We start from the raw sequence: 70,359 nt of genomic DNA, 5'->3' as shown, positions 1-70,359 counted from the left end.
GTATTTAGCAGGTGAAAACAACGATGTGGAACGACTCGATAAGGAAAATGCTAAAAAGATTGATACAAGTGACGTCAGAACAAGTGTGCTAAAAACCTATTTTTCGCACGGGTGGTGCGCATTAGAGTACGCGCATACCAGAATGAATACATTGTGCATGACAAGTGTTTGTATGTGCCACACATATAACTATTGTAGAGTCGACCCTCTACTGCTGCACCACTAATTGTTCATTTTCATGTCAACACGAAAACCATTTAGCCTATGGGATCTTGAACAGAGAGATGCAGGCAGAGGAACAGACGGACGGACGCACACACACACGCACCCACGCACGCACCCACGCACCCACCCACACACAAATACCCACCTCTAACTTCATTGCTGTACAACACAAACACATCCTCAACTTCCCTCTGGTTTTCCGCTTTTTACAGAATTCTTTCCAATCCAGTTTCGCTCGTTTTCGCTAGCTTTCTTTGTTATTCCACACATGTCTTTAGGTGTGAGAATCCTGCCATCTTCCACTTCTTCTCATCACAACCTAGTGAATACTGAGACAGTTAGCTGAAATGTGCCACCCCGTCTGGGATTGAAACCCTCAGCTCAACCACACTGTCTGTTAACGCCTTCATGTGGTCAGTGAGTTCATTCTAATTCTTTACTTTATGTTCTTATGTGGCGGTGGCAGTTGCGTCATCATTATCTGGAAGGCATTTGGGAATATCAGCGCACACCATCAGTTGCCCTCTCCTTCCAATAAACACTGGACAGTCATCTTATTTATAACCTACAATAGCTTCATGCAGACGGAAATGGAAACGCCACACGCGTCCATCTCCAGTTTAACGCTCTCTTGAATTACTTCAGATATGAGATGAAATGTGCTTGGGGATTAACCATGGCTGTAGTGCAGGCTGCGTTTCACCTCATGTGTCCAGAAGTCAAAGCAGATAACTGCTGCCATCTTATGGTAGAGCTTTAATATTACAATAGCAGGGAAGGCAGCATCCCAATTGTTTTGAAAAGTTTCCTTTCCTCACTACCTTAGTACAGTACCTACCCTTGACGACCAATTATTACATTTACATTTACATTTTTAGTCATTTAGCAGAATTATCTGCAAGAACCTGATAAACAATGCCCTGAGTTCTTCTGAGACATGCGAGCTGACCAGAAAAACTGTAGGACCTTGTGATAGAGTACAACTACTGGAGAACCCAGAGTTTTCCCTGGTCAAGTCACATGGTCAGGAAGAATCCAGGGGCCCTAACTGAAAGCATTATTGAGAAGATTCATTCCAGACATTTCAACTGTCAGTGATTAGCTAGGAAATAGTGCTATTAGATAGTATTGAAACATTGCCAATGGTGTGCTGTAAAACGTGTAAGGTCCGTAACACCCACACACTCATAGCTCAAAATTACCACAGCAGGCAAGCAGGCAGACAGGATGGCAAGCAGGCAGTCACATGCCCCTTCAACTCCCTCTGTTAAAATGGGGCCAATGTGTGACATAAGGGTCAACTTTTCAAAATGGTTTGATATACATTTAAATATGATTTTCTTGCAGTTTCACAGGTGTAGTTACAGGAATAAGAGTCTAGATAAGCACAATGAGACCATAACTCCTAGCAACAACAAAACATCTACATGTCATTAGAAATGTCACATGAAACATGGACACTGCATGTTTCTTTGTCATGCCTAGTAGCCAGGTCTGTTTGTGCTTTAGTCAACTTCACTATCATTTCAAATCAAATCAAATTTTATTTGTCACATGCGCCGAATACAACAGGTGTAGACCTTACGGTGAAATGCTTACTTACAAGCCCTTAACCAACAATGCAGTTTTAAGAAAAATAAGTGTTAAGTAAACATTTTATAAATTAAAAATTAAAAATAATTAAAGAGCAGCAGTAAAGTAACAATAGCGAGGCTATATACAGGGGGTACCGGTACAGAGTCAATGTGTGGGGGCTCAGGTTAGTCGAGGTAATTGAGGTAGTATAGGGATATATAGGGCAGCGTAAAGGGGGGGGGGGCAATGCAAATAGTCCGGGCAGCCATTTGATTAGCTGTTCAGGAGTCTTATGGCTTGGGGGTAGAAGCTGTTAAGAAGTATTTTGGACCTAGACTTGGAACTCCGGTACCGCTTGCCGTGCGGTAGTAGAGAGAACAGTCTATGACTAGGGTGGCTGGAGTCTTTGACAATTTTTAGGGCCTTCCTCTGACACCGCCTGGTATAGAGGTCCTGGATGGCACTACCCTCTGTTGTGCCTTGCGGTCGGAGGCCGATCAGTTGCCATACCAGGCGGTGACGCAACCAGTCAGGATGTTCTCGATGGTGCAGCTGTATAACTTTTTGAGGATCTGAGGATCCATGCCAAATCCTTTCAGTCTCCTGAACGGGAATAGGCTTTGTTGTGCCCTCTTCATGACTGTCTTGGTGTGTTTGGACCATGATAGTTTGTTGGTGATGTGGACACCAAGGAACTTGAAGCTCTCAACCTGTTCCACTACAACCCCATCGATGAGAATTGGGGCGTGCTCAGTCCTCTTTTTTTTTCTTCATTAGTCCACAATCATCTCTTTTGTCTTGATCACGTTGAGGGAGAGGTTGTTTATAGCCATGCTAAACCTTCCAAAATAATGAAAAAGATAAACAACAGCATTTCTATATGTTTTAATAGTTGATAAAATAGATCAATACAATAATATAATACAATGGGTTCTGTCAACAAAATCATTTACAATAATAATAACCAATAATGACATCATTATAATCAGTAAACTCTTCAAGCAGTGTGTGTGTGTGTGTGTGTGTGTGTGTGTGTGTGTGTGTGGGTGTGAAAACTAGACATCACATTCTTTCTTCTTCTGTCCTTGTTTCCTCTACTCCTTGCCTCTCCTTGAAAGTTAATTGGAGCCCGAGGGGAGGAACCTTCCCTACTCTCCCCCAGTGTACTTTGAGAGGGAGGCGAGGAATGAAGGAAACAAGGGGAGAATCTCAATTGCATTTCCTTGATTCATTGCATTGGATAAGAAGGTGAGAGGGGAGGGACCTCTGACCTTCTCATCCAATGGATTTTGAGAAGGAGGCGAGGAGAGAGGACGCAATGAATCAAGGAAATGCAATTGAGATTCTCCCCTTGTTTCCTTCATTCCTCACCTCCCTCTCAAAGTACACTGGGGGAGAGGAGGGAAGGGTCAAGGAATCAAGGAAATGCAATTGAGATATTCTTCCAAAGTCAGAGGAAGCAAGTATTTGACAGCGATTTTCTTTGTTGTTGACAGTACCAGACTGCCTGACTGACTGGCTGAGCAATCATAATACCCATGGCCTGTCCAGAAACAACCCCTAGTCCTTACTGCCCAGAGTCTAGACATTTGTGGAGATCTGAGAGGGATTGATGGGTGGTGACATGTTGAGAGCTCCACCTTACGCTCTAATAGGTTTGGTGGAATTTTGGCAGTATTGCTTATACCTGTCCAATTCTCTCAAATCTCCACAAGTGTCTAACGGTAGGGAGTAGGGGTTGTTTCTGGACAGGACCCCACAACCCTTCGGGTGTGTGGTGGACCTACAGCACGACACTTGAGGCCTTGGTTAGATGTTTAATTCCATTGCTATACACACACACATATTTGCACAGGTGTAAACTGGACACACACAGCACCCTATCAGGCTGATCAGACAGGTCTGCGGAGCTGGATACCCGCTGTAAACAGTGAAAGGATATATTTACATGTCTACTATTCATACCCTTGCTTCATTCCAGCAAGTTAAATGCACAACCACTGACTAACTATAGCTAGGGGATATCTCTAGTCTAGCAATAGATACTGTTGTTTTGTCTGTATAGCCTCATTTAATAAGATTACCAATGGGTAGCTAGGTAGCTATGCTATATCAGTCAGCTAACCATTTACAGTAACAGCAGTTCATTAATAAGTCAATTAACACTAAATCTTATGCAGCAATTGAGAAATCTTACCTTATCTTGGCACATTATGGGCAGCTATTAATCAATTAATTAAATGCCATGTTTCACTTAAATAAATAAAAACTATAATGAGTAGTGTAAATATGTATGAATCTGATAAGTCACTTTTCTTTCAATCCGACATTTTAAATTGGAGATATAATAGATTAAATACCTCTGGGATGCACGCTCACCATAAAAATATTATATAGAACGTTGTCCAGGCTTGATGTAGATTCAGGTGAATACTTTTGGAACGCTGAGCCATTGACTGCCTGGCTGCACCAGATGGCAGTGTGCGAGTGGGTTTCTTTTGAAGCAACGGATTACAGCCATATAGTTTTTAACCTAGAAGAAGACGTATAAACAGGAGTAGGCAAGAAGGAGTCGGCCGAGGTCGGCTAAAGTAATGTCTAGTTGGTCAGAAAAGTATGGCAAGTTACCAAGTGAGTGTCTTTGATATCTGCCTAGTTGGTTAGCTAGCTAGCTACATTTTACACTTAGCTAGTTAGCTGGATAGATAATGAACTAACTGCACTTATCATAAACCATTATTATCTAGCTAGCTACAGTAGCAAAATATCTGTCAGATGTAAAGTAAGCAGGATTGTGGAATGTCAGAAACAATGCATGTTGGCTACCTAGATCATGCTAGCTAGCGAGCTAATGCCCACAGATGTAACTCGGGAGGTGAAGCCTACTTTCTGAATTAAGCAATAGAGTCGATACTTCTAGAATTAATAGTTGTCATTTAGCTAGATACCTACCTAGGCTAATCACCCTATTTGAAGTAGTTTGGCTGCAAAATTATTCCGCCTCAATCACAGGCTGCATCTGGCTAAGCTAGCAGCTAACTACAGTCAAATAAGGAGCATGTTGTTGTTGATGTCATGATGGAATAAGTCGAGGTTGCAATTGTTAGTGAAATGATATGTGGTGCCATAATATAAATAATAGCTTAGCTATAAATTCACATGGATACCATGTAATTTGTCGTAACCATTATCACAAAATGGCGTGCATATTTCTTAGCAGCTCTGTTGGGTTTCAACTAGTTACCATAGCCACAAAGTCAAAATTGGCCAAATCCATGAAAACAAACGTTTAGCTTTTTGGTCTTAATTTAAGGTTAGGTATAAGGTTATCAGTGTGGTTAGGTTAGGCTTAGGTTTAAAATCAGATTTTAATTAGATAAATTGTAGAAATAGGCGGGATGTATGACTTTGTGGCTGTGGGAACTACGACGACTGCTCTGTTGTCATTTACAGGCATGAATCATGAAGTAGGTCAACTGATACATGAATCTTAAATACAGTTACCAATTTCATTTGTTAATCTCTGCAGGTTTGTAATCTTATTTATTGGAGCCTGGAGGAGATACACTACATGACCAAAATAAATCCCGCTATGCCCTCAGACGAACCATCAAACAGGCAAAGTGTCAATACAGGACTAAGATTGAACCCTACTACACCGGCTCTGACGCTCGTCGGATGTGGCAGAGCTTGCAAACTATTATGGACTACAAAGGGAAACCCAGCCGCGAGCTGCCAAGTGACACGAGCCTACCAGACAAGCTAAATACCTTTTATCCTCGCGTCGAGGCAAGCAACACTAAGGCATGCATGAGAGCACCAGCTGTTCCGGACGACTGTGTGATCACGCTCTCCGTAGCCGATGTGAGCAAGACCTTTAAACAGGTCAACATTCACAAGGCCGCGGGGCCAGACGGATTTCCAGGACGTGTACTCAGAGCATGCACAGACCAACTGGCAAGTGTCTTCACTGACATTTTCAACCTCTCCCTGACCGAGTCTGTAATACATACATGTTTCAAGCAGACTACCATAGTCCCTGTGCCCAAGAAAGTGAAGGTAACCTGCCTAAATGACTACCGCCCCGTAGCACTCACATCGGTAGCTATGAAGTTCTTTGAAAGGCTGGTCATGGCTCACATCAACACCATCATCCCGGAAACTCTAGACCCACTCCAATTCGCATACCGCCCCAACAGATCCACAGATGACGCAATCTCAATCGCACTCCACACTGCCCTTTCCCACCTGGACAAAAGGAACACCAATGTGAGAATGCTGTTCATTGACTACAGCTCAGCATTCAACACCATATTGCCCACAAAGCTCATCACTAAGCTAAGGACCCTGGGACTAAACACCTCCCTCTGCAACTTGATCCAGGACATCCTGACGGGCCGCCCCCAGGTGGTAAGGGTAGGCAACAACACATCTGCCACGCTGATCCTCAATACGGGGGCCCCTCAGGGGTGCGTGCTTATTCCCCTCCTGTACTCCCTGTTCACCGACGACTACGTGGCCAAGCACAACTCCAACATCATCATTAAGTTTGCTGACGACACAACAGTGGTAGGCCTGATCACCAACATGACGAGACAGCCTATAGGGAGGAGGTCAGAGACCTCTCCCTCAACGTGAGCAAGACAAAGGAGCTGATCGTGGACTACAGGAAAAGGAGGGGCGTACACGCCCCATTCACATCGACGGGGCTGTAGTGGAGTGGGTCGAGAGTTTCAAGTTCCTTGGTGTCCACATCCCCAACAAACTATCATGGTCTAAACACACCAATACAGTTGTGAAGAGGGCACGACAACACCTTTTCCCCCTCAGGAGACTGAAAAGATTTGGCATGGGTCCCCAGATCCTCAAAAAGTTTTACAGCTGCACCATTGAGAGCATCCTGACCGGTTGCATCACCGCCTAGTATGGCAACTGCTCGGCCTCCGACCGTAAGGTGCTACATTTACGTCATTTAGCAGACGCTCTTATCCAGAGCGACTTACAAATTGGAAACACCAAGACTCTTCCTAGAGCTGGCCACTACAGAGGGTAGTGCGTATGGCCCAGTACATCACTGCGGCCAAGCTTCCTGCCATCCAGGACCTACAGTGAGGGGAAAAAAGTATTTGATCCCCTGCTGATTTTGTACGTTTTCCCACTGACAAAGACATGATCAGTCTATCATTTTAATGGTACGTTTATTTTAACAGTGAGAGACAGAATAACAACAACAAAATCCAGAAAAACGCATGTCAAAAATTTTATAAATTCATTTGCATTTTAATGAGGGAAATAAGTATTTGACCCCCTCTCAATCAGAAAGATTTCTGGCTCCCAGGTGTCTTTTATACAGGTAACGAGCTGAGATTAGGAGTACACTCTTAAAGGGAGTGCTCCTAATCTCAGCTTGTTACCTGTATAAAAGACACCTGTCCACAGAAGCAATCAATCAATCAGATTCCAAACTCTCCACCATGGCCAAGAACAAAGAGCTCTCCAAGGATGTCAGGGACAAGATTGTAGACCTACACAAGGCTGGAATGGGCTACAAGACCATCGCCAAGCAGCTTGGTGAGAAGGTGACAACAGTTGGTGCGATTATTCGCCAATGGAAGAAACACAAAAGAACTGTCAAGTATTCAGGCCCATTGACTTTTTCTACATTTTGTTACGTTACAGCCTTATTCTAAAATGGATTAAATCGTTTTTCCCCCTCATCAATCTACAAACAATACCCCATAATGACAAAACAAAAACAGTTTTTTTGAAATTTTTGCAAATGTATTAAGAATAAGAAACTGAAATATCACATTAACATAAGTATTCAGACCCTTTACTCAGTACTTTGTTGAAGCACATTTGGCAGCGATTACAGCCTCGAGCCTTCTTGGGTTTGACACTACAAGCTTGGCACCCCTGTATTTGGGGAGGTTCTCCCATTCTTCTCTGCAGATCCTCTCAAGCTCTGTCAAGTTGGATGGGGAGGGTCATTGCACAGCTATTTTCAGGTCTCTCCAGAGATGTTCGATCAGGTTCAAGTTCGGGCTCTGGCTGGGCCACTCAAGGACATTCAGAGACTTGTCCCAAAGCCACTCCTGCGTTGTCTTGGCTGTGTGCTTAGGGTCGTTGTCCTGTTGGAAGATGAACCTTCGCCCCAGTCTGAGGTCCTGAGCACTCTGGAGCAGGTTTTCATCAAGGATCTCTCTGTACTTTGCTCCTTTCATCTTTCCCTCGATCCTGACTAGTCTCCCAGTCCCTGCCGCTGAAATACATCCCCACAGCATGATGCTGCCACCACCATGCTTCACCGTAAAGATGGTGCCAGGTTTCCTGCAGATGCGACGCTTGGCATTCAGGCCAAAGAGTTCAATCTTGGTTTCATCAGACCAGAGAATCTTGTTTCTCATCGTCTGAGAGTCTTTAGGTGCCTTTTGGCAAACTCCAAGCGGGCTGTCATGTGCCTTTTACTGAGGAGTGGCTTCCGTCTGGCCACTCTACCATAAAGGCCTGATTGGTGGAGTGCTGCAGAAATGATTCTCCCATCTTCACTCTGTCAGAGTGACCATCGGGTTCTTGGTCACCTCCCTGACCAAGGCCCTTCTCCCCCGATTGCTCAGTTTGGCCGGGCGGCCAGCTCTAGGAAGAGTCTTGGTGTTTCCAAACTTCTTACATTTAAGAATGATGGAGGCCACGGTGTTCTTGGGGACCTTCAATGCTGCAGAAATGTTTTGGTACCCTTCCCCAGATCTGTGCCTCAACACAACCTGTCTCGGAGCTCTATGGACAATTCCTTTGACCTCATGGCTTGGTTTTTGCTCTGACATGCACTGTCAACTGTGGGACCTTATATAGACAGGTGTGTGCCTTTCCAAATCATGTCCAATCATTTGAATTTACCACAGGTGAACTCCAAGCAAGTTGTAGAAACATCTCAAGGATTATCATTGGAAACAGGATGCACCTGAGCTCAATTTCGAGTCTCATAGCAAAGGGTCTGAATACTTATGTAATTAAGTTATTTATGTTTTCTAAGAACCTGTTTTTGCTTCATCATTATGGGGTATTGTGTGTAGATTGATGAGGATTTTTATTTAATGCATTTTAGAATAAGACTGTAACGTAAGAAAATGTGGAAAAAGTCAAGGGGTCTGAATACTTTCCGAATGCACTGTATATAGTGTAGATGCAACCATACTCTAAGGGAGGACATTTCTCTGCATGCAGGTTGAGGCTTGTTATCAGCAGGAACATAGAGCACTCCTTGTCAGTAAGTCATATTATAATGTCCTTTACATTGCATTATACCATTTTAAGAACTAATACTACACTCATATAATAAGTGGAGAAGCCCTATGCACCATACTCCTGGAGTAACTCCTTGTCAGAGAGACTGCGATTAGAGGGTTAGGCAGGAGGCCCTGGGCCAGTGGTAGGTCAGGGGTGAGGGCTCACTCTTTCAAGCACACTTACTACCTTTATCCATCTCTCTCCAGGTGCTACAGAGACAGACTGGTCCAAGGACCTCCAAAGCCTTCTGACCAACTACCTGCGATCTCTCCAGTGCACAGAGAAGTAAGCTCCACTCGTAATAGTATACTTGATGCGTTATGTAAACCTCCTTCACTATGGCAGTCTGCTCGTGTGATGCTAGCATATTATCCAGGGCCAACTGTTGGATTGGATATACTGTACTCACTCCAAAACTCATGCTCTCTCCTCCCTGTAAAAGTCTCCCAGACTTTTATCCAAACTAACTTGTGTCCATCCCCATTTCTTCTAGGTGAGTCTGCTGGGCGATGGAACTCTAGAGCAGCATATCATAAAACCTGCCACCCTGTTGTCAGCTATCTGCAGACTTTCAATGGCCACATTTTGTGGATGACCAAATGTAATAAAGTTTTGTATAAACAACTCATTTTCATTTTTTTAATGGTAAGATAACAATAAAATAACTTTTTCATAGCATGTTTGTCATGTTGGTCTTCAAATCAAATTTTTACTAACTTCTGTGATAACTTAAACATCAAGACAAATAGGCTTATGATTAAAAAGTTATAAAATACATCCAAGTCTCATGTCCAGAGTGAATGCATTTGTATTATTGTATATCATACAGATGGCTCAACTAAAATATATATCTCAGACAAGATTAAAGAATGGGACAAAGTGAATATAAGTCGGTGCTTGCGTCCATAGCAGTTTGTATGAATTTGATTAGTTACATACAATACCGTACATGTTGACAGAATGGATGGAAGACAAAAATACTGTTGCTGTACACCCAGGTAAGGCCCTTGCTTCTGGAACCACTGAAGACCTCAGTATTCAGTCAGGAAGCTGGAAGCAGATGTGCGTCACCATCCAAGCCCATGTCACAGCATGCAGTGGCCTGACAGGGAGGTGACAATAAATGTATTATGTACCTTTCATTACCAAAGCCATGTTCACTGCACATGTTGCTGAACAATTCAGCCCTTTTGTTAGTGCCATTGGTATATGGAAATTCACATACAAATATTCAGTTCATAAGCATTGACTGTAATACCTCTAGGGTCCTGTGGTGAAAGACTGCTGTGCAAGGTATTGGACAATAGCTTTCTTCCCGGGCCCGTATTCACAAAGCTTCTTCAGAGTAGGAAGAGTGATCTAGGACTGGATCCCCCTTGTCAATGTAATCATTCATTGTGATATAAAAGGCTAAACTGATCCTAAAATCAGTACTCCCACTGTGAGATGCTTTGTGAATACGGGCCCTGGACTGTCTGCATGCTACTTTCTAGTGATCTAACTCTCTCTTCATCTGAAATGCAACACCAAAAAAAAAACATGAATAAGAATGAGTCTAGACAGTCAGTAACTTAGTTAACTAATGAAACACTCATGTAAATGTGCACAAGCCTATTCAGCCAAATTATACCAAAACAACACAGCCTATTTGCAGTGAAATTAAGAGGAGCATTTAACTTGCCAACTTTTTCAGTAAACAGTGCATCAATAAACAGGCAGGGTAACGAAGTAGTTTGACAAAAAGTGTTCACAATAGACAGTATTATAGCTAGCAAATATATAGTTATTTTCTAGAAACCTAGCTTCGGTCCACTTAGCTACCTAAGGTGGTGAACTCAGACAGATGGTGGGAGTTAAGTAACGTTAGCTAACTTTCACCAAGCAGTTTCAATCTCGCTTGCTAATGGCATTTTTTATCAACTTTATCAATCAGATGGAAAGCTTAGCAAATATAGCTATTCATTTTCCCCTCACATCTAAAGTTGCCTGATACAGCTTGCCAGTTGCTAGTAGATTTAATAAGTCAGAAGCCAGCTATCAATGCCAACTTCATGCCTTTTACCAACAAAAATCATGTACACGAATAAAAGAGACAATTACCTTCAAGCAGATCATTTTTGTTTTATTCTAGGACTTCAGGCCGATGAGTAATCTTGATTTAATGTTGTCCAAGAATTAGGCTAATTATCTTGACCTGGTAACAACATAGACACCAAAAATGTTCTGTCAACCCTCGAGATCAACATGAATTCCCGCACTTTGGCTGTTGTTAAATCGCGTGCAATATCACACAAGCTCTTTATCACTTGACTGTCATTCAGAAAATCCTTTCCTAAATCAGCTGATGTTGCTAGATAATGTCCCCACATAACTAAACAGCTAAACCCCCATCAAACAACTATTATGCATAATTATTGAAGAACCCCGTTAAGGACAGTATCTACTTTTGTTTTATTAAAGTTACAATGTTCTGTTTGAAGCATTGGATTTCACAATCACATACATTATTTTGGATATGTGTGCCCATGAAAACAGTTTTCACACAGGAATTTCACAGGATCAAGGTCAATGTATAATTCAATTGTTAAATGCTTAGTATATGATAAAACAACAAACAACAGTATCATAAATGTAAGGAAAGAAAGTTAGTGTTTTATGTCACACGATTTTTGCCAAATCTGTGAAGACTCCAAGCATGAGAAAGGGTTTAAACATAGGTTTTGATTCAACTCATGAATTACATTAAATGTATCTATGTTCCCCCTTTATAACTTAATGCAAATTATTATGAATGACTTTGTAACAGCTCCAAACAGTTGTCCACTACAAGAAATGCTCACAGGTACCCTAGTTTATAGAAAGACCCATTAGCTTTTTAGATTATAAATAATACATTTCCCAATTTATTGTAAGATTAGAAGCATTTTATTTGATATAGTGATATGTTCAATATAATTTGTATCCATTGTACCGGTTCCTCCTCTTCCTTCTCCTTCTCCTCCTCCTCTCATTCCTCCTCCTCCTCCTCCTCCTCCTCCTCCTCCTGTTCCTTCTCCTTCTCCTCATCCTGTTCTTCCTCCTCCTCCTCCTCCTCCTCCTATTCTTCCTCCTCCTCCTCCTCCTCCTCCTCCTGTTCCTTCTCCTTCTCCTCATCCTGTTCTTCCTCCTCCTCCTCCTCCTCCTACTATTCCCCCTCCTCCTCCTATTCCTCCTCCTACTCCTGTTCCTCCTCTTCCTTCTCCTTCTCCTCCTCCTATTCCTCCTCCTTCTCCTCCTCCTCCTCCTCTTCTTCCTCCTCCTCCTCCTCCTCCTCCTCCTCCTCCTCCTCATCAGCACCATGATTAATAATGTTCATACTGTAGCCTATGTATTGAGGAACATACTGTTCAATGGGGCTCTTCAGTCTCTAGTCAGTTTTGTTCTCTCAGGTCAGTGTTCTAATGTTTTTTTTTTACTCTGTCTTCTATCCCCATGCAGGATCATGTCTAAGCTGACTCTGGTGGACATGAACATGCTGCTGTTCCACTGTGTCTCTGAGGAGCAGGAGGACGGAGGAGGCTGCTACAACTGCTACAACTGCTACAACATCCCCTCCTGGACCAGCTTCCAATATGGTGGCCTGCAAAGTACAATTCACACACAGGGGATCGGGTTGGGACAAACTGATGAGTAGGTAAAAGTTGCCCCTAACCACTCTCATATTTGTCATGATGCAACATTGTGTAGCAGTGAATCTCAACCAGAGGGACTAGGACGCCAATATTTGGAAGTTATGGCTGGGATTTTAAAGAAACAATGGAGAGATCTATTTTCATTTGGTTCCAATTTATTCCCTATTATTTACAGTTCTAAAGTTTGGATTGAAAAAGTCAATATGGCTGCACAGACAAGAAAATGTGAGTTCGTATAGGATTTTTTACAGGATTTTGGGCTTCTTATGTTTTGGTTAGGCCTTCGTGATTCTCCAGTGGGAAGTGGCTGCTCCTGATAAGGTCACTGTACAGTATACTGTCCTGTAGTACTGAACTTCGGAGTTGTGATTCTGCCGTTGTCCGCTTCAGTGGTTCTGAATCGCAGATTGTCGCGGTTACACCTTGTTTATTTAACATCTGACCTTTTACATTGTGACAACAAGGTGACCACAGAAGTGTCACTAAAGTTTGAGAACCCCTGAAATAGAGGACATATTAGCAGTAGGGAAGTGTCTGAAATTCCAATTTCACCACTGTGATCTTGTCAGTTGGTGTGTGCACTGCAAGTCTACCCACACAGAAGGGTAGAAGGAGGGATTGATTTAGGTCTATGTGAAGATGAAGAATAAGACTGTCGTGTCCTTTGGGTCCTTTGAGGAACAAACAATGCTTCCTCTAGTTAAAGACAAGGCTAAACCATAAACCAGTCCCATAGCTCCTAATCAGAAGTGTTTGCCTTTATATTAACACAACCTCATTTTTATGTGAAGGCTTCCTAGTTACCTTATTCATTATTTAATAGGATGAGACCTTTAGGCAGAGAAAGGAGGAGAATGTGTTTGCTGTCTCTTCTTCTTATTGTATAGTTTTGTCAAATAAATTATTCACAGTTCTCTGTCCCTAAAATGTCTCCAATCCATTCCTGTCTGGGCCACCACCCAAACATTAGTCACCAAGCAACCGCAAAAACAAAACAAAGCAAAATAAATCATTATCACTCCAAGAGTGTCCATAGAGAACAAATACAGTAACTGAACCAAGATGGCTGTTTAGTTTCACTCGCTGACTGAGCTACCCTGCTTTATTTTAGGCACTGTGACAAATCAATTTGTAGGCTACTCTCTGTCTCAACTCCACATGCCTGATTTGGATGGCAAGTCTTATCATCTCATACTCAGATTTAGGTTACGCTGTCTCATTGCAAAGGATCTAGGGGGATTGTATGTATTTCTTTGTCTATTTCTGTTGTGTCGACCTGAGAAATAGTAATTTAGTAAAGATATTCAGGTGTCTGGCAGTGGATCTTTACTGAAAAGGTGACATTGATTTGAAGTTATGAAATAGGACTTGTTTGACTGGATATGAAAAAAATGCAGTTAATCTAGTGTGACATTCAGTGACAACGAGGTCATCAGGTTGTCAGTAGTAGGAGACAAATATTTTCCTGTTTATCATATTCCACTAGAGGGGGCACAGGCATGCCACAATATTGTTAAAATGAGGGAACTAAAACCAATCATGATTAATTATTGTTATCAAGAGGCAAATGTTCTCCATTACCCATTTCTACAGTATAAAGTGTTACTGAATATGGTTTAGATTGCCCTTCTAGTAAATCTACTTGATTGTCAAGGTGATCTGAACTTGAGTAGTGTCAGCTTTTCTTGGTGAATATACGACAGTAGTAAATACTATGAAAACAAGACACCTTATCAGTCTTGTTGTTACTGCAGCATACAGTATTTCACTCCTCATATGCATTCAATTAATTCACAGTTAACACATCCATATTCACTGTACCATGTTTCTGTGCTGTACCATCTAAGGGTGACCAGGAAAAAGACAAGATAGTTTTATCATCACAATAACCTTTTGATCTAGATGATGAGGGGGAACGACATAACAGTATCAACATCTGATTTTCGATATCAATAATCTGATCATTCATAATCTACAAAAATCTGTGGCTACTGTAGGATACTTCCAATCTGCTCCCTTGAACAAAACACCAAAAGATTAAAGAATATCAGGGTTGCCACTGGAAAAATACTTGGTTTCATTTGAAATAATCATGAGGTTGCTGAATAAATTATGGAGCATTCAGCTTGTTTAGCTGAGCTATAACTTTTAGAAAGAGGGATTGTGACAGTCACAGCACATTTAGCACATTTTAGGTTGGACTATAAGGAGCCATACTCTCATTAGATCACCCTCAGAAACCCTCTCTACATCAGTTAAGTGGTTACTAGGGGAACACTGTTAAAGATGATGACATCAACAGGATTTATGAGGACGGTGAGGAAGACAGTGGCGATAACGGTGACAACAGCAATGCTGCTGAAGAAGAAGAAGAAGAAGAAGAAGAAGAAGAAGAAGAAGAAGAAGAAGAAGAAGAAGAAGAAGAAGAAGAAGAAGAAGAAGAAGAAGAAGAAGAAGAAGAAGAAGAAGAAGAAGAAGAAGAAGAAGAAGAAGAAGAAGAAGAAGAAGAAGAAGAAGAAGAAGAAGAAGAAGAAGAAGAAGAAGACAGACGGACATAAACACAAGATTGGATATACTACATTAGTCTAATGGCCTTTAGAGGGGCAACTCCATGTTCCCCACCAAAGACAAACTGGTCTCTTTATGCTCTGAGTCCGAGTAAAGCCTAAAGCTAATTCACTTCTTAGACGAATGGAGCAATCAAACATAAATTGTGTATCAGATCACACTGGGCAAACGTTGCCTTATTATTCTACAGACATCCTATTAGTGTAGGATTTGCATGCATTTGAGCACTATTACAATTATTTTCATATAATCTCCCCACTGAGCTCTGTCTCTAATGATTTGTTGTCCATGGATGAAAAGGAAGGAAGTAGGCTATTCGGAAGGAGTAACTACAGTCACATTTACTTTACACATTTAAGTCTTACCATTATTTTCTGTCTATTTTCAGAGTGAAATCGTTCTATTTTCAAGATATCTGTAGTTATCTAGCTAGTAATAAAGTGCTTGATCTTGAGGTTACCCAGCAAACTGGGTTCTGTCAACGTTCCCAGAGCATTCATTAGGTTGCACCAAAACATCTAATTACAAAGAAACTGTCCAGTTGTGCTGATGATTATACAATATTTGTATAAAACATTTGCTTGATGTTGCAAGAACATTCACAGAACACATTTTGTTGAATTTAAGGAGAACATTACAAGGATTTTTTGTATTATCTGAAAATTAAAAAACGTTTTATTATGAAAAAAAAAATATTTGAATATTTTTGGGATGTTATCATCCTAATGTTAGATAAAACCCTAACTAGAACTGAATGGGAATGTTAGCTAATGTCCTGGGAATGTTCCCGGTTTGCTCGACTCCAGATGACCAGGTGTGTGTGTGTGTGTGTGTGTGAAGGACATTCTCCATTTGAATTATTTTGGTTGCCAGGATGATTTATCTAAGTCAAAGACCTCATGGCCTGAAATGCACAGTATAGCAGATCATCAACATCAGGACCTTTGGTCTAGCGAAACACTGACAAACACACTGAATAACACACACACACAGAGAGAGAGAGAGAGAGAGAGAGAGAGAGAGAGAGAGAGAGAGAGAGAGAGAGAGAGAGAGAGAGAGAGAGAGAGAGAGAGAGACTTGTAGGCCTACCCTAGGCCTAATTGTAGTTTGCCTAGAGCATATCATAGCCTATTAACACCTGAAGAGCATGAGTCATTGGTGAGGATTAGGCTACTACTGACCTGTATAATTTTTTGACATGCGTAAAACATCAAACTGATGTCAAACGATACGTTTTTTTCCAAGAATTGTGTTAGTGACCTTTAGTGTATTATTTAGCTGACACATAGACGTTACCAACTGCTTGGGACTACAATAAACGCAATAGTGGCTCATGGTTGGCGCGCGCTGTCACTCATCATCGCTCGAGGCGGGAGGAGGTCTGCACATCACGCATATCTCTCGCGCCACAGAGTCCATTCTATTCCAAGCGCGCATGTTCTACCCCCATCCCCCCTCCCCTAACTCTTGCGCCGACCTCTTGAGTGGTGTCATGACTGAAAGCTCGCTTGTTCACCCAACACAATGTTTTATGGATTATCTTCCCTTGTAGTAGCGAGAGATAGATGTGGAAGGAACGCGGAGCGAGACGGAGCACTGCCCGGGTTACAGCAGTAGCCTAAAAACCGGGCGACGTGGAGGTTCCATTCAACCGGGCTTTTCTAATGCCCGTGGATTTCGTGGGGCTCGGTTCGCTTCACCTCTGTGATCATGCTTTACTTCCAGCTGGTGATCATGGCAGGGACTGTCATGTTGGCTTACTACTTTGAGTACACCGACACTTTCAACGTGCACGTACAAGGGTTTTTCTGCTATGACAATGCATACACGAAGCCCTACCTTGGACCCGAGGCGTCCAGCGCTGTTCCTCCTGCCATACTCTACGCAGTGGTCTGCGGAGTGCCGTCGCTTCTGGTGAGTTTTGGGAAATGGGCAAATTTATGGATAAGTAAGGCATACGCTAATGGACACACCGACTGTATAGGGATGAACGACACAAATGTCCAACTTTAGGTTACAGCAGTAGCAGTTGCACAGGTCTCCTTTTGGAAAGAAGCACTCTGACCTCAATGAGGTAATTTTTGTTGTTGTTGCTACATTGGTAAAGAATCGATGGACATTGGTTGTGCCAGCCATATATTAATAAGCCATTCAATATTTCCCCTTACATGTCTGATACTGTGGAGCAATCACTACTGTACCCTTTTGAAAGTCCCCCTGGATGTATTCAGGTGTTTCTTAATTTGTAATTAAATAACATAACTTGCCACTTAGCAGACGCTTTTATCCAAAGCGACTTACAGTCATGCGTGCACACATTTTTGTGTATGGGTGGTCCCGGGGATCGAACCCACTTCGTTGGCGTTACAAGCGCCGTGCTCTACCAGCTGAGCTACAGAGGACCACAATTAATAAATAGATGTCTTTCTTCAAGCTGCTGATGCCTGACAGGAATGGTGAACTCACCATACAGCCAACTAGAACCACGAGGTATAATGTCACTTTTAACATAGGCATGCAGGTGCTGTACTCTACTTCTATGGGTTTAGGATTAAAAAACAGCTAGATAGATGCATTGGTTTACAAGGAAACATAAAAAGTAATGATTATTAATGGAATTATTTGCCATAATGGGCACTTCCATTTGCCAAACCTATTTGGTTTCTTTGTGCAAAACACAGCCAAACCCTGTCTGTGAATTCTTATAAATACTCCTCTCTTCTCATCTGTCAAGGTATGGTCCATTTGTCAAGATGTGGTCCTCAGAGGCTGTTAGCCTACAGTGATGTTACAGCAAAATGCATTCATTCAAATGTATTCATTCATGCTGCTGCCATTTTTAACTTCTGACATGGGAAATCATTAACAGTAAGAACATGCCTCAGGCTGCAACATGTTTCTTAAGGAGTCTGTGTGGGTGGGTGTGTGTGCTTGTGTGTCCTCCTAGACTAAACAGCCTACACTCTTAGAAAACAAGGTTCCAAACGGGTTCTTCGGCTGTCTCCATAGGATAACCCTTTTGGGTTCCATGTAGAGTCATCTTTGGGAATGGTTCTACGTGGAACCAAAAGGGTTCTACTTGGAACCAAAAAGGGTTATTCAAAGGGTTCTCCTATGGGGACAGCCGAATAACCCTTTTAGGTTCTAGATGGCACCTTTTTTTCAAGAGTGTATAATACAAACGTATTAACAGAAATCTGAATTTATGATCGACTGAGTCAGGGCAGGCCTCATCTCCCCCTCTCCCAAACTGAGTAAGTAAGCGCTGCTATCCAACCTTCTCATTACTGTCACTCATCTTTAAAACCTCTCCTCCAGATCCATCTATTCCCATCAATTTCCCCAGAGTTGTTACCTTTGAGACGGGAGGTGAGATAATGAAAAAAAAATCTATCAATACCAATGTAGGACAAGTTTGTATTGCAGATGGATAGGGAACAGCTAAGAGGATCATAAAAAATTACGCTTTTACTCAGCTGCACTGAGACCGACCTGAGCTTTGGACAAATTGCCAGAGCTAGAGAGCTAGATTAAAAAGCCTGATTTGACACCTCAGTGTAGTATTGCAGATGTTAACTAGCTAGTGAGAGCTAGCCACGGCTTGTTCAGTGACCTCACCTTATTTTGAGACCTGAAGTACTGCCATGGATTTGGAAGGCTACTGGTTGTCAGTAGCTTCATAGGCTTTGCGTATTGTTGGGAATGCGAATCCTTTTCAACCATGCGCCCAAAGGCATATGTCTGAGGACCTTTGAGTTGAGTACAGAAATCCTTGACTCTGTGAGTTCCTATCCTGGGCTGTACAGGGATGGACTCCATTTCATCATTACATGGGGTAAATGTCTTACACAGTCCAACCCCCAAATAGGGGTGGGCGATATGAGCTAAAATTCATATCACGATATTTTCCACTGTCCAGACGATATCGATATGATATCACGATATATGACGTAAAAAAATATGAATCACATTTTAATATCCCTTCTTGGTTAAATTATATTAGTTAAGGAAAAATATGTATTTGAACCTTATATAACCAGAAAGAGTGAGGCATTGGACCGTATGGACCTGAAAAGTTTTTATTTGTATTGTGCAAACATGCATTCCGTAAACATGAGGTAGTTAGGCCTATATATATATATATATATATATATATAAATTAGATATTAAGTAAAATTAAATAAAAAATAACAGGAGATAAAGAAAATAAGGTAATTACAAATTCAAATACGTGTGTTTGTTTTGGCTACGGTCCGTAGATATGTAAAAAACTAACCGTTTGAAACTAAACCTTTCAAGCCTCAACCATCAATTATCAACAATATCAACAAATCTTCACTAGAACTTTCTTCACAAGTTCCGTGCCAGGAATACCAGCATGTTGACTGTTTCTGGCTTTAGTGCTGCCCTGTGACATGTCACCACATTGCCCCCAGTGCTGAATGCCCTCTCAGAGGGGGCACTTGTGGCAGGGATGCATAAGTATTTCTTTGCCAGACAACTCACACGTGGAAAATTAGATCCGTGAAATCGCCACCACTCCAAAGGATCAGACTCGCTGTCTGCTGCCGTTGCCAGAATGTAGCTATTCAGCTCTTGCTCAATGATCTGCCTCTCTGAACATGAGGCAGGTGCACTGCTGGTCTGCTTAAAGAAGCTCCCAAGGCTCTTCTTGGGCTTCTTGCCTGATTGATGAGCAGTGGAAGCTTCTTTCTCCCTGTCAGTGTGATCCTCTGCAAGAGACGATTTTCCCAGGGCTGTGTTCTCCACCAGGAGGGCTTCGGTCTCTGAGGCAGCTCTCACCTTAAAAAATGAAAATAATTAAACTTTATTTGTATAGCACCTTTCATACATAAAATGCAGCCCAAAGTGCTTTACATTTGAAGCAATAAAACAAGAACAAATGAATAAATACCTTAATGTCCTCCAGTTTCTCAGCGGACATGTACCTGGTCTTGAACCTTGGATCTAGAAAGGTAGCCATGGAGAGCAGCTCATCTGTTGCAGGGTCAGTGTACTTGTTATTCAAGTAATCAAGAACCTTGATCTTGATCTCTTTGGTCAGTTCTGTATCGTCCTTGCTCAGATTTAGAACCTCTGCATTTAACAGATTGATGACAGGCTTCAAATAGGACACGCTCACATACGCTTCTCCTGACAGGGCATCTGTAAAGTCCTGGAGTGGCTTCAGTGCTGCTGTGACTGATTCCAAGACCTGGATGTCTTGCCAGGTAGGTACAAGGTGCCGTGTCTTTTTGTCCCCTGCCAGGACCTGTGTAATGGCCTTTTCCTGCTCCAGGACTCTTTCCATCATTTTCAGACGAGATCCCCACCTTGTCGGAGATTCTGTGATGAGCTTGTGCAGGGGCAGGCTTAGTTCATTCTGTGCTGTCATCAGGGCCTTCTGCTTTTTCCAGCTGTATGAGAACGTGCTAACCACCTTTTTGCAAACCCCTGTGGCCCGGGAAATCGCACACCCCTGTGGCCCGGGAGCGTTTTGGACACTCCTCTCTGGAAATTGGGAATAAGAAATCAAAATAATAGGGTGAAAAATAATCAAATCACAATACAATAATAATTAATAATAATGCATTTTTATATAGAAATCACAATACAATATAACTTTTAATCTTTGTTTGAGGATTTACGGCATTTACATTCAACTGTTACACATTTTACAAATCTGATGTGCTTAGATTTAGCCTACGGTACATGGCTGATGTGAGCTGTATTTTTTCTTAATAATAAGCATCATACAGGGTAGGCCTAGGCTACAGTCCTGAAACTTACCAATAGCATTGTGCAGCCTGTGTCCGAAACATCCAAGGTTTGCCCACTTGTTCAGCTGCAATGCCTTGATCATGTTCGATCCGCTGTCGGTCGTCATACAAACTTGACGCGACTCTTTTAATCCCCAGGACGACAGTATGTCCCTCAGCCCACCTGCAATTATTTCCCCGGTGTGGTCGTCTGGGAAATAAGACGTCTGTAGGCACTTACTTTTCAGTTTCCAGTCACCGTCTATGTAATGGATTGTGAGGCTTATATAAGGTTCTGTGGTACGACTTGACCATAGATCGGCAGTAGTGGAGAAGAATGGAATGTTATTTATCTCACTGTAAACTCTGTCCCAGCATTCTGTGTAAAGCTGTGGCAGGCATTTTTGGCTAAAATATTTGCGGCTCGGGATCTCATATCTTGGGTCCAGAGTTTGAATCAACTTTCTGAACCCCTCTTTCTCCACAGTTTGAATCGGTACCATGTCCTTCGCTATGTGATTTGTAATCGCAGCTGTGATGTCTATCCATTTTTTGCTCGTCTTCTCATAGCAAGTACCGGCAGCAAATGATGATATAATTGATTGTTGAGTGCGAGTCTGGCTTGTCTTCGGGCGAGCTCCTGGGCTTACTGTCTCACGCATTCTGGTGCATTGTTCATACTCACGGACATGTATGTTTTTTAAGTGATTGAACAGGTTGGTCGTGTTTCCACCTTTTGCTAAGACAACACGACGACACAACTTGCATAGGGTAGTGTTTTGGTCGGGGTCGGAGATTTTAAAGCCAAACCAGTTCCAAACAACAGAGGTGCCCCCTTTCTTCTTAACCAATTTATCCTCCTGCTCTTGAGCAACATCAATTTCTGTGTTTTCGCTCATCCTGGATTGTAAAGTTTTCCCCCAATAGTTAACCTGCCTCCTAACTGCAGCTGCCTGCACACTTCTTTGTTGCTAGCACTACATGCGTGCAACAAGTGCATGCGACGTGCGCTCATAAAAATAGGTCAACATATTAACATACATTCTTTTATTCGTAAGAACCAAGAAAGGTTGGATAAAAAAAAAAAAAAAAAGATGTAGCTACTTAGTACTATCACTCAGTTGAAATTTGGAACAAAAAAATATTGATGCAAAATTCGAATTTATGAATTCTGAATAAATCGCGGTATCCATGATATTGCTAAATCCATATCATGGCGCGGCACAATACCGGTTTTTACTATCAAACCGGTATATCGCCCACTCCTACCCCCAAATCCTAGGAAGATTAGAATCAGAAACATCCACTGAAGTCTCTCACCACCTTAGCCTTGCCCTAGAGTTGAGATGTGATGAGCGAGATATTTTGACGGACCCAGCTATCAATAAAAGAGTAGCAGCAGAAGCATCACCATCAAGACACACAAGCACGCGTGTGCGCGCGCACACACACACGCAAACACACGACAATTCAAACAAACTCCTCAAGCTAAATCAAAGGAGATGGCCCAGTTATCCACTGTGCTTTCTGTCTAAATCAAATCAAAGTTTATTTGCCACGTGCACAGGATACAGCAGGTGTAAACAGTACAGTAAAATGCTTACTTGCAAGCTCTTCCTCAACAATACAGTATTCCTTATGGAATTGACAAGAGAGCAGGAACAGACTGGCACCCAGGCTACGATGAGCTATATACAGTATCTGTGTTGTCAAGACTTCTTGTTTTGAAAACACAAGTTATTAATGTGTACATTACTAACTTGGTGCAGGAAAATTCTCAGCAACAAATTAACATTTTACTGCAGTGGGCTAGATTAGGGTCACACAGAGTGTTTCTTGGTAGTCTTAAACAAATCTACTTTGAAACAAAAGTATACATCTCACACACATGGTTATAGTCTTAAAAAAGAAGAAGAAAACACCTGTACAATGTCAGATATAGAGTTGAAATGTATTCAGAAGACTGAAATAGAACAAAACCGTTTGACATAGAAACACCGGCTTTTCGGCGTAAAAAAATAAGAATTGTTTATTAATTATGAAATTATGACAAATATTAATAACATTCCACCCATGAGGCCACTAGTGGGCGATTTGGTCATTTGAATGCAGGAAAGGCCTACGATCCTACATCTATATACAGTGCCTTCAAAAAATTATTCAGACCCCTTGACTTTTTCCACATGTTGTTACATTACAGCCTTATTCTAAAATTGATCAAATAAAACATTTTCCTCAGCAATCCACACAATACCCCATAATGACAAAACGAAAACAGGTTTTTAGATTTTATTAAAAAGAAGAAACGGAAATACCTTATTTACAGAAGTATTCAGACCTTTTGCTATGAGACTCAATTGATCTCAGGTGCGTTCTGTTTCCATTGATCATCCTTGAGATGTTTCGAACTTGATTGGAGTTCTCCTGTGGTAAATTCAATTGATTGGACACGATTTGGAAAGAAACACACCTGTCTATATAAGGTCCCACAGTTGACAGTGCATGTCAGAGCAAAAACCAAGCCATGAGGTCGAAGGAATTGTCCGTAGAGCTCCGAGACAGGATTGTGTTGAGGCTCAGATCTGGGGAAGGATACCAAAAAATTCTGCAGCATTGAAGGTCCCCAAGAACACAGTGGCCTCCATCATTCTTAAATGGAAGAAGTTTGGAACCACCAAGACTCTTCCTAGAGCTGGCTGCCCAGCCAAACTGAGCAATTGGTGGAGAAGGGCCTTGGTCAGGGAGGTGACCAAGAACCCAATGGTCACTCTGACAGAGCTCTAGAGTTCCTCTGTGGAGATGGGAGAACCTTCCAGAAGGACAACCATCTCTGCAGCACTCCACCAATCAGACCTTTATGGTAGAGTGGCCAGACGGACGCCACTCCTCAGTAAACGGCACATGACAGCCCGCTTGGAGTTTTCCAAAAGGCACCTAAAGACTCTCAGACCATGAGAAACAACATTCTCTGGTCTGATGAAACCAAGATTGAACTCTTTGGCCTGAATGCCAAGTGTCACGTCTGGAGGAAACCTGGCACCATCCCTACGGTGAAGCATGGTGGTGGCTGTGGGGATGTTTTTCAGCGGCAGGGACTGGGAGACTAGTCAGGATCGAGGGAAAGATGAAGGGAGCTTCCTTGATGAAGAGAGATCCTTGATGAAAACATGCTCCAGAGCGCTCAGGATCTCAGACTGGGGCGAAGGTTCCAACAAGACAACGACTCTAAGCACACAGCCAAGACAACGCAGGAGTGGCTTCGGGACAAGTCTCCGAATGTCCTTGAGTGGCCCAGCCAGAGCCCGGACTTGAACCCGATCGAACATCTCTGGAGAGACCTGAAAGTAGCTGTGCAGCAACGCTCCCCATCCTACCTGACAGAGCTTGAGAGGATCTGCAGAGAAGAATGGGAGAAACTCCCCAAATACAGGTGTGCCAAGCTTTTAGCGTCATACCCAAGAAGACTAGAGGCTGTATTCGCTGCCAAAGGTGCTTCAAGTACTGAGCAAAGGGTCTGAATACTTATGTAAATGTATACAGAATAAATGTGCAAACATTTCTAAAAACCTGTTTTTGCTTTGTCATTATGGGGTATTGTGTGTAGATTGATGAGGGGGAAAAAACGATTTCATAAATTTTAGAATAAGGCTGTAACGTAACAAAATGTGGAAAATGTAAATGCGTCTGAATAACTTCCAAATGCACTGTATAGCCTCAAAACATGGTTAAAACTATAATTTTGAGATCATGGATGGTCAGTCCTTGCATCCATAGCTCGGTCTATGAATTTGAGAGGGGTTACATTTCTCCAACCCCATCCCTCAGCTTTATACCGAAACAGGTACGGGGAGAACACTTTGTTATTGTTTCAACTGATGATCGTTGCTTTTAGGTTAATTAACATCAAGAAAGGTCAGCTCTCTCAATACAGACAGTTATGTTTATGTTATGTATGCAAACTGTATACAGTTTCTATAGGTGTGTGTTACTATGTTTAGTAGCCTCAAGCATCCTGACAGGTACCACTCCCCAACTACCCAACTCCACAACCAATGTATTAGTTGAATCCACTGCTGCCATTGTAGTAGTGATAGACCCAGGAACAACTCAGGGCCCTCCTAACCATTGTAATGATCATTATTGATCAGTGATTTGACATCCTTATCCATCACCCACAATGTGAAATAGTCAACGCCTGCAGTTTAATTATTGTCATGAGCTAGGTTTCCATCCAATTGGTGACCGATTTTCATGCAAATATTCTAAAATCTGCATAAAAACAATATGCGCATTTCCCCACCAGAGATGTGTTTCCGTCAAATTGACTTGTTGTGGATAAAAGGCTGTGCGTGATAATGTAATGCACATAAGAAAATTACTTTTGTGGTTAAATTCCAATGTACCGAATGAAAAATACAAGTTAAATGGGTTTCCATCGCGTTTTCAACTCTACCGATGGTTTTGGCACAAAAATTGTTGCGTTATATAGCGAATGTACCCACACTGTTGTTGGTACGTGTGCTCTAGCCAACAGCTTGCAGATAAAGTGAGGATGGGCTTGCCTACATGATGAGATTATTATGGACAAACGGCAGCCAAGCATCAATCATCATGTCACCAGAATAAGACCCTCGATATTTATTGGAAAGGAGCATCAAGCTCATCACCCTGTGAAGTTCATCATAACTTATTTCATCTGTAGCCTTATAAACTGCATGCTTTCCCCGAGTTGTAGTGGGAAGACCACACAACATGTCATCGTGTGACTCCAAGTTTACTACGATATGATGGTTATTAAATCAATATTTGTGCATAAAGGCGTTTACACTGCCATTTCTCACATAATACGTTTTACAGACACAAAAAGATCCCACCTTGTCTAGCGTATTTTGTTTTGTCGACATTTGGAAACTTAACTGATCAATGTGCTGTTTCCATAAGGCCTGTTGTGACATTTCTTATCCGACATGTACTTAACTCGCATTAAAAGGTTGGATGGAAACCTAAATTATTTTCATACCATGACTTACATTGTATTAATGTTCATGGGAAGGCACACATTACCTCTATACATTGTGCACTGCTATTGACATTGCCTTAACCAGGAACTCATTCTCTCTCCATGTCCATTAGAGTAAGTCCACATTGATTTTAAACCGCCCATATGAACACATCCATGCATTCACACACACATGCAGACACAATCACACACACACGCGCGCACACACACACACACACACACACACACACACACACACACACTCACCTTTATTACGGCCCTTGGTTGTTGGACAACAACTCCCTTTTTTCTTTGATGGATGATTTCATTAAAACCAGAACTATGTGACCTGTAATTAGTAGTACATTCGCCAGACGTTTAGCGAACTTGCTTTTTCATTCAGCTTCCAGCTTTACTTATATATTTTAAAACACTTCAGGCCCCTGCGATTGGATCTCAGGATGCTTAATGATAACACCGTTTGAGATCTAGGTCACTTATTAATCCACAGTGCTGTGTTGTGAGATGTTCCACTCAACGCCTGGCTTTAAAAAATATCATGAATAATTTGACACTTGGAGGTAGACTCAGTGTGATTTTCATAAGTGAGTTTAGGGGGAGTTTGTCTCTCTAATCTCAAAACTGTTAAAGAGTGAGTTTGGGTCATTGGTAGCCACAGAAGCTAATTTATTAAGTGGAAATGTTTATTTGTGATTCGTTGAATGGATCAGCTATGTTTCTCCAAGATTCTCCAAGGCATTAGATATTTATTTATTTATTACTATAGTCATGAGTTTTTAATTTTTTATCTTAGCAGTTGTAGACAGATTTGTCTTTCAGGCTTTTATGTCACAGTTCTGCTGCTTTGTTCAGTTCTTCAATGTCTTCACGTTACAAAATATACTGGTTAAGTTATACAGCAGTTGAGGATATTCCAAAATGTAAAGGTTGTCCAATATGTTCTCTGTGCAGTCTCATGCTAGCACATCATTTTCAGATGTAGCCTAACTCTGATTGTCCAGTCCAGCTCTCATTGACCACTAGCCACACAGTTTGAGTAACCTCTAACTAATAATCACCTCATTTCAATTTCATTTGACGCTTCAAATTAGCAGTGTAAACTGCAAAGTTTAAAGTAATCTATGACGTACACACATAACCCTGCTGATCCCTTTCATTTGGATGAGATGGATGATGAGATTAATATTTCACCCAATCAAATGTCTATTTGTGACCGACCGCCTTGATTTGGTCTTATGTAGCAAGATTTGAAATTGTGTTTTTTGCATTGGATAAAAGTATAGACTCAGAGCTACAAAATGGTATATCCTACACTGCAGTTGAGGAACAATGGGAAAGTAATTCTGCTTTGACACTTGTAACCCCACTTTTGAGAAAATGACCATTGAATGTTTTGGTACACCTACCGGAGAGCTCTTCTTGGTCTACACCCATTGAGCATCGTTCAAACCCTCTTAAGCCTTAGCCCCACCCATCTCTTTAAGGATTCACATGTGAGACCATGTGGTAAACACATGCTATATCAAATCAAATTGAAGTTTATCCGTCACATGCACAGGATACAGAAGGTGTAAATGGTACAGTGAAGTGGTTACTTGCATAGTAGCAATATCAAAAACAGAAAGTGTCCAGATTAAAACATTTTATACATATTTTATCATTATTAGATGATGCTTACCCGACACACTTGTCTACATTGATGGGTCATGTGAAGGAAATGCTATAACCACCCCCCAGCCACATCTAGCTAATTGGATGGGTCACTATTGTCTAGACATTTTCATGAAATACAATAGATAGCCGTAATCACCCCCAGACACACCTGGCTAATTTGATGGGTCATGTAATAATCCGGCCGAAGTGGAGTATTTTGTTTAGACATGTAGCTAGCTAGGTAGCTAGCTAAACAATGAACCGGCATAATCCCAACTCGTACTACTACAAATACAAACATTGTCATAGCTGTAGTATGAATCTGCAGGTAGCTAAAGCTAACAAACTAGCTAACATTAGGCTATACAAATGGTTTCTGATTCGAATAATATTACTACACAGATCATACACGCAACTTTAGCTGGCGAGCCAGCAAGCTAACGTTTGCTAACTAACAGTACGCTTTAACTTTCTGACAAAATTAGGAATTTATATCTGAAAATGTAGCTGACTCTTACCCATATACATGGATGAACACTTCACGGCAGACTGGAACCATTTAACTCCATTTTGTTTGGCCAGCGTTGTGTCAAGTCACTCCGGTTCACACTGACCATGGCATGTGCAGAAAGTAGTCCATCACTTTTTCCAGCTGATCTGTCGATAGCGCCTGCTAAATTCAGGCCATCAATGTTGTTGAGAAAAGTAGCAAAACTTTTGTAGTTCTCGATGGCTAACATTATATCTTTCAAAAACGGCGTGGTAGAAAGGACTGTAAACACATACTGAACAGCTCATGTTATAGACAGAAGCATGCTACATAGCAGACCAATCCAAACTCATCTCCCGGCATGTCCACCCCATTCATTATCTCAGCCAATCATGGCTAGCGGGAAGGTTCCTGTCTTTTTCCGTGGCTAAACCAACTAGGCTTCGAATGTAACAACTTTATTCGTAATTATGGATGGAATACAAGTTTGTTATTAAGGCACATGAAAGTTCACATGTTCCAGAAGGCATTTCTGCCAAAAAACACATTTTGATAAAAAATAAATGTTTACGTTTGAATGCCGCTCCTATGAAGTAGTGACGTGCGACACCAGGGGTTCTTTAACTTTTTCAGCCTTGTGACCCAAATGAGAAATTCTGTGTTTTCCTGGGACCCAAGCTCATGAAAACATATGTCCCCTTTTGGAGGCCCTATGCGTGATTTGGTTAGGAGGCCCCCCCACTATGTGGGCAAAACATTTTAGTGGCCCAGCTCTTCACAGTGGAGAAAAACATTTAGGTTTTAAAGTTAATTTCCTGCAATTCTACACATTTTGGGGCGTAGAGAATATGTTACTGTTTTAAAACAAGGGGCGGAGAGAAATCTTTGCAGTTTAAATCAGTTCTACACATTATGTCATGACTTATGCCATGTTAATAGGATATCTGAGTGAGCGGGACTAACAAAATCAATGGGGGGGCCCTGGAGGTCTGGGCCCCTGGGCACGTGCCCTGCGTGCCCGGTCAGTATTTGGCCATGATTACTACAAATTTAGATAAGTTAGCTGGCTAGACTAACAATGTAAAAATTGTTTGCTGATATGGCTAATTGAGTGACTGTCTGTTACTCACATAAGAAGATAAAAACTGCTGACGCACAACCAAATTTCGAAATTGTACCTTGTGTATTCTATTATTCTAACTCTCAACAGTAAGTTGAAACCCCGACTGAGTTCCTATTTTTTTTTAACATGTCCTTGGGTTGCGACTCATACTTTAAGAAAGGTTGCTCTAGACTAGCTCCCTCCCCTGGACTCCTGTCCATCATGATTGAGCACCATAGATCTGAAAAGACTTCACCATTCCCACCAACTGGTGATCAAGTGAAAGTGACACTATGCAGGATGTAAAGGCAACCAACAACTTCACAGAATCCACTATAACTTTGAGAGTTTTCATTGGCGAGATAGGCTGCAAAATATAACTCGGAGCTGTCCAGATATGGAAAATGAACAAGAATAAAATAGTTGCCCGCTGTAGGAAAGCAGCCAGAGGAACAGTCCGACTCATCAGGGTTATACTGTTTGACATTTATGGGCCAAAGATGGCATGATTGCTATTATTAGTGAGCAGTGAGTAAGGCTTGATCTTGTTCACAGTATAGGAGCAGGGAATAGGGGATGGGTGAATAAACTGCACAGGGTTTAGGTCCCTGTGCTCTGCGGAGATAAGGGGGGAGCATATTAGAGTTTAATTCATGACTATTAATGACTTCATTTATGACTATGAACAATCGTGTGTATGTTTTATTTATTGAGAAGACGGGTGATTTGTCATGAAGCAGATTGACAAACTCTTGTCTTATTTACAGTAGGTTTCTAAAGCCTAAATAATGAGTGTTAGACAACATTAAAAGAAAAGTGGGAATAGATGAAATGGATGGTTTGTCTAAGACTACTGGGCACATCATGTCCAAAGGCTTGATTTCAGTAGACTGACCATCACATTCAATGGTTTCCTTCAGATATTTTTTTTCTTCTGCTGATATTAGTCATCAAAATGTTTTGAACTGCTTCTCAATGGATTGGGGGCTTGGACTATTTGATAGAGCTTTCTTTTTCACATTCTTTGTCTTTCTCTCTCTCTCTCTATCTGTGTCTCTCTCTCTCTCCCTCTTTCTCTCCGCTGGGCACAGGCCTCAATTCAACATCTATTCCACATTTAACCAATACCGGGGTATTTGGAAAATGCCATGGGATGGTTTTTCAATACCGTCAATACCGTTGAAACTTATTTTGAGTTTTTCAAGAGATTTTAATATTTGTAGGTATTTTGTAAGTTAATAACTGCAGTCATCTTGTGCAATACTTTAGGATATAAAGCAGATTGCGTTCTTCATTTCACATGTCACATTATTTTACATTATGAAGCCATAGTTCCCCAGAACAGTTGAGCCAGCCAGTTTGTTTGTTTGTTTGTAAATAGCACAACAGGAGAAAGCGGGTGAGTCCATAGCGTTCTATATCTATCGGCGAGTCTCTGTTGTGCCCCACACATGAGGTGATGAAGTTACACCTGTATGCAATTCACAACTAAGTGTTTGCAATCAGATATCTTATCATGGCTTTCTGACAGAAGTCAAAGAGCTCTGGATGAGTTCGGTACAGTTGCCATTTTTTCCATGTGCTTCCTACTAGTGTTTTTTTCCTCCTCTGTTCTTCTCCCCTCTGCTCCGTGTACACATGCTGCTCTTCCTTCAGAAAATATGCATCACAACTTTGTTCATTTGCACAATTTATTTCGTTCACTTTCACTTGTAAATGTCCATACTCACCGAAAATGACGTTCGGTAGCTACTAGAAATGCTTGTATAACTTTATGAGCTGGATTTGTATCTCTTTGCAATTAGTTTATGTTCGGTTTCGCTCGTTAGCATTTATGTGATTTCGCTATTAGTTTGTGTTAATTTTGTTATCATTCTTGTTATAGAAGCCCGATGGGCTTTTCATGCGTTTTTTAGCGCCCCCTTGTGTGCTATGCCGGTAATACCATAAATCCCGGGATGAGAGAGAGAGAGTGACGGTCCCGCTGATTTCTCATGGTGACGTCTCAGTCCAAATGGCTGCTCAGCTGCACTAATGCCTACTGTACAGCCATGGTCAAAAGTTTTGAGAATGACACAAGTATTGGTCTTCACAAAGTTCGCTGCTTCAGTGTTATGAGATATTTTTGTCAGATGTTACTATGGTATACTGAAGCATAATTACAAGCATTCCATAAGTGTCAAAGGCTTTTATTGACAATTACATTAAGTTTATGCAAAGAGTCAATATTTGCAGTGTTGACCCTTCTTTTTCAAGACCTCTGCAATCCACCCTGGCATGCTGTCAATTAACTTCTGGGCCACATCCTGACTGATGGCATCCCATTCTTGCATAATCAATGCTTGGAGTTTGTCAGAATTGGTGGGTTTTTGTTTGTCCACCCGCCTCTTGATGATCGACCACAAGTTCTCAATGGGATTAAGGTCTGGGGAGTTTCCTGGCCATGGACCCAAAATGTCGATGTTTTGTTCCCCGAGCCACTTAGTTATCACTTTTGCCTTATGGCAAGGTGCTCCATCATGCTGGAAAAGGCATTGGTCGTCACCAAACTGTTCTTGGATGGTTGGGAGAAGTTGCTCTCTGAGGATGTGTTGGTACCATTCTTTATTCATGGCTGTGGTTTTAGGCAAAATTGTGAGTGAGCCCACCTGTCACACCCTGGCTCTGGGACTCATTATGTTGAGCCAGGGTGTGTTCATTCTATGTGTGTATTTCTATGTTGGTATTCTGTTGTGTTGATTTCTATGTTTTGCCTGAGTGACTCCCAATCAGAGGCAACGAGTGTCAGCTGTTGGCTGGTTGTCTCTGATTGGGAGCCATATTTAAACTGTATGTTTTTCCCTTTGGGTTTGTGGGTTTTTGTTCCGTGTTCGGTCATTGATACCGTTGGACGTCACGAGTCGTTTCTTGTTTTGTGTTTAAACTTTAACTAATTAAAGTATGTTTGTTCATCACGCTGCGCCTTGGTCTGTTCCATATGACGATCGTGACAGAAAAACCCACCATGCAACGACCAAGCAGCGTGTCCAGGGGCAGCTCTTGGGCTGGACATGGGAGGAAGCGCCGGGAGAAGAGACGGTGGAGGCGCGCCGTAGAGAGGAGCAACGGCGTGATCAGGGTCGTCGTCGGGCGGTCGAGAGGCAACCCCAGAACATTTTTAGGGGGGGGCACACGGCATGGACGACGGGGCTGACGGAGGCAAAAGAGGGGCGGATTCTGGAGGCCACCAGGTTACGGATACACCGCCCTGTACGTCCTGTGCGGATGTCTCACACAGAGTGTGTGAGGGTAGGCATTCAGCCAGGACGGGTTGTGGCCGCTCTTCACTCCAGGGCTCCTATCCGTCTCCACAGCCCGGTTCGGCCTGTCCCTGCTCCACGCACCAAGCCTACGGTGTGCGTCGCCAGCCCGGCCTGTCCCTGCTCCACGCACCAAGCCTACGGTGTGCGTCGACAGCCCAGTCCGGCCAGGCCCTGCTCCACGCACCAAGCCTACGGTGTGCGTCGCCAGCCCAGCCCGGCCTGTCCCTGCTTCACGCACCAAGCCTACGGTGTGCGTCGACAGCCCGGCCCGGCCTGTCCCTGCTCCACGCACCAAGTATACGGTGCGCGTCGCCAGCCCGGCCCGGCCTGTTCCTGCCACTCACACCAAGTATACGGTGCGCGTCGCCAGCCCGGCCCGGCCTGTTCCTGCCACTCGCACCAAGTATACGGTGCGCGTCGCCAGCCCGGCCCGGCCTGTTCCTGCCACTCGCACCAAGTATACGGTGCGCGTCGCCAGCCCGGCCCGGCCTGTTCCTGCCACTCGCACCAAGTCTACGGTGCGCGTCGCCAGCCCGGCCCGGCCTGTTCCTGCCACTCGCACCAAGTCTACGGTGCGCGTCGCCAGCCCGGCCCGGCCTGTTCCTGCCACTCGCACCAAGCCAGGGGTGCGAGTCGTCAGCCTGGTAAGGCCCGTCCCTCCTCCACGCACCAAGCCAGGGGTGCGAGTCGTCAGCCTGGTAAGACCCGTCCCTCCTCCACGCACCAAGCCAGGGGTGCGCGTCGTCAGCCTGGTAAGGCCCGTTCCTCCTCCACGCACCAAGCCAGGGGTGCGCGTCGTCAGTCCAGCACAACCCGTGCCTGGGTCACCGGTGCCTGGTAAGGTACCGGTCAACTGCTCCACGATGGAGCTGAAGCTAACCGCTCCTGCTATGTCCAGTTCGGCTCCAGCCGGCGGGGCCAGACTGGACCAGGGGCGCTATGGGGGGTGTATTGGAGGGTGGTGGTCAAGGCCGGAGCCAGAACCGCCGCCGAGGAGGTATGCCCGCCCAGCCCTCCCCTGTTTTGTTTAGTTGAGGCGCGGTCGCAGTCCGCGCATTTAGGTGGGGGTACTGTCACACCCTGGCTCTGGGACTCATTATGTTGAGCCAGGGTGTGTTCATTCTATGTGTGTATTTCTATGTTGGTATTCTGTTGTGTTGATTTCTATGTTTTGCCTGAGTTACTCCCAATCAGAGGCAACGAGTGTCAGCTGTTGGCTGGTTGTCTCTGATTGGGAGCCATATTTAAACTGTATGTTTTTCCCTTTGGGTTTGTGGGATTTTGTTCCGTGTTCGGTCATTGATACCGTTGGACGTCACGAGTCGTTTCTTGTTTTGTGTTTAAACTTTAACTAATTAAAGTATGTTTGTTCATCACGCTGCGCCTTGGTCTGTTCCATATGACGATCGTGACACCACCCCCTTGGCTGAGAAGCAACCCTACACATGAATGGTCTCAGTATGCTTTACTGTTGGCATGACACAGGACTGATGGTAGCGCTCACCTTGTCTTCTCCGGACAAGGTGTTTTCCGGATGCCCCAAACAATCGGAAAGGGGATTCATCAGAGAAAATGACTTTACCCCAGTCCTCAGCAGTCCAATCCCTGTACCTTTTGCAGAATATCAGTCTGTCCCTGATGTTTTTCCTGGAGAGAAGTGGCTTCTTTGCTGCCCTTCTTGACACCAGGCCATCCTCCAAAAGTCTTCGCCTCACTGTGCGTGCAGATGCACTCACATCTGCCTGCTGCCATTCCTGAGCAAGTTCTGCACTGGTGGTGCCCCGATCCCGCAGCTGAATCAACGTTAGGAGACGGTCCTGGCGCTTGCTGGACTTTCTTTGGCACCCTGACGCCTTCTTCACAACAATTGAACCTCTCTCCTTGAAGTTCTTGATGATCCGATAAATGGTTGATTTAGGTGCAATCTTACTAGCAGCAATATCCTTGCCTGAGAAACCCTTTTTGTGCAAAGCAATGATGACTTCATGTGTTTCCTTGCAGGTAACCATGGTTAACAGAGGAAGAACAATGATTTCAAGCAGAGCATATGAGCGGAGTGGAGCGGTGAGAATCTCAGCTCCTCGCTCACGGAGCTGTTCACCCCTCCGCTCCTCCCGCTCAAAGCCACATCAGGCCAGTCCGCTCATTATCGCTCAGCGCTCAACGCAGTTTGCATCGCGCTCCACTCAAATCGCCCCCCGCTCACTCCAAAAAAGGAACAAAATCTGCATGTATTTCACTTTTAGCTTAAACCACAGCCTTACTTTATCTCCCCGAATTTGTTGCATACAGACTAATCTCGGATTATCCATTCTGTCTTGAAACGGGGATCTAACACTGACGCTAAAATTAGATGTTAATCAGTATAGTATATTCCATAGCGAATTGACACGTTGTTTGCCAATGTTTCTGCAAAAGCAGCGATGCCCATTGGAAGTGCAGCGTGAGTGTAATCGGTGAGCAGGGATTTGATTTCTGTGACAGCAGGGAGGATCATCCCCAGGTTCCCCAGCTCCTTCTGCATTTTGTCTGTGAGGTCTGCTAGTGGTGTCAGCACACTGACAAGGTGCGTCAGCTGCCGTACTTGATTCAGGGTGATGTTAGCAACATTAGACTTGAGTTTGTTTTACCATAACGGGTCTTTTTGGAACAACCGGATGAACGACTGAATCATCCGCAGCTGGCTGCTCCATCGAATGGCGCAGGCATTTGTTGAGCGGACACCTAATTGGTCGGTTTCCTCTGTGCTCTTGCGTACACTTTTCACCAGGTGCCCGACTTTCACTAACAGCCTATTAATGTTGTCGTGCTTGTTAACGGCGTTTTTGATCGCCAGCTGAAGCATGTGAATGGGGCATCTCAGATGTAAATTTGACAAAGTAAAGTACTAATTTATCATAGTTTCTTGGGGGGGTGTAGCCCGGTTGAGCTACGCTGGCGAAGTGTTGCATCCCTTCGCGTTCTCCTTTACTCAGCGGTTCATAGTCCATGAAAATAATTTCAAAAAATGCTACATCCAGCTCTCTTTTTCTCTCCCTTGTTATGGTTGGGCCTTTACGTGCAGTGAATAAACTTTTGAATTCCTCAACCCTTTTCTCTTGTTGCTGCTGCTGCTCCTCTCGCTCTATAAAATACAAATTCATGGATGACACAAATTAAATTAAACAGATGGATTCTGGGTCAGGCTTGAGCATGCTTCAGACTCGTGGTGTGAGCGAGCGAAATTGGAGCGGGACATAGGGCGACGCTCCGTCCTTTTAAAAATGCCGCTCTGCGCTCTGTCAAAATCCGTCCGCTCACGCTCCACGCTCGCTCCCGCTCCACTCCGCTCATATGCTCTGATTTCAAGCACCACCCTCCTTTTGAAAGCTTCCAGTCTGTTATTCTAACTCAATCAGCATGACAGAGTGATCTCCAGCCTTGTCCTCACCAACACTCTAACCTGTGTTAACGAGAGAATCACTGACATGATGTCAGCTGGTCCTTTTGCGGCAGGGCTGAAATGCAGTGGAAATGATTTTGGGGGATTAAGTTCATTTTCATGGCAAAGAGGGACTTTGCAATTAATTTCAATTAATCTGATCACTCTTCATGACATTCTGGAGTATATGCAAATTGCCATCATCAAAACTGAGGCAGCAGACTTTGTGAAAATTAGTATTTGTGTCATTCTCAAAACTTTTGACCACGACTGTACTGTACTTCGAAACCACCCTGGTTCGAGTGGATAACGGTGTCACATTTTGTGCTCGAGTTCACAAGTTTAACCAGTCACTTCATGTGTTTTTTCACATGGCTACAAGAACAGGGAAATGGGCGATTATGGATCGGAAATCTGTTCGCACAAGGTCACACTGTCACAGGGAGAAACAGGGTGGTTAGAGAGAAGAAGGCACAAACAGAATAGTGCCTAATGTTATGTTATGTTATGTTATGCATTGGGCTGAAGTGCTGATGGATTCAAATCTGATACATATTTGATCAAAGAGATAATGTCGCATTTATTACTAAGTAGATGTATTGAAGATGACTGATCAGAAGGGAAGAGTAAAGGTAGTTGTAGCAACTTCTTGGAAGAAGACATGCTCAAACACTATTATGCACAATTGATTGCATGAACTTGCCAAACCTTTGACATTTACCAATGGAAAAGTTCTAGAACAAGACTATACAATTGAAAGTGACACAGTTAGGGTGGCACACTCAAAATCAGACAGAAAATAAATCATTAAAAGTGATCTGGCTTTATTCCAGATGGAAACAAAGGAAGTGTTGTTGTGCTTCAGAACTGTGCCATTATGACTTGTAAAATGAGTGTTAACAGCTTACAAAGTGCTGAAAAACTAAGTATTTAGAAGGCATAGGCCCAGTTGGCATACGTTTCTGGTGTGATTCCATTATGATTCTGTTTTTTGATTGTTCCATAGTCAATAGGTCTGGTAAGGACAGTGGCTAGAGTCTAGGGATACTAGGGAGAGAGAAGAACAGAACCCATTTTTGACTAAGAGATGTGGTGTTACAGAAAGTTCTGAACATCTCTGCTCTCTCTGCTGCATTATGAATGGTCCAACTGGTCTAGACTGCAGCTTTACTGTTCCACACTCTTAAAGCTGATGGCATAAGTCACAAACCTGTCATGATTGCCAACCACCCGTGTCACACACAATGGTTTAACGCTCTACCACCACAAAATGTTTAGTTGGCTGTTTCAGGAAATGATTGCACACATTATACTGGGCGTCTGCACAGTTTACCGTGTCTTTTCCTGAAGGTGCTTATCAGTGTTTCACCCCATTGACCTCTGACGATTGAGCTAAATGGGCCAATCAAGGCCAACAGCTGTAGTGGAACACTGGCATTACAGCTGAACCGAATCAGAGCCCAAATCAACTCCATTGTTCATTGGTGCAGTATTCTTCCGCCTTAGGTTTATGTACTGCTCTATTCTTGGTTGCAGCGAGACAAAAAGCATAGGTCTTAATTTGTGCCCTCAAGGGAATATTTGGTTCAAGTGGCACAAAGGCATCGCTATATCAGACAAATGTCCCGAAAATCAGCTGCATTTGTTAGCATAACGGACCATGGTTTGAATTAATGGCATTTTCCGCAAAAGAACGTCACAATGTTCAGATCCTGTTATCAGTGATTAGAGTCTATCTCTCTCCCTCCCCCTCTCTCACTCCCTGTATGTTAGATCACAGCCATAGAGTCGGTGTTGTTTCTACTCCAGTATGTGTCAGAGGACCTGGACAACAGGGAGAAGATCATCGTCATGGGAGACTGCTGTTACCTCAACCCTCTGGTGCGCAGGACCTTCCGCTTCCTGGGTACGTATTTTGGCAGTAACCTACCTCCATACCACTTGCCTAATGCTTACTGTCCCCATGTAAAATGGCTGCCCTAACTCATGATGTGGTAACAAGGACTTTGGCTGCCCTAACTCATGATGTGGTAACAAGGACTTTGGGTGCAATATCATTTCAAAGGTCTGCACTTCAAATAAAACAAAGATTGTTGGTATAAGTGGTGTACAGGAAAGGTCTGACTCAAAATAAGATGATAAATTATGCTTACCTATATTTAATGCAGCTAGTAAAATACAATGTAGCAACATCTTCTAAGCTATCATCAGTGTCAACAAAGTTGAACCTATCCTAGGTCTGGCTCCAGTCAACAGTAATGGTGAATGGAATGTTTGTCTTTGCCGTGGGCTTGCTGCTCTATGAAAATAAAATTACCAAAAGCCCTAGAAATGACATGGAGAAATGACATGGAGCGGAATTGATTGGATAAAATCAGTTTGAGTATCTGTACTATAGTAAATGTACTAGGGCTGTCCCCGACCCCAAAAAATATTGGTCAACCGCAGTGGCGGCTCCTGAAAAAATTCTCAGGAGGGGCAATTTTTCTGATGATTTAGGTGACCTACACACATTTTTAAAAAGATATGTCCAGCAACAACATGAAGACAGGGGCAGCATATAAGTCAATACCAGAAGCATTTATTGACTGATCTCAAAAGTGTTGGCTTACAAAAGCAAAATAAGTTATCACAGTAAAAATAATCAAGGGTGTTCTTTCACATTCCTCAACACTGCATAAACAATATGTATGGCTTTGTAAAAATGAACAACCATATTCTGGCCAATTGTATAGATTTGTAAATATGAACAACCATATTCTGGCCAATTGTATAGATTTGTAAAAATGAACATGAACAGATTTTTTATTTTTTTGAATGGCAGTACCTTTCAAACATGTCTGCTTGCAGTAAGGTAGCACTCACAAGGTGGCCAGAGAAAGAGAACCTTTCTTTGGTGTGATCCAGGATGGTGTTGCAGACCTCTTCAGACAGCCTCTGCTTCTCCTCTTCTCTCAAAGCTGTTCTGGGTCTTTTGGCTCCTGTTGCTTCTTGCAGCTGCTGTTGAGAGGAGTCCCTGAAGGCAAACAGACCAATGTGTTTGTTGGCTTTGTACAGTATTGTTGTCTATGTGATGCACAGGTATATGCAATGTATCCATGTATAGTACAAATACTTCAGTTCCACTTAAAATGGGCAGGGATGCATAAAGTCTTTAGTGTTTAAGTTAGCCTTTGTGTCTCACATAGCCTGGATGTTCAGCACAGTATACAGTGGTGCTCATAAGCTTATGATCCCATGCTAAAGTTGACTAAAAAGAGGAATAAAAAAGAAAAGAAAATTGGTGTCCTTAAAGGTTGGATTTTCCAACTTTTTTAATTAAGTCATTAAGATCAATTTCCAAAAGATTATTTTTTTATTTTTTTATTCCTCTTTTTAGTCAGCTTTAGAATGTGTTCATACACTTATGAGCACCACTGTACAGTACACATAGTATATAAAATAAAATAGATTACACCACTGGCCATATATAATGACAATAATGTAATTTCAAACACAAATGCAGTCTCCTTTCATGCATACATTTTCAAATAAAGCTCTGCTTTGAGAAAGATCGAATGATATTGTTTAATCTTTATCTTACCTTATGGCCTGCACACTGCTTGCGAAGCTGTCGAGGGCACGTTTGATAAAGACAGCATCGATGTCCTTATTCTGTAGCTTCTGGTACGGTGGGCTGGTCAAATGAACCCAATGAACCCGTCCGGATGGCTTCAAAACATTCTATGAGGTCGTCTCGATTCTCGTAGACAGTGTTCACGACTCTGCTGTTGCTAACCTCATCGTTGTGGCGGCGGACAGCTAGCCTGTATCCCTCATCCAGTTGAGTGGCAATATTCACTCTCACCAAAGCAGACAATCTCAAACAGCTATCAATGTGGGCCTTTGACAGCTCATTTTTCTTAATCTTTTCTGAAAGATGGTGCATGTCGGTTACACCAGTCGCTGTCCAAGCGTTGCTGTCTGCCGTTCATGGTTACGTTACGTTACGTATGACGAAAGCGCGTAAGTGCAAGCCCTCAGACACCCATAGAGAATGTATTGAAAGCTCAGAAATTTGAAAAAAAAATATTTTACATTAGAGGCTATGAGAGACTTCTGGGCGATTTTCAACCTGACTGAAATCGCCCCAAAACGGGCGGGGACATTTGAAGCACGACTTTAGCCTGATTGGACATTTAGTGGCTGGCAGATCAGACGTGAACACTGAACTACTGTTGCCATGATATAATTGATTAGAAAAAAAATCCCTTCCTTTTCCCGTTTGGCAGTGCGTCGCCCATATCGCCCTATTGAACACACCGCCCATGGTCAACCGAGAGTCGTCCTGTTCTTTAGACCAGTCGATTGGTCGAAATGTTTAAACTTATTTTTCCATATACAGTGAGGAAAAAAGTATTTGATCCCCTGCTGATTTTGTACGTTTGCCCACTGACAAATAAATGATCAGTCTATAATTTTAATGGTAGGTTTATTTGAACAGTGAGAGACAGAATAACAACAAAAAAATCCAGAAAAACGCATGTCAACAATTTTATAAAATGATTTGCATTTTAATGAGGGAAATAAGTATTTGACCCCTCTGCAAAACATGATTTAGTACTTGGTGGCAAAACCCTTGTTGGCAATCACAGAGGTCAGACGTTTCTTTTAGTTGGCCACCAGGTTTGCACACATCTCAGGAGGGATTTTGTCCCACTCCTCCTTGCAGATCTTCTCCAAGTCATTAAGGTTTCGAGGCTGACATTTGGCAACTCGAAACTTCAGCTCCCTCCACAGATTTTATATGGGATTAAGGTCTGGAGACTGGCTAGGCCACTCCAGGACCTTAATGTGCTTCTTCTTGAGCCACTCCTTTGTTGCCTTGGCCATGTGTTTTGGGTCATTGTCATGCTGGAATACCCATCCACGACCCATTTTCAATGCCCTGGCTGAGGGAAGGAGGTTCTCACTCAAGATTTGACGGTACATGGCCCCGTCCATCGTCCCTTTGATGCAGTGAAGTTGTCCTGTCCCCTTAGCAGAAAAACACCCCCAAAACATAATGTTTCCACATCCATGTTTGACGGTGGGGATGGTGTTCTTGGGGTCATAGGCAGCATTCCTCCTCCTCCAAACACGGCGAGTTGAGTTGATGCCAAAGAGCTCGATTTTGGTCTCATCTGACCACAAAACTTTCACCCAGTTCTCCTCTGAATCATTCAGATGTTCATTGGCAAACTTCAGACAGGCCTGTAAATGTGCTTTCTTGAGCAGGGGGACCTTGCAGGCACTGCAGGATTTCAGTCCTTCACGGCGTAGTGTGTTACCAATTGTTTTCTTGGTGACTATGGTCCCAGCTGCCTTGAGATCATTGACAAGATCCTCCCGTGTAGTTCTGGGCTGATTCCTCACCGTTCTCATGATCATTGCAACTCCACGAGGTGAGATCTTGCATGGATGCCCAGGCCGAGGGAGATTGACAGGTCTTTTGTGTTTCTTCCATTTGCGAATAATCGCACCAACTGTTGTCACCTTCTCACCAAGCTGCTTGCGATGGTCTTGTAGCTGATTCCAGCCTTGTGTAGGTCTACAATCTTGTCCCTGACATCCTTGGAGAGCTCTTTGTCTTGGCCTTGGTGGAGAGTTTGGAATCTGATTGATTGATTGCTTCTGTGGACAGGTGTCTTTTATACAGGTAACAAGCTGAGATTAGGAGCACTCCCTTTAAGTGTGCTCCTAATCTCAGCTCGTTACCTGTATAAAAGACACCTGGGAGCCAGAAATCTTTCTGATTGAGAGGGGGTCAAATACTTATTTCCCTCATTAAAATGCAAATCAATTTATGACTGATCATTTATTTGTCAGTGGGCAAACGTACAAAATTAGCAGGGGATCAAATACTTTTTTCCCTCACTGTATAGGCGTAAGTAGGTTATGGTATTAAGACTAAACAGGACGCACTCTTAGGCCTACAGCTCGATGGTGGTTATACAAGGCTACTATACAAAGCCTACTAATGATAACGACAGTACTTATTATTATAATGATGATCATAATAATAATAGTAATAATAACAATAAGAAGGAGATTTAAAAAAGGAGGGTATAGGAGCTGCGCGCATATACAGTAGGAGGGCTGTGTGCATATTATGTGTGACAAACCGGTGCTGTTAGATTACAATAAAAATGTTCTGCCTGTTTGGAACAGTGTAAACAACACTAAATAAATGTAAAGTAATACCAGTCTGTTGTAACAAACAAAATTGTTCAGCCTTTATTGCAGCATTGCAAAGATTAAAAACAGCCGAGTCTGTGAAATTGCTTTATCCGACATTGCGTGAGGCTTGGTGCTCACGGAATCAGTAGGCTATTAAACAAACACTCAAACAGGCAACAGAAGCAGGATCTGTCTTATTTCTGTAGATCTATATGGGTGATTTATAAAGCCAGGCACGTTTAACAGTTAGCCTATTGATTATAGATTTAATTAAGTTGGGGTTTCCTCTCTCCTCAATTTTCTTAGACAATAAAGCAAAGGCTGTTTCCTCGTCTCTGCTGCCTCCGCCGCATTGTTCTCAATCCCATTATGCTGGATAACTTTGCTATTATGCACATAGCAACATAGGGAAAGGCGCCAATTCTACGGCGCACTGAAGATTATGTTTCAGAACCGTGGACAGAGACTGTATCCAACATGGGAGAAAGCGCATTTGTTATAATATTATATTAGATGTATTAGTGTTGCACCATTATTTGTACATAATATAAACATATACAATTTAACTATCACATGTCTTGGAGTGATGGACTATGCCATCCCCATGGCCTCCACAATAGATTAGTCCACTGAAACAGATGCGAATCAGACAGATGTCTTGTGCACCATGCTAAAAAATTATAATTTGCGACTGCTCAACTAAAGAAATCTCGGTCGACCAACAGCCTATCGGCCAAACAATCGTCCAGTCGACTAAATGGGGTCAGCCCTAAAATGTACAGTAGTGCTATGTTTTTACCAGAGGAGGCTGGTGGGAGGAGCTATAGGAGGATGGGCTCGGGCTAATTGTAATGGCTGGAATATAATAAATGGAATGGAGTCAAACGTGGATTCCATATGTTTGATGTGTTTGATACTGTTTTTATGCCATTCCTAATGAGCCCGTCCTCATATAGCTCCTTACACCAGCCTCCTCTGGTTTTTGCAGTGACGGAGACTGAGTTTTTCCTCAGAGAGACCCTGTAGTCTTGGCCAGTGGCAGTTTATAGGACAGGAAGCACATTACCAGTGTAACCCTCTGGGCTTAAGTGTGTCCAACCTGATTTTCTTGCTATGGCAGGCTTAGAAGTAAATGTGTCAGACCTAGTAGTAAATGGATACCCACTACCATCCTGCCTTGTTCTCACCACTCATTTGGAGATTTTAAAGATCTTTGGGTAATTGTATAGCTTCTCAGCTCAATGACTTGTAGTTTGTCATCTCATCTTTGAGTAGAATCAGAAAATGTAGTCATGCATTTAACAATTGTTTGTTTATTTTCTCTGGAGGAGGTCAACGCATCCAAGGACACATTCAAGGTGAAGGACTCTAGTCTAGACAAGATAATTACATGGTGCTCATCAGTAGTCTGTGACTCATAAGACACAGTGGTTGATCACCCTGTCTCTTCACTTCCTCACTTCTGACCTTTTCTTGATGTCCTCATCAATCTCTCTCTCTCTCTCTCTCTCTCTCTCTCTCTCCCATCTCCCCCTCCCTCCTCCCCCTCTTTCTCCAGGTGTGTACGCTTTTGGCCTTTTCTCCACTGACATATTTGTGAACGCGGGTCAGGTGGTGACGGGGAACCTGTCCCCCCACTTCCTGACGGTGTGTAAGCCCAACTACACGGCCCTGGGCTGCGTGCAGACCGCCCGCTTCGTCAACCAACAGGGGGCGTGCACGGGCAACGAGGACGACATCATGCACGCCCGCAAATCCTTCCCCTCCAAAGAGGCTGCGCTCAGTGTCTATGCCGCGCTCTACACAGCGGTAAATCAGGGATGCAATTTGGAGAAGTGACAATTTTTGTTTGTTTGTTATTAGGGATGATGCATGATGGTATTATTACACCACAGTTTGCTATTATACACTACATAGTGAGAAGTGGGGGATGTCATGCTAACTATACATTTCTCATCCTGCAGACTACGCCAAATGTACTACTAAAGACAGTTTGTAGCCAATCTACACCATCTTGTTTAAAGGGGCTATTATATATAGTTATTTTCTATTGGTGGTCCTACTTCAGTAGTTTGATGTTGACTCTGCTTGTATCTCTTTAACATTTGAGAATAGAGAATATTCCCTAATTTGACCAAAGCGAGGTCATTGCTATTAAATCCTGAACGGAATATCTGCTGATTTCAGAATGTTAATGTTTGCCTATTTTACATTTACATTTTAGTCATTTAGCAGACGCTCTTATCCAGAGCGACTTATAGTTAGTGAGTGCATACATTTTTTACTGGCCCCCCGTTGGAATTCATTTTATGTTAATGAGACTGCGATAAGTTCAATTGGAAAGATGTTGGCTTTACTACTTTTTGAACGGCTAAATTATGTTAATTTTAAGGGAGATCTGAGTAGAAAGTTGTACAATATCCATGTGGTAACCATGTGTTTATTTCAGATTTAGAACCTAATTGCATCCAGTTCTTATTTAGAAAGGTAGGCCTATGGCTTTTCACCCGAGCCAATATTGTGCTGCTGCTATGATATTGAATTAAAGGTTGGCAGTAGGCTGAGCAGAATGCTCTGCTCGGATTCTGCTCTGCTCAGAATGCCCTGTTGATGTTTTGGGGGGTTGCTGCTGTTGTTGTTGATGTTGCTGGTATTGAGCGCTTTGATCAAATTAGTTCTTATTGAAGAGCTTCCTCTCTGAAGACGGTGGGAGAAGGGTGCTGCAAAATCAGCAGCGTCACCGCCCTGTCCTCTTCTGTGCTCCCTCATTTCCAATTTCAGCTCAAGTGGCGAGCTCTAAGGAGGAACACATTTTTTTCTCTCCTAGGCTAGACACAGCAGTTTGGTGGGCATGTTTTTCAGAAACGATAACAGTTAATGATAATGGAACATTGAAGATTAGTGGAAAATGGTCTGATCTGTGTGGCTCAGTTGGTAAGAGTATGGCGATTGTAGCTAACGCCAAGGTTTCGGGTTTATTTCCCATAGGGATCACAGTCACACATAGCAAAAATGTATGCGCTCACTGTACTGTAAGTCGCTTTGGAAGTGTCATATTTAATTCGTCTCAGGTGGATAGACATGTGACTGTAGTGTTGCCACAATATACAGTCATTCTCAACGTTTCTCTCAATGAAATTGGACCTCTACTTAACATGGGGCTTCAGGGCGAATTAACTTGAACTCTACATCATAGATGAGTGGCTGATGTGTCCAGAATAACATTGGAATGCCTAGAAATACTGTCTTCTAGGCATTCCAATGTTATTCTGGACACATCAGCCACTTTTGCTTAATTATTTCAAATGTTGTCACTAGAGTAGTGCTCGTCGCCAAAGGAGCGAGGGAGGTGAGCTGGAAGGGCAGCAACAATGACGCAGCAAGTCATCTCCAAATGTTACTAGAGCAAAAGTTTCCTCATCTCCAGCTAAATTGAAACTGCAAAATCATTGAAAGTTTAAATGTAATTAACCTTTAGTGGCAGATTCAGTGATAGTACCTTTCTTTCAGCAAATTAACTACAGAGACAATGGGCTTGTTTGACATTGCAGCCAGCATTGCAGGCGAGTTGCAACTGACTGATCAACAAATCACCTTGCATCATTAAAAACGACTAATTATTATTTGTAGGTCAGTCACAATTTATCCACAACGCATCACTGATTTGATGCTCTTGAACGCAGCCAATTATTTTATATTTGAAAACTATAAGCCCTCCCAAAAATGTTATGAACTCTTAATAATTAATGCTCATTGCAAATTACCCTTGAGTGTCTCCCCCTTACAGAGTTAACATACTATCAAACTGAGGACTGTTGTGTGTGTGTTTGTCTCCCTGCTGCAGATGTACATCACGTTAAAAGTGAAGGCCAAGGGGACCAAGCTGGCCAAGCCACTCCTATCTCTGGGACTCATGTGTCTGGCCTTCCTCACAGGAATCAACAGGGTAGTGGAGTACCGCAACCACTGGTGTGACGTCATCGCCGGGTTCATCATCGGAGGGGCAATAGCAGTCTTCATGGTGAGTGAACCAATGTCTTTATACTAGAGACTTCTGTTTAAAGATGAAGGATCAGTTCTGTGAATGTGTTTGTTCAATCATGTTAATAATACTTACTCATTACATGTTTATTACATGTTTATTACATATTACATTTTTTACACATACTTTTCATGATGAGGCCCTTGCCATTGTCACATGTATATGCTTGTTTTTTTGAACTCTGTACAAGTGTTTGTGTTGTATTTGCTACATGTGTAATATCATGTTAGGATAGTCTCACTGGCTGCTCTTCAATTTCTTTCATTTGAATCTAAAATATGATCACACCGTCAGGACTTTTTTCTGGTCCAAGTCAAGTCATCTACATACTGTATTTTCATTTGCATGATAATAATAATAATATAATAATAATGTGTAAGTGAGGAGTAATTCTGGTCGAACTTACGTGGGTGAGATGTCAGGCAATAGAAAAGAAGGCTCTATGAATATTTTATATGAGATTAATGGAAACTTGTTATCTACCCCTTTGACTGATAGACTTGTTTGGACCAGTGTTTCTCTCTGTGTGTTGTGAGGCCGTGTCAAATCCCTCTCCAAGTCTTTCAAAAGCCACAGACGGTGCAAACTCATTTTCCCATGCTGCCAATTTCAAGGGAAAACTAATTTGAATAGATGATGGGGGCATCAGGTGTTTTCAGTGTTGATATGTCAAAAAACAACCAAAACAACAAGCAAAGATCAGAGTACCGGTACATACCAGATGGAGTTATGGGGTTTCATATTCATTCTGAAGAATCCAGAAGGGAACAGAATGGAAAGATGTGCTTTATATTTTAGTCTTGATGAATTGATTAACTTTAATAGGTTCCCCAGGTATCACTGAGTCAGACAAGCAAACGTGTGTATCTGCCTGTGGTGTATTCATTAGTGCACACTGTAGGAAAATATTTTGTTTGGAATGAATATTACCCTGTGCTTGCTTGTGTCCCTTCTCGCTCACCATCTCCTAGGTGGCACAGGTTACTCTTGTTGTTTCATGTTGCCACAAGGCTCCTATTTTAGAAGAGAATAGCCAGGGATAACCACAAGATGTAGGATGAAGTTGCCCATAAATGCTGATCTAAGGCCTGTTTTACTGTTTCCTCCCAATAATTGAGATTAAGACATGGATTAGTTTGATCCAGTTTCCACTAGTTACCACAGCTACAAAGTCAATATTGGCTCTATTCATGAAAACAAAAAGAGCTTTTTGGTCTTAATTGAACGTTAGGCATAAGGTTACTATTGTGGTTAAGGTTAGGGTTCAAGTTAGGGTTAGGTTTCAAATGACATTTTAAGAAGAGAGATTATCGAAATAGGCAGGGTTTATGACTTTGTGGCTATGGTAACTTGTGACGACCGCCTGATCCTGGATCTGCTACCTTGATCCTTGTTTAACTATCTAGATTGTGATGGAAACCCTGCATATCCCTGGCAATGGCTCAGTCCTGCGAGGGTTTTCCTCCTCGCATGGATGGCTAATTGGGTCAGATGAACACAGTGGGGCCATGTGGAGCTGTTTAGTACAGGGCAAGTGAGCTCCTGAATGAGTGGACTCCTGTGATATCTCTGCAATACAATGTTATTCTATGGTGTGTTTTTTGATAGAGTGAGTATCAAAAAAAATAATAAAAAATAACATTGTAAAGTGGTTATCCCCTTGGCTATAAGGTAAATGCACCAATTTGTAAGTCGCTCTGGATAAGAGCGTCTGCTAAATGACGTAAATGTAATTGTAAATGTATCAACAAGAGTTTCTTGGATTTCAGAGCACTAGTCTGTGGCGAAATCTAGCTGAATTGGTTGTGGATTACACATTGGGTGTGGATACATTAGTGCTAGGTTGCTGCTCATAGCTAACATGTTTATCCTCAACAACTCTAAATTACTACTAACACATATTTATCTTCAAAGACTAGCAAATCATACATTTTTGCCAGGATAGATGGGGAGTTGTAGCGTAGTTTTCCCTTGGTAGAAGAGAGGTGGAGGGTTGTGGTTGCTAGGTTGCGTCCCAGATGGCAAACTACACTACGGGCCCTGGTCAGAAGTAGAGGATAATGTAGGGCATAGGGTGCCATTTGGGACATGACCTAGTATGGCCTAGTTAACTAGACTGAATGGGGAAAGGGGATACGTAGGAATGGACCAGCATTGGATATCTGAGATCAAATCACAGGCAAGCAGATGCACATCACGCATCATCAGAAAGAAATCACAGTGCCTAACAGAAAACAGGGTGCCTGGGGCAAGTGTGTGTGGTCCCTTACAAAAAAAAGTGTAATTTGTTTTTGAAAAAAACATAATGTGGTTTTCAGACACGTGTGAAGACATTTGTGAACAAATCACGAGAATTTTTTGTGATTGAAAGTCAGAAATGTTTCATGTGTTTTTCCTTCGTAAAAATGTTTTGCCCCTACGTTTATTTTCAGCACTTCCAGCTACGTCTCCCATCTAGGGACCAAACAGGACTGACCCTGCTTAGCTTCAGCGGTAAACCAACAGTGGGATGCAGGCTGCTATGTTGCTGGAATGAATGTGGCAAAACTTGCAACTGGAAAAAAGGTAGCAAAAGCAAAGGCCACGGTAACATAACCAAAGACAGGGAAAATTGCAGGAAAGAGGGAGGCGTTTTATTTAATCGCATTATCATAAAAAACATGTTACTGAAAACTATTTGAATTTAACCTGCCAGAAAAAAAAAAATAAAAGAAATCTGTCCACTGTTCCGCAAATGTCCTGTAAAATTGTTCCCTTGTCCCGCATTTGGGCTTTTTAGATGTGGTCACACTAATTCCACCAGTGGAAACATTGCAACTGCAACATGTTAACACCATCTTTTCACATGTATGGAGAATAACATTATTTCAACCCTGTGAGTGAACTTGCAATTCCACATGTGAAAGTGAGATTTTCTTACATGTGAAACTGCAAATTTGATTTTCACTTTTACATCTGGAATTGCAAGTTCACGTGAAAAAAAAAAATCACAAGTGAAAGTTATTCACATGTGAAACTGCAAATGTGATTTTTACATGCGAGTGTTTTTCACATCTGAAAGTTTTTATTTACCCCCTTACTTCGTGATATCCAATTGGTAGTTAGTGTTATCCCATCGCTGCAACTCTCATACGGACTCGGGAGAGGCGAAGGTCGAGAGCTATGTGTCCTCTGAAACACGACCCTGCCAAGCCGCACTGCTTCTTGACACACTGCTCGCTTAACCCGGAAGCCAGCCGCACCAATGTGTCGGAGGAAACACCGTACAACTGGCGACAAAGTCATCTTGCAGGCGCCCGGCCCACCACAAGGAGTCGCTAGAGCGCGATGGGACAAGGACATCCCGGTCAGCCAAACCCTCCCCAACCCGGACGACGCTGGCCAATTGTGCGCCTCATGGGTCTCCCGGTCACGGCCGGCTGTGACACAGCCTGGGATCGAACCCGGGTCTGTAGTGACGCCTCAAGCACTGCGATGCAGTGCCTTAGACCGCTGCGCCACTTGTGGAGTTTTCTTACATGTGAACCTGCAAATTTGATTTTCAAATGTGATAGAATTTCACGTGAATTGCAAATTTCACGTTATTCTCCTCACATGTGAAAAGATGGCTTAACATGTGAACTATAATTATGATTTCACGTGTGAAATTTAAACTGAACATGTGAAAACAGCTATTATAGCAAATTTGATGTGTTTATATGTAGAGCGTAGTCTTTCTGGATGTGTACACAACATACTGTATGTATCTCACATTACTGCACACGTCTTTTACCTCTGATGTGCACTATCTGTGTTTACTGGCTGTATGCTTGTACCCTGCTTGTGTTAATCCACTCTCACATGCAATTTTAGTCACGCCTGTGTCTGTATAATTTAGTGCCGTGGTGTAAGATCACAATTTGCGCACAAACGGTTATTACCACATTTTAACTTTTATAACATAACCTGCCTCAGCTTGAGATATGGTTTCATGCTGCGTGCTACAGCAACCTGCTGAGATAATGGAAGTGTGCTGAACACGTACTGAAAAGAAGTACCACATATACAGTATTATTTATTTATTTATTTGGGATGTAATTCAACAAATGACTGCAGGGCTCTTTGGCCTGTAATGGTGATGGAAGAGTCCCTTTAGATGATATTGTTCTCTGAGTCGTATTTCTCCTCCGTCTGAACATTGCCTTAGATAGTAGTCTCACACAAAAAGCTCATTTGGGCTCTGGTAATGGAAGAAACTCCTTGAGGACACACATGCGCACACACACTCAAGTGTGCATGCATTCAAACACACATACACACACACACACACACACAGCTCAGATTGAATTAATCTTTTTAGGCAAGTCATGTGAATCCTTTATCTTAGGAAAAAGGACTTATGTAACCCTTGTTACGAGAAGAGAAAGGAAATCTGCTCTGCAAAAAACGACACACGGTCTCTCTATCTCCATATCCGCCTAACTAACTAACTTACTAACTACAGATGTAGGATCTTCATTTGAGCCCGTTTGCTACAGCAGGAAAATAATCCTGCAGCAAGCCAGTAACAGGAAATGTGAATTAATGGACATTTTTGTACAGGTTGATACATTTTTTGGTAAGGGAAAATCAAGTCTGACATTTTTAAGTGGAATTGAAAATGTCAGAAGCCTTTTTAAACCTCATACTATACATAAAAAATGTCCTTCAACAGGGTGATCAAATTAAGATCCTATATCTGTACAGTATCTCTCTTCGTCTTCCTCATCTCTTTGTCCTGTCTTTTCTTTCTCTTTCCCTCTTTCTCGCTCTCTCTGTCCCTCTCTCTGTCCCTCTCTCTGTCTCTGTCTCTGTCTCTGTCTCTGTCTCTGTCTCTCTCTCTCTCTGTCTCTCTCTCTGTCTCTCTCTCTGTCTCTCTGTCTCTCTCTCTCTCTCTCTCTCTCTCTCCCTCTCTCTCTCTCTGTCTCTCTCTCTATGTGTCTCTGTCTGTCTCTCTTTCTATGTGTCTCTCTCTCTCTCTCTGTCTCTCTCTCTCTCTCTGTCTCTGTCTCTCTCTCTGTGTCTCTGTCACTGTCTCTCTCTCTGTCTCTCTGTCTCTCTCTCTCTGTCTATGTCTCTGTCTCTCCGTCTCTCTCTCTCTGTGTGTCTGTCTCTCTCTCTCTCTGTCTCTCTCTCTATGTGTCTCTGTCTGTCTCTCTCTCTCTATGTGTCTCTGTCTCTCTCTCTCTCTGTCTCTGTCTCTCTCTGTGTCTCTGTCACTGTCTCTCTCTCTGTCTCTGTCTCTCCGTCTCTCTCTCTCTCTGTGTCTGTCTCTCTCTCTCTCTCTCTCTGTGTCTCTCTCTCTCTCTATGTCTCTCTCTCTCTCTCTGTCTCTCTCTCTCTCTGTGTCTCTCTCTGTGTCTCTCTCTCTCTGTGTCTCTCTCTCTCTGTGTCTCTCTCTCTGTGTCTCTCGCTCTCTCTCTCTCTCTCTCTCTCTCTCTCTCTCTCTCTCTCTCTCTCTCTCTCTCTCTCTCTCTCTCTCTCTCTCTCTCTCTTTTGCTCGTTCCTTCTCTCATCCTCACCCCCTCTGTCTTTATTTTTTTCTCTCTCTCTTTTCCTTTGTCTGTGTTGTGGCTGTGAGTGTAGGTTCTAGGGGTGGTGCAGAATTTCAAAGGGAAGAGCCTGCTGAATGAGATCCCGCCGGAGGAGAGCGTGGTCAGCGGTATTCCTATGATGGGCCAGCCCAGGATCATGGACAACACCATGGAGAAGTACATATCCTCACAGGTACTGGCAGACACATTTAACTGTAGTAGGCTAAGTACAACATACTGTGCTCCCGGCTCTGCTAGGGACACTTTCCTAGAGTACTTTGCATTTTAGCCTCAGCCAATTCTTCTGTGTCCACCATACAGAAAGACACATCAGATACATTCTATCCTCCATTCTCTGTATAGAAATATCAACATTTCCGCCATTTCCGTGGTGTGAGGGTGTATGAAAATGGATAACAATATACATAATTTAGGTGTTTGGAATACAAAGTCTGTGTCTAAATCGAGAGTCCTGTTGTTCTATCTTGTGCAGGTACAATTGTTTTAAGCTCTTTCAATGTCTCAGCCAAGAGTCCACAATCCCGGTCCCTTAGGGAGACAGTGTCTGTCTGCTAATGTCTATCTTCCTAAACCAATAGATGCATACAGGTGATTAGCTACAGTATATACTGAACCACACACTGTGTTACATTAAGCTAAACCACACACAGTGTTACTTTGGGCTAAACCACACACAGTGTTACTTTGGGCTAAACCACACACAGTGTTACTTTGGGCTAAACCACACACATTGTTACTTTGGGCTAAACCACACATAGTGTTACTTTGGGCTAAACCACACACATTGTTACGTTGGGCTAAACCACACACAGTGTTACGTAGGGGCTAAACCACACACAGTGTTACGTTGGGCTAAACCACACACAGTGTTACATTAGGCTAAACCACACACAGTGTTACTTTGGGCTAAACCACACACATTGTTACGTTGGGCTAAACCACACACAGTGTTACATTGGGCTAAACCACACACATTGTTACATTGGGCTAAACAAAACACACATTGTTACGTTAGGCTAAACCACACACAGTGTTACGTTGGGCTAAACCACACACAGTGTTACGTTGGGCTAAACCACACACAGTGTTACGTTGGGCTAAACCACACACAGTGTTACGTTGGGCTAAACCACACACAGTGTTACGTTGGGCTAAACCACACATAGTGTTACGTTGGGCTAAACAAAACACACATTGTTACGTTGGGCTAAACCACACACAGTGTTACGTTGGACTAAACCACACACAGTGTTACATTAGGCTAAACCACACACAGTGTTACGTTGGGCTAAACCACACACAGTGTTACGTTGGGCTAAACCACACACAGTGTTACATTAGGCTAAACCACACACAGTGTTACGTTGGGCTAAACCACACACATTGTTACGTTGGGCTAAACCACACACAGTGTTACGTAGGGGCTAAACCACACACAGTGTTACGTTGGGCTAAACCACACACAGTGTTACATTAGGCTAAACCACACACAGTGTTACTTTGGGCTAAACCACACACATTGTTACGTTGGGCTAAACCACACACAGTGTTACATTGGGCTAAACCACACACATTGTTACATTGGGCTAAACAAAACACACATTGTTACGTTGGGCTAAACCACACACAGTGTTACGTTGGGCTAAACCACACACAGTGTTACGTTGGGCTAAACCACACACAGTGTTACATTGGGCTAAACCACACACATTGTTACGTTGGGCTAAGCCACACACAGTGTTACATTGGGCTAAACCACACACATTGTTACATTGGGCTAAACCACACACATTGTTACATTAGGCTAAAACACACAGTGTTACATTGGGCTAAACCACACACAGTGTTACGTTGGTCTAAACCACACACATTGTTACATTGGGCTAAACCACACACAGTGTTACGTTGGGCTAAATACACACGGTGTTACGTTGGGCTAAACCACACACAGTGTTACGTTGGGCTAAACCACACACAGTGTTACATTGGGCTAAACCACACACATTGTTACATTAGGCTAAACCACACACAGTGTTACGTTGGGCTAAACCACACACAGTGTTACGTTGGGCTAAAGCACACACATTGTTACGTTGGGCTAAACCACACACATTGTTACGTTGGGCTAAACCACACACAGTGTTACATTGGGCTAAACCACACACAGTGTTACGTTGGGCTAAACCACACACAGTGTTACGTTGGGCTAAACCACACACAGTGATACATTAGGCTAAACCACACACAGTGTTACTTTGGGCTAAACCACACACATTGTTACTTTGGGCTAAACCACACACAGTGTTACTTTGGGCTAAACCACACATAGTGTTACATTGGGCTAAACAAAACACACATTGTTACGTTGGGCTAAACCACACACAGTGTTACGTTGGACTAAACCACACACAGTGTTACATTAGGCTAAACCACACACAGTGTTACGTTGGGCTAAACCACACACAGTGTTACGTTGGGCTAAACCACACACAGTGTTACATTAGGCTAAACCACACACAGTGTTACGTTGGGCTAAACCACACACATTGTTACGTTGGGCTAAACCACACACAGTGTTACGTAGGGGCTAAACCACACACAGTGTTACGTTGGGCTAAACCACACACAGTGTTACATTAGGCTAAACCACACACAGTGTTACTTTGGGCTAAACCACACACATTGTTACGTTGGGCTAAACCACACACAGTGTTACGTTGGGCTAAACCACACACAGTGTTACGTTGGGCTAAACCACACACAGTGTTACGTTGGGCTAAACCACACACAGTGTTACATTGGGCTAAACCACACACATTGTTACGTTGGGCTAAACCACACACAGTGTTACATTGGGCTAAACCACACACATTGTTACATTGGGCTAAACCACACACATTGTTACATTAGGCTAAAACACACAGTGTTACATTGGGCTAAACCACACACAGTGTTACGTTGGTCTAAACCACACACATTGTTACATTGGGCTAAACCACACACAGTGTTACGTTGGGCTAAATACACACGGTGTTACGTTGGGCTAAACCACACACAGTGTTACGTTGGGCTAAACCACACACAGTGTTACGTTGGGCTAAACCACACACATTGTTACATTAGGCTAAACCACACACAGTGTTACGTTGGGCTAAACCACACACAGTGTTACGTTGGGCTAAAGCACACACATTGTTACGTTGGGCTAAACCACACACATTGTTACGTTGGGCTAAACCACACACAGTGTTACATTGGGCTAAACCACACACAGTGTTACGTTGGGCTAAACCACACACAGTGTTACGTTGGGCTAAACCACACACAGTGATACATTAGGCTAAACCACACACAGTGTTACTTTGGGCTAAACCACACACATTGTTACTTTGGGCTAAACCACACACAGTGTTACTTTGGGCTAAACCACACACATTGTTACATTGGGCTAAACCACACACAGTGTTACGTAGGGGCTAAACCACACACAGTGTTACGTTGGGCTAAACCACACACAGTGTTACATTAGGCTAAAACACACAGTGTTACATTGGGCTAAACCACACACATTGTTATGTTGGGCTAAGCCACACACATTGTTACATTGGGCTAAACCACACACATTGTTATATTGGGCTAAACCGCACACATTGTTACATTAGGCTAAACCGCACACATTGTTACTTTGGGCTAAACCACACACATTGTTACTTTGGGCTAAACCACAAACAGTGTTACTTTGGGCTAAACCACACACAGTGTTACTTTGGGCTAAACCACACACAGTGTTACGTTGGGCTAAACCACACACAGTGTTACGTTAGGCTAAACCACACACATTGTTACGTTGGGCTAAACCACACACAGTGTTACATTGGGCTAAACCACACACAGTGTTACGTTGGGCTAAACCACACACAGTGTTACGTTATGCTAAACCACACACAGTGTTACATTGGGCTAAACCACACACAGTGTTACTTTGGGCTAAACCACACACATTGTTACGTTGGGCTAAATCACATACAGTGTTACATTGGGCTAAACCGCACACATTGGTACGTTGGGATAAACCGCACACATTGGTACGTTGGGCTAAACCGCACACATTGTTACATTAGGCTAAACCGCACACATTGGTACGTTGGGCTAAACCACACACATTGTTATATTGGGCTAAACCGCACACATTGTTACATTAGGCTAAACCGCACACATTGTTACTTTGGGCTAAACCACACACATTGTTACTTTGGGCTAAACCACAAACAGTGTTACTTTGGGCTAAACCACACACAGTGTTACTTTGGGCTAAACCACACACAGTGTTACGTTGGGCTAAACCACACACAGTGTTACGTTGGGCTAAACCACACACAGTGTTACGTTGGGCTAAACCACACACAGTGTTACGTTGGACTAAACCACACACAGTGTTACATTAGGCTAAACCACACACAGTGTTACGTTGGGCTAAACCACACACAGTGTTACATTGGGCTAAACCACACACATTGTAAACGGATAAGGTAATAATGAAAACCTGGCTCTGTTACCTGTCTATACAAAGTGTCTTGATAATTTTATAGCCATGCTGGTATAAACAGCGTGTGTGTGAAATTGGGCTAAGTAGCCCATTTGCTGTTTATTGATTTGAACGCTGTTCAGACCTTTTGAAGCTAGTGTAACCCTATAACTGGCAGGAGGGAAGAACAGATCTACCGACATGACACTCTACTGGAAATACACAGTGTTGGTAGATGGATGGGGATTCATGTTCACAACATCAAGTATTTGTCTTATGACATAACTCTGTTTTGGTTATTGTTTTCAGATCAATTCATGTATCCCACATGCAACGATAGTTTCATCCGGGAAAATGCTATTATTCCCTTTAAAATAATAATTTTGCCTTTTCAATATTATTATTACATTTTGTATTAGTAGCAAGACAGGATATCCTTCATTACTAACTACTGCCTTGATTATGGGATGTTTATGAATGAACACTGTTCAAATCTCTGAATACTGTAGCAGGCAGTCTGTCAGTCTTGGGAGCAGTGAGCCTGGCTCTAAAGGGTTTTCTAAAACATCCTAATGTGTCAGATGTATTTGGGTCACCTTCTGTACTCTGTTTCCAGATGGCCTATGGCCATGGTGATGTTGAGTGTGGCAATGCATTTAGTGTGCAAATGCATTTAGCTACATCCTTCTTACCGCTAGCTACATTCTACACTGAGTGAAACTGCTTTCCATTGGATGTTTAATTTTTATAGTGCACCAAAAGTACATCTTGTCCCTCAAACCTCGACTACTACAAATTCGATCATTCTTGCCATTAAAGCTTTGTTCATCTAACACAGGCATGCATGTCGACACACACTCACACACACACACCTCTCCACACGACCGCCTCCTTATTCACCTCACACACCTCATGTTAGCGAGATGAGGGCATCCTCTTTTGCTTTGACGAATGGCCCAATGTAACTTCCACTGGACTCATTGTGGATTCATATAGGGGGAGCACCTGGTCTCCACAAGGCACTTCATCAAGATTGCCAAGGAGGTCGGAGACATTATTTCCCTGCAATGCATAGCCTAGCATTCCCCACCACTATAGGGCCTCCAAAGACTAAATCATTCATCTCCAGGAGCTTTGCTAACCAGAAGCTGTACAGTGTGTTAGCTTCAACTACCTGCAGGCTGTGTGTGTGTGTGTGTGTGTGTGTGTCAGAGTTTCCGACAGGAACATTTGGCGCCAGACAACGTGACAGGGATCATTTTTAATTTACTACCCATTTAAGACATTTTACGGACCCATATGCATTGGGTGCATGGTAATGCATATTAACAGAACATGCAACTAATGTAATGAAGCAGCCAATAAAACCTCAAACATTTGCAAAAATGCAATTCACGGGAATAACCATTAAAAACAGCGCACCTTATAGCTCTTCCGTATGTGACAGAGATACAAATCTCTGTTAGAAACTTAGAAAGAGGGGAAATCTAAAGATGCAACAACTAGGACGGGTTGCTAATATGACTAGGATTGTGCCTTTGGCTTCCGGACAACGAAAGAAAGTTGATATGAAAACCAATAGAACATGAGATAAATGGCATTGCGGTGGGTCCAATAAGGAAGTAAATGATATACAGTGCCTTCAGAAAGTATTCACACCACATTACTTTTTTCACATGTTATTGTGTTACAGCCTGAATTTAAAATGGATTAAATAGAGATTTTTTGTCACTGGCCTATACACACTACCCCATAATGTCGAAATTTTACAAATTAATTAAAAATGATAAGCGGAAATGTCTTGCGTCAATAAGTATTCAACCCCTTTGTTATGGCAAGCCTAAATAAGTTCAGGAGTAAAAATGTGCTTAACAAGTCACATAATAAGTTACATGGACTCACTCTGTGTGCAATAATAGTGTTTAACATTATTTTTTAATGACTACCTCATCTCTGTACCCCACACATCTATAAGGTCCCTCAGTCGAGCAGTGAATTTCAAACACGGATTCAACCACAATGACCAGGGAGGTTTTCCAATGCATTGCAAAGAAGGGCACCTATTGGCAGATGGGTAAAACATTTAAAAGCAGACATTGATATCACTTTCAGCATGGTGAAGTTATTAATTACACCTTGGATGGTGTATGAATACACCCAGTCACTACAAAGATACATGCGTTCTTCCTAACTTGCCGGAGAGGAAGGAAACTGCTCAGGGATTTCACCATGAGGCCAATGGTGACTAAAATTAAAACAGTTACAGAGTTTAATGGCTGTGATAGGAGAAAACTGAGGTTGGATCAACAACATTGTAGTTATTCCACAATACTAACCTAATTGACAGAGATAAAAGAAGGAAGCCTGTTCTGAATAAAAAAAATTCCAAAACATGCATCCTGTTTGCAACAAGGCACTAAAGTAATACTGCAAAAAATGTGGCAAAGCAATTCACTTTTTGTCCTGAATACAAGGTATTATGTTTGGGGCAAATCCAATAAAACACGTTACTGAGTACCACTCTCCATATTTTCAAGTATAGTGGTGGCTGCATCATGTTTTGGGTATGCTTGTAATAGTTCAGGACTGGGGAGCTTTTCATGATAAAATATAAATGGAATGGTGCTAAGCACAGGCAAAATCCTAGAGGAAAACCTGGTTGTCTGCTTTTCACCAGACACTGGGAGATGAATTCATCTTTCAGTGGGACACTAACCTAAAGCACAAGGCCAAATCTACACTGGAGTTGCTTACCAAGAAGACAGTGAATGTTCCTGAGTGGCTGAGTTACAGTTTTGACTTAAATATGTTAGAAAATCTATGGTAAGGTTTGTAAATGGTTGTCTAGCAATGATCAACATCCAATTTGACAGAGCTTGAGGAATTCTGAAAATAATAATGGACAAATATTGTACAATCCAGGTGTGCAAAGCTCTTAGAGATTTACCCAGAAAGACTCACAGCTGTAATCCCTGTCAAAGGTGATTCTAACATGTATTGACTCAGATATCATTTTAATTCAGATTTTTATGATTAACCACATCACAAAGATTTTGAGAAACTAAAAAGTTTTATTGAAATGAAACTGTTCCATAAAAATTTGCATATGAAAATCATAACTGGCATGCAGAACAGACGAAATGGTAGGATAAATTGTAAGCTTCCCCAAACATGAAACTCACGCGCTGCCTATTAAGTCTTTATAAAATAATTCCCTCTACATGTTTCCATGGTCCAATTTAGCCTGTAAGACATGCCTCATAATATGAAATAAAACATTCAGGTTTCAAACAATGAAGTATGTTTTCAAAATGCATACTGCCTCCAGCTCACATTGTAAAGTGGAGGGTGACGAGCAGATATCCTGTTGCCTGCACTTGAATGGTGAATGGGAGGCGCGCTTCAATTACCAGTTGAGAAATAAAAATAGTAGCTCTTGATAATCATGCACCAAAACTGTTTTTAACACACGATTGTATTTAGAATTGTTGCGAAATGAATGGGCTTAAAAAGCATGTTTTACTCCAGCAGCAAACAGCGTAGGAGCTGCAAGTGAAATCCTGCTCAAAATATGCTCTGTATGCTGTGCGCATGTGATAGTTGTGTTGGATAAATAAGATGCATGATGACTAACGAAAATATACACAGGCCAAGTTAATTCCACTAAATTATGCTAATTAACCTATAGACAGATAAGCATGACGGTCAAATGTATTTCCATCGACTGGTATTTCCATCAATGAATAAAAAGCATTATTTTGCAATGGCATTTCTTTTCTCGCAGTCATTTTGACCAGCAACAGTTGTATTTATCGGCTTTGAAAAATATATATATCGCCCAAAATCCGGCAATTGCTTAACGGAAACCCTAGGGTGTGTGTGTGTGTGTACGTCTAAGTGTGTGCATGTGTTTGTGTGTGGACAGCCAGCTTAACAAGCACCTCAACTGGTCAAATAAAAGCAACCGACTCATTAGCTCATGGTTATGTAAGGTTTGTTATATAATTGAAGAAATTAAATGTGGAGATGTTGGAGATGAAGATGTACTTGGACCGATACTATACTGTATCTTGTCTGATGTTATTTTTTTACTTTGTAATAAATTGACCAATAATATAAATAATCTTCTTCTTCTTCTGTTAAATCGAGACTGCAATTATCATGATACCAAGTAGCCTACTGTTTGATCTGTCTTAATCAGTATACTTATGAAATGCTTCAGTATGGCATTTCTGGTCTACTCCTGGAATGTGTTGAATCATTGAAGATATATCCCTGTTCTTTTCATTTCTTTCTTCTTTTCTCTTTAGAATCCTATTACTTTTGCCGAGGTCACATGACAATGAATGTGTCACATGACACACATTGTTTGGACGTGGTTGCTGCTCGCTTATCAGTCATCATGGTCGCCAGAGGGAGGGAGGTTAACACAGATCCTGATGTTGATGTCTATCTCTACCAGGGTTGGGGGTCAATTACATTTCAATTCAGGCAGTAAACTGAAATTCCAATTCAATAAAAAACGTATATTCTAGTCAGTTCCAGAATTAACTGAGTGACTTTAATTATAATTGCCCCAACCCTGATCTATACAGAATGACACTATTTCCAATCAAACATTATGTTCACCCTGTCATTCCAAAGGAATTGTAGAAATCTCAGTAGCTTTACCATTTTTTTTTTTTGCAATCAACATTTTCTCTCCTTCTTTCTTTCTTCCTCTTCATTCTACTCTCTCTTCTGTTGCAGTTTGTCGTTTATTGTCATGAATCTTTCCCTGGAGGCAGAAGTGAGCGATTTCCGCTAGATGGGCCAGCTGCAAAGTCACAATTGGCTATTTCTTAATTTAAGGTTAGGGTTAGGCATTAGGGTTAGCAGTGTGGTTAACATTATGGTTAATCTTAGGTTTCAAATCAGACTTGTAGCTGTGCCAGCAAGTGACCACTCTGCAGAGCTGCCTCCAGAACACGAGTCATCCCAATAAAATGCAAAGCTGCTCTTCTGTTCTGCTGATTATTGGCGTTCATTGAATTCCCCAAAAGTATTCCTTATTTTATATACTGTAAGATACTGTATCAAACAAACATAGTACTGCTGTATATGCATTTTTATTTCCTCGTAGATTACGAAACCTAAAGCCCAACAGCGTAAACCTGTATTATGTTTATTTCTTATTATGTCTGTTCATCACTTTATATGTGTTGGCTTGACAGTGTGATGTATGTATTGTAACCAGTGCAATCCAAACTGTATGTTGTCAGAGCCAATCTGTGTGGGTTTATTTCTGTAGAGATTTTCCCAACCAGACCTGAGAGAACGAAGATCCAAAGATCACTGACATTTTAGTATAGGCTTTATTGGTAGTTTTCAGAGAAATCATTCAATGGATTGTGTCCCTCTTGTGATTAGCTAGAAATACGTGGGAATGTGGGTGTGCATGTGTGAATGGATCCATACGTGTGTGCGTTTGTAGGTGTGCTTGATAAACCTTTTAACATAATTTTCTCTTGTGGATTGAAGGATGTTGCTTAGGGCTTGCCAGACAATCAACAACCATAATATTGCCACGGTCAGGCAACAGAGCTATTAAGGAAATAAAATGGAAATATAGAGGTGTTTTTTTTTATAGGGTGTGTTTTTATTCCTCAGTTCTATTTTATTGTGTTGCAAAAGCATTGATCTTTTTGTATATTTGCAACATTTCATTCAATTGATATGCTATATGTTTTGTGTACTGTTTCATACTGTATGTTGATATGACAGATACTTGTTTAGTACAATATGGAGTATTGTTTTAAACTCACAGGCCAGCAATGAGATTCATAGTTGATGCACGACTAGATGTCAGTTTCCCAAATGCATTGTGGGTAAAGTTGTTTTTATACCACCACAGTTTGATGAAATCCCCTGTTGTATGTTCTTCTCCATGATTACATTTTTACACACTTTTTATACCCTTTTACTGGATGTGACTGTACTGTTTACCTAAATGTCTTACTGTATGTCCCCTCAAAGTCTCATAGATATCATCTGAACATTGAGAGTTTCGGTATTAGTGGGCCGTTAGAAAATGGTTTCTATCCATGTACAGTTTGATTATATGGTTTTTATGCATTAACATATATTTTAAAAAAGAATTCCTTTCATACTTTGTCCTAGTTTTTCTAGAAATGTATGGGGCATTTGAATGATTCTGGAGATGTTGTTCACTGTCAACCATTATGGTACTTTCAAAAAGATGTAAAGATATATTAATTATTATATATAGTATCAAATATATAATATTAAAGTTGGATTTGTGTATTGTTTTGATCTTAGTTTCTGAGTGTTGGTATTTTCCTTTGTACAGATTTTGTTACTATTCTAACCTCTAAGACTCTTCTGTTTTGTTACTATTAACTCTTCTGTTTTGATATTGTCCCATTATACCTGATCTTTGTTTATTGATCTTGTCGCTATGAGTAACAGTAGCCCAGCAGCAGCACCTCTTACACTGTAGAAACATGTAAAAGAACCAAACTGTGAGAAAGTTGCGGTGTGAAATGTATATGAATATAATCTGAATAAATATGTTCTACTCAGGCATATTTGTTGTGTTGAATATGTATCAGACTGGTGATGATGACAGAGCAACAAATAGATTGAAAAGAAAAGGTGTAGGGCCTAGTACTGCACTACCCAATTCACAACCAGATGGTTACTGGTTAAAATCCTATAGGTGGGCTATACAGTAGTGGAACAAATGCCCTTGACAAAGGACATGTACAGTTACCTAAATTGAAAACTACTGTGGATGTGGCTCATAATTGTGGTTTGGCATCCTATACTGTTAATACAGTGTCCATATTAGGACATCAGAAATCAAGCAAAACAATCGGATGACTTCCTTATATGGATTCCTTTCATATAACTTTATATCTTGTATGTAAACCATAGCCCTATTACTCCAAATCTTCCAGGATTTCTGGAAAGAAAGTCAGTGGCATAGTAAATAGAAAGTGTGTTCAATATTTCAAATTAATATTCAACGAGACATTTCTGGAGATTTACTTTGCAGCTTTGCACGATTTGTTGCCATGGCAGCTCCGGTTTATATTGATTAGATATAATGATGCTTCTTTTTATCTGCTCCTAGCAACTGACTGGGAGAGATGTAGCATTTCCTTCACTGCTTCTCATCATAGGCTGCTGTGTCATGTTTGTAAAAGGGTATGATGGTTAGTGAGAAATATTTGACTGCTGCTTTAGTTAAAATCTAGTAGAATTTTTACTAATTGGACAGAATTATGTCATTTTTATACTTTATGTTAACATTTTAGTTTTTTTGTAACACACATTGAGGAAGATAAGTTTGTGTGTGTTTGTTAGTGCTGAGCGATGAGTGCTTTTTGAGGTCGTTTCAGTTTGATAATCACTGTTTTCGGTTTCAAACTTTCATTTTTATTTTTATTAAATGCACTATGCATTATGTGGGTTGAATGCTGTAGCAACACAGAATGAATAAATAAATTAAAGTCTCATGATGGTAATGACTGCCCATCAAGATCATCTATTTTGAGGCTCGCAAAGCAACTGCTTTCTATCCCTCTTGATTGCGCATTCTCTCTTCTCTCAGTCTCCTTGTCTTGCTCCGCACAGACCAGACAAGTTTAAGCGGGCACGCAATGGATTATGGTCATTGTAGTTAATTACCATGTTTTCTGCACTAAACTATGTAGAATATTGGCCTGTTGGAAACTACAACTCCTTACTACATCACACAATTCAGGCATGCTCTGATTTATCTCTACAGAAACTGCACATCGAGCTTCCAGAAAAAAAACTAACTAAATGGAATTCAAATAATTGAACCGACGTCGGTCAATTAGTTGTTTAAAAACGGAAAATTAACCAACATTTCGGTTAATCGCTTAGCAGTAGTGTGTGTGTGTGTGTGTGTGCAAATGTGTGCATGCGTGCGTCTGCCTGTTTCTCTCTGTCTGCCTCTTTCTCTCTGTCTATCTCTCTGTACAGGACAGTGAGCAGGGTTTTCTCTCAGGTGGTGGGTTTGGACTGGCGGCTCTGCTGTTGGTAGAGGTCAGGCCAGGCCACAGATGCTCCCGGCCCTGCTCTGCTCTCTTCTCTGTGTTTCTGTACAGATGTCTCCGTCTCCCTCAGAGCCCTCTGCTCTCTTCTCTGTGTTCCTGTATAGATGTCTCCGTCTCCTTCAGAGCCCTCTGCTCTCTTCTCCGTGTTTCTGTACAGATGTCTCCGTCTCCCTCAGAGCCCTCTGCTCTCTTCTCTGTGTTCCTGTATAGATGTCTCCGTCTCCTTCAGAGCCCTCTGCTCTCTTCTCTGTGTTCCTGTACAGATGTCTCCGTCTCCCTCAGAGCCCTCTGCTCTCTTCTCTGTGTTCCTGTACAGATGTCTCCGTCTCCCTCAGAGCCCTCTGCTCTCTTCTCTGTGTTCCTGTACAGATGTCTCCGTCTCCGTCAGAGCCCTCTGCTCTCTTCTCTGTGTTCCTGTACAGATGTCTCCGTCTCCCTCAGAGCCCTCTGCTCTCTTCTCTGTGTTCCTGTACAGATGTCTCTGTCTCCCTCAGAGCGCTCTGCTCTCTTCTCTGTGTTCCTGTACAGATGTCTCTGTCTCCCTCAGAGCCCTCTGCTCTCTTCTCTGTGTTCCTGTACAGATGTCTCTGTCTCCCTCAGAGCCCTCTGCTCTCTTCTCTGTGTTCCTGTACAGATGTCTCTGTCTCCCTCAGAGCCCTCTGCTCTCTTCTCTGTGTTCCTGTACAGATGTCTCTGTCTCCCTCAGAGCCCTCTGCTCTCTTCTCCACCGCTAATGGGCAGACTCTGGCTGCAGTCTTGTCAGTCGGCCAACACATCCTACTTTCATCTTTTCTTTTAGGTTTGCTCTTTGGATGGATATGTAGTGTGTGTGTTTGTGGTCATGCAGAGAGTATGGCCAAGATTTATACATATACAATATAATAGCCAATCAAAAGACAACTTTGACCATATGACACATATATGACACACATATCCCTATGTAGGCAATTCTATGTGAATATTCTAGTCTTCTCATTATAGTTTATTGAGCCTCTCTCTCCTATTCTCTGTCCATTAGTTCCTACTGATCTCTGCTTTACAATGGAACTGTATCAAATCACATCAAAGGTTATTGGTTATAGATAGATTTATTTGATCATTTAAAACACAATACAAAAAAGTTAGAAAACGTATTTCAATTGTGTTCCTCTTAAATAAATGGCAAAAATATATATACAAACATAGCACAGTAGGCCTAGGTTACACAGTAGGCCTAGGTTAAACAGTAGGCCTAGGTTACACAGTAGACCTAGGTTACACAGTAGACCTAGCCTACTAGGCATACTTGGGTTACACATATAATAATAATAATTAATACATTTTTGAACTTGTATAGCGGTTTTCAAAGAATCTTAAAGCGCATAAAATGTAAATCAACAAACACATTTTTTAAATGATGGAGATTGAAAGTCTCAGTCACCTTGGGAGGAAGTTGAGCCAGTTTGGACTGGAAAGGCAGTGGAGGTTCAGTGGAGGGGGCATTGATGGGACAGCCAAGGAGGAACAACAGCGCACCACACCTGAATGGTCAGTCACTCCATTGGAGCCGCTTTTCTGGTACTGGTCCTCCATTGCCAGGAATGTCAAGACTGCTGAAAAGCCACCACATTTTGGCAGCGGTTAGGAGCATTCCCTGAACAGTCCCTGGACTTCCTCTGCTACCTCTGGACACAGCATGCAGTCCTTGGTGTAATACTTACACACAGATTATTTGAATCCAAACAGCCAGCTAGCTGCTAGCTAGCTATCAAGCCAAAATATAGACTTTCCATCATGATCCTGCAACTCTGAGAGTCAAGACCACAGGATATAATGATCAAATCCTAGAGCAGCCAAAACTCTAAAATCTGCTAAACTGTCGCATACACAGTTTAGCAGATGTTATAGCGAGTGCAGCAAAATGCTTATGTTACTAGCTCCTTACAATGCAGTAAAATGTCAAACAAGTACAACAAAAAAACAAGAAATCAAGAACGTCAGGATTAATCCAATTAACAACGCAAATAGCAGCCCAAAGAATCTCATTATGAACTATGTTGTTGTTAATTGTACGGTGTTTGTTCATGGCATCTTGCCAGACCAGTGGTGAGGTTAAACACTTTACTGATATTTGACATCTCATACTATACCCAGTCTGCCAGAATAGATAAATAGTCAACTTTTAGCTGAGCTCTGGGTGCTGACCACCCTCCTCTGCACTGGAATACCCTGAACTTAGTTGAAAAGGATATTAACTTGTGTACTGCTCTATCTAGTGCAGGGATGGGCAACTTTGATGGGGGTAGGGGCCACAAGAAATCTGAAGTCATCATGAGGGGCCGCAGTTGCTCGTGGGTCTGTGTACCCACATGCGCATTTTCCTGTGTTATTATATATTTTCACACTATGAGGTTGGAATAATACTGTGAAATTGTGAAAATTATGATAATGCCCTTTTAGTGTAAGAGCTGTTTGGGATGGAGTTTTGGCCTTTCATGGTGACATCACAATTCAATAAAGTAGTTAATAGACCAATAGGAAAGAGAGTTCCAAACCTCTCTGCCAATAACAGCACATTTTCAGTTTTCCACTCCCCAATCAGACCACTCCTAGACAGTCTACAAAAATTATTGCTTGAGAAATGACCCTTTGCTAAGAAGCTATTTTTCTTTCTTTTTGACCATTTTAATTGAAAACAATCACAGTAAGGTACTTCATTGTTGCCCAGAAGTGATTTGATATTGAGATAAAAACATCTGCTTGAGACATTTGCATTCATGTACATTGGACATAAACATTTGCATAAACACTTGCCCGTTCAACAGCAATCACCATCGTTATAGCCTTAATTTATCTGTGGTCCTCTGTAGCTCAGCTGGTAGAGCACGGCGCTTGTAACGCCAGGGTAGTGGTTTCGATCCCCGGGACCACCCATACACAAAAAAAATGATGCACGCATGACTGTAAGTTGCTTTGGATAAAAGCGTCTGCTAAATGGCATATTACATATTATATTATAATCATCACCATTACGGCGATGACACGCATAATGGTGATAAATCTGCATCCGCTGGCTTTCTAGGGAGCAGTTGACAGCAGGGCTGGCGGCCAGAATGAATCCGTTGGATGGTCATTTGATTTCTGTAGGGGGCACGTTTTTTTCATGGGACCTCCTATGTGGATATAATGTAAAAATAAAATAACAATCAAAAAGTGTTTAATAAGTTTAAACACTTGCCATTTTAAATTAAGCACGCTCTCAATGTGTACTCCAAGTAGGCTAGAGTAGACTGATAGAATACATAACATTTTGAGATTATAATTAGAATAGATCAATATAATGGAATGGCCCACCATGTTCTTCATTCAAAATTGGTGATTACATAACTATGCATTGTTCGCTTCCCCTCGCTCATCAACTCATCCATTCTCCCCCATCACTGAACAAAAATATAAATGCAACATGTAAAGTGTTGGTCCCATGTTTCATGGGCTGAAATAAATGATCCCAGAAATGTGGCATACGCACAAAAGCTTCTTGATCGTAGATTTTGACCACCAACCACATGTATGGTGTTGTGTGGGCGAGCGGTTTGCTGATGTCAACATTGTGAACAGAGTGCCCTATGGCGGTGGTGGGGTTATGGTATGGGCAGGCATAAGCTACGGACAACGAACACAATTGCATTTCATCGATGGCAATTTGAATGCACAGAGATACCGTGACGAGATCCTGAGGCCCATTGTTGTGCCATTCATCCGCCACCATCACCTCAAGTTTCAGCATGATAATGCACGGCCCGTGTTGCAAGAATCTGTACACAATTCCTGAAAACTGAAAATGTCCCAGTTCTTCCATGGCCTGCATACTCACCAGACATGTCATCCATTGAGCATGTTTGGGATGCTCTGGATCGACATGTACGACAGTATGTTCCAGTTCCCGCCAATATCCAGCAACTTCGCACAGCCATTGAAGAGGAGTGGGACAACATTCCACAGGCCAAAATCAACAGCCTGATCAACTCTATGCGAAGGAGATGTGTTGCGCTGAGTGAGGCAAATGGTGGTCACACCAGATACTGACTGGTTTTCTGATCCACGCGGCACCCCTACCTTTTTTTTAGGTCCAGTATCTGTGACCAACATATTCATATCTGTATTCCCAGTCATGTGAAATCCATAGGTTAGGGCCTAATGAATTTATTTCAATTGACTGATTTCCTTATATGAACTGTAACTCAGTAAAATATTTGAAATTGTTCCATGTTGCATTTATATTTTTGTTCAGTATACTTTAGCTTACTTAATTTATTTACTATTTTATTATGTGTGAAATTAGTTTCGGTATAGTGTCGGTTAACTTTTGAGGCAATTATCAGGGTGATTTTCAACTGGGCACGGCATCTTCAACTATCGGGAGAAGGAGGGGAGCAGGCCCTACTATCGAGAGGAGGGGCAAAGGGGAGAACCATCTAAAAAATGAGATCCCCTCCTAAAACTGTCTATAACACCAGTTCTGTTTGTGATATTAAGATTCTAACAACAACAGTGTGTATTATAGACTTATTTAAGAAAAGTCAAGGACGGAGGGAAGCATGACTTAAAAAATGGCAGAGTAATACATTTTTAAAAATTCATGTACAGTCCAAATGACTGCTTTAGTGGTTCTATTGTGGGTTTTATAATACATATTTTTTATTTAACAGTAACAATGTATTAGCTTACCTTTTAATGTGGCATGAACAATGTACACAACCAGTCATTATGTTTTCATCTGATTGTAAAACAAATCACTTCAAAAAGTAGGTTACCTTCGCACTTTAGTCCAAAATAGCATCCGATCGACTGAAACAGCACCCTTCTGTCTTACAATGTATCCCCATGTATCTGATGCGGTCTGGCAAAAAAGAGAATGTCATGCCATACTCTTTTATTACAGACAGCATCAGATACATGGGCTACACAGAGAGGCGCTGTTTCGCTTGCTCGGATGAGGAGGTATGTTAGGGTGGGCAAGGAGGTACGTTAGGGCGGGCAAGGAGGTACGTTAGGGCGGGCAAGGAGGTACGGTAGGGCGGGCAAGGAGGTACGGTAGGGCGGGCAAGGAGGTACGGTAGGGCGGGCAAGGAGGTACGGTAGGGCGGGCAAGGAGGTACGTTAGGGCGGGCTAGGAGGTATGTTAGGGCGGGCAAGGAGGTACGGTAGGGCGGGCAAGGAGGTATGTTAGGGCGGGCTAGGAGGTACGTTAGGGCGGGCTAGGAGGTATGTTAGGGCGGGCAAGGAGGTACGGTAGGGCGGGCAAGGAGGTATGTTAGGGCGGGCTAGGAGGTATGTTAGGGTGGACAAGGAGGTACGGTAGGGCGGGCAAGGAGGTATGTTAGGGCGGGCAAGGAGGTACGGTAGGGCGGGCAAGGAGGTATGTTAGGGCGGGCAAGGAGGTATGTTAGGGCGGGCTAGGAGGTATGTTAGGGCGGGCAAGGAGGTACGGTAGGGCGGGCAAGGAGGTACGGTAGGGCGAGCTAGGAGGTATGTTAGGGCGGGCAAGGAGGTATTTTAGGGCGAGCAAGGAGGTACGGTAGGGCGAGCTAGGCCCCCTAAGGCCTGCCTATACCGCCGGCCCTGGTTGACAGTCTTGTCTTGTACCCTCTGACCCTGTGAATAGTCTCAGCCAAACGAAGAACGGAAAAAACAATTTAATTTCTCCAGTGGCTGGAAGGATGATGATATGCGTATTCATTTTCCAGCTGTTGATCTGACTCCACATTCTGAGAGACATTGACAATGTAAGCTAAGGAGTAAACAACGGAGGCTATCAAACTTCATATGGAGTCTAGCTCGAAACAAATATAATGTTAAGACTGGAATATCTCTGTTAAGAA

General features: G+C 42.3%; 1 protein-coding gene and 1 long non-coding RNA gene across 2 annotated transcripts; both read left to right on the top strand.

The window, feature by feature from the left end:
• Positions 1-8,885: 8,885 nt before the first annotated feature.
• On the top strand, positions 8,886-9,729 carry LOC311146216. Its single transcript, XR_014614663.1, has 3 exons — positions 8,886-9,067; positions 9,294-9,372; positions 9,581-9,729. It is a non-coding gene; the product is annotated as an uncharacterized lncRNA (long non-coding RNA).
• Positions 9,730-17,036: 7,307 nt separating this feature from the next.
• On the top strand, positions 17,037-60,782 carry LOC311147197 (phospholipid phosphatase-related protein type 5-like; the record flags this gene model as incomplete). Its single annotated transcript, XM_084183834.1, has 6 exons — positions 17,037-17,240; positions 37,847-37,979; positions 43,830-44,080; positions 46,116-46,292; positions 51,918-52,058; positions 60,722-60,782. 6 exons carry the CDS (start codon positions 17,037-17,039, stop codon positions 60,749-60,751), a joined length of 936 nt encoding a protein of 311 aa, XP_084039960.1. The 3' UTR covers positions 60,752-60,782.
• Between the last annotated feature and the right edge of the window lie 9,577 nt (positions 60,783-70,359).

This window comes from Coregonus lavaretus (assembly GCF_964263955.1).
Source record: "Coregonus lavaretus genome assembly, chromosome: 19".
NCBI classification, from domain to species: Eukaryota; Metazoa; Chordata; class Actinopteri; order Salmoniformes; family Salmonidae; genus Coregonus; species Coregonus lavaretus.
The sequence above is the reverse complement of the archived record's forward strand: the minus strand, read 5'-3'. Positions and strand labels throughout refer to the sequence as shown.